The sequence below is a fragment of the Oratosquilla oratoria genome, chromosome 11, assembly GCF_046742065.1.
Source record: "Oratosquilla oratoria isolate Oo_2021 chromosome 11, ASM4674206v1, whole genome shotgun sequence".
NCBI classification, from domain to species: Eukaryota; Metazoa; Arthropoda; class Malacostraca; order Stomatopoda; family Squillidae; genus Oratosquilla; species Oratosquilla oratoria.
In genome coordinates this window covers 52,230,850-52,291,797 of record NC_134787.1, presented here as the reverse complement: position 1 = coordinate 52,291,797, position 60,948 = coordinate 52,230,850, and the positions used below count along the sequence as shown (strand labels likewise).

The 60,948-nt window shown below is 38.4% G+C and overlaps 1 protein-coding gene across 3 annotated transcripts; it reads right to left on the bottom strand.

Moving 5' to 3' along the window:
* Positions 1–7,561: 7,561 nt before the first annotated feature.
* Positions 7,562–49,853, bottom strand: LOC143029823 (lanC-like protein 3). 3 transcript variants are annotated; one of them, XM_076192883.1, is made up of 8 exons: positions 49,599–49,814; positions 31,613–31,663; positions 29,465–29,699; positions 21,774–21,934; positions 15,701–15,867; positions 10,452–10,624; positions 8,933–9,049; positions 7,562–8,652 (listed from the first exon to the last, which is right to left on the bottom strand). In XM_076192883.1, exons 3-8 carry the CDS (start codon positions 29,652–29,654, stop codon positions 8,408–8,410), a joined length of 1,053 nt encoding a protein of 350 aa, XP_076048998.1. In that variant the 5' UTR covers positions 29,655–29,699; positions 31,613–31,663; positions 49,599–49,814; the 3' UTR covers positions 7,562–8,407. The 3 variants fall into 3 exon arrangements, with proteins under 3 accessions (XP_076048998.1, XP_076048997.1, XP_076048996.1); XM_076192882.1 differs by lacking the exon at positions 31,613–31,663 and adding an exon at positions 48,647–48,737 and having other exon boundaries at positions 49,599–49,738; XM_076192881.1 differs by lacking the exon at positions 31,613–31,663 and having other exon boundaries at positions 49,599–49,853.
* Positions 49,854–60,948: the final 11,095 nt, after the last annotated feature.

The following is a 60,948-nucleotide window of genomic DNA, read 5'->3' as shown; positions in this document are numbered from 1 at the left end:
GTTTACATGTGTTTGAGATGAAATGCCTGGAAAGTATGATAGAAGTTAGGCTGAATAGAGCATGAAATAAGGTGAGGAGGAAAATGAGGGTGGAAAGGGAGATGGGGGTTGATGAAAAAATATTGGGATGGTTTGGACACATGGAAAGAATGAGTGAAGAAATATAAGTAAAAGAGATGTGGAAGGCAGAGGTGAAAGGAGTGAACATGAGGGGGCAATCAAGGATGAGATGGATGGATGGGGTAAAAGAGGCACTGGGAAAGAGGGGAATGTCTGTTGAGGAAGGAAAGAAGACAGAAGATAGGGGTGAGTGGAGAATGGTTGTGTATGGATGATGCTGTGATGCATAAAAGGGTGTGGGTGGGGGACAGGGGGGTGAGTATATGTGAATGATATTTTGATGCAGCTGGAAGGGATTTCTCCCCATCCCTCTTTCTGCATGAGGGAACAGAGAGGGGGGTCGCCAATTAAATGAAGCAGCCTTGCTGTGGATGTGCTGTGTCTTGCTACATTGTTTCTGAATCAGGGCAGTGGGTGAGATGCAGGGATGACCCATCATCCAGGAGTAGCCAATAAAAGAGGTAGGGAGGGGTGATGAATGGGAGTGGAGTACATGGGGATAAAATGGATGGGTGTGGATTTATGCCTTTGACTTTGGCTACCTCCCTTGTAAGGGGGAAATGTCATTAGTATATGTATGTATGTATTTGAGAGAAGCAAGTAAATAGCTTTGGGGATAAAAAAGTGCCATAAGAAATAGGTATCTTCTAATGGATGCAAAGAAAAGATTATATGAAGGGGTGATTGTGCTGATGACACTGTATAGGATGGAAACTTGGAGTTTGAGAGATGCAGAAAGGAGAAATTTAAATGTATTTGAGATGAAGTGTCTGAGAACTATGATAGGGGTTACAAGGTTGGATAGAATGAGAAATAGGGAGGTAAGGAGGAGAGCAGAGGTGGCAAAGGAAATGACAGATAGGGTGGATGGAAAGGTATTGGAATGGTTTGGATGCATGGAAGTAATGAGTGAAAAAATATTAGCAAAAAAAGTGTGGTAGGCAGAGGTGGATGGAGTGAACTTGAGGGGATGACCAAGGATGAGATGAATGGGGTGAAAGGGACTTAGAGCAAGAGGGAAATGACTGTTGAACAAAGAAGGGAGAAGGCAAGGGGTAGAGGTTAGTGGAGAATGGCTGTGTATGGATGATATTTTGATGCAGCCCAAAGGCATTTCTCCCTGTCTTCCCTATTTTCTGCATGAGAGGACAGAGGGGAGGTGGGGGGTACCAATTAAGTGAAGTGGCTTTGCTGTGGATGTACTCTGTCTTGCTGCATTGCTTCTCACCCAGCCAGTTGGCTGGAGACAGAATTGACCTTTCATTCATTAGGAGCTAAAATAAGAGGGAAACAAGGGTGGATGGGAGTGGGTGCATCACTTTAACTTGACTACCTCCCTTTTATAGCAAGGTGGGAAAAGCCCTAGGTATGTAGATAAATATATAGATAGGCCAAATCCACTCTTTCAGTTTTGTCCATTTCTTTTAGTGACCTGAACACCACAGTTATGTCTCATCGTTCTCATCTCTCTTTTAATGATGACGGGTCCAAAACATGTAGTCTTTCACCATGTGGTTTATCTGTATGGCTGGGAACTGGTTTGATCACTGTCTTTTGTATTATCTTAATCTTGTTTATTTCCTTCACTTTGAACAAAAACTACAACCCTGTTACATATCTTAATTTAGGGTACATCAGACATTCTATGATAATTTGTCCTCATGGTATACTCATCTCTCGTGTGAAAAGCCACCTTTATGTTCATGAACAATCTACAGATGTCTTGCCCACTATCTTGTTGACATGATTGTCAAGTGGAAAGTTTAACCAACACTCACAGAATCTTTCCTGATTTTTCTTTTGTAGTTGTCTCATTTCCCATTGAGTAATTCATCAAGAACTTTTTTGTCTGTGCCCATTTCCAATACTTGGTTCCAAGCATTATTATTGTCAAGATCTTTTATGTAATAATTTGTAGTCCTCATTTCTAATTCTTCTCATGATCCAAGCATCATCTGTAAACATGTTGTGTAGTTTGTCATACCTTTCATCATGTAATTTCTTTATCAGTAATTGTCTATCTATATACTAAGAACTTTTTCCCCCTTATATGGGAGGTAGCCAATTCAAAGACACTACCTATTCCCACCCATTCTACTCCCATCCACCACCCTTTTCTTCCTCCCATCTTAGCTCCTCATGAATGATAGGTCATCCCTGTATCCCGCCTACTGCCCTGGATCAGAAGCAACACAGCAGGACACAGTACACTCACAGCTAGGCCACTTCACTTAATTAGTGACCGCCCTCTCCATCCCCTCATGCAGAAAAAGAGGAGACAGGGACAAAACCCTTCAGGCTGTGTCAAAATATCATTCCCACATAAGTATCCCCTACCTCCCCATTCCCTTCCTTGCATAACATTATCATCTATGCACAACCACTCTCCAGTCATCCCTATCTCCTGCCTTCTCCCTTCCTTCCTCAACAGACATTCCCCTCTTGCTTAATGCCCCCTTCACCTCATCTATACATCTCATCCTAGGTCGTCCCCTCAAATTCACTCCCTGTAGCTCTGCCTTCTAGAAGCAGATAATAATAAATTTCTACAATTACTGAGAAGTTGGTAATTGTAGAAATTTATTATTTATATATATACTGAATGACACCAACTAGGGACTGAGAATGGGTACCTGCATGAAGTGGTCCTGTAAGGATTTCACATTCAAACCCCATCAACTTCCTCACTTCTATTTGAGGGTACAACCATGAGAGGTTGACACTTGATCCTCAGACTGGGTCCAAGATATCTCTTTAACAAGTTCATCTGTATTTCCTCCACCTCTGAACACAAATTAAGAGAGCTGACAACCAGTGACTGCTCTCCTCTTTCTAATACTTTCAGCTGGTGAAGTAGAAAGAATTTTGCACTGATATAGGAGAGAGTGCAAGGAAAATTACAACCTACTGTAGGGCTGCAGAATTTCAGTCAACAAAGTTGAGGCGGTAATTGGTTGACAGAAATTTTTTTATAATAGAAAGCCCTATTCTGCCTCTTTCTGTTTTGTTCTTTTCCTGCAGTGCTTGAAATATACTGATTCGTGTTTAACAAATTATAAATATTTTGCACCAGATCCATTTATTACATGTGTAGTGCTTTCTGAAAAGCTGTGCAAGCCATTAATTATTGAGCAGATTAATGGGAAGCTGATTTGTATTGGTAGTTTTTGCTCTGATTCTCATATTTTTAAGAATATCCTATTTTCCTCATAACCAAACTATGATGAAATTAAAAGCTCATATATTTTCTGGATAGTACAAAAAAAATTTAAGAAGTGACAGTTTGATATGTGAAGACACCTGATGCTTAAAGACATCGGTACATGTATATAGAAATAATTAACCTAGACCGATAATTTTTCTTTTCTGTAAATGGAAGACAGAGTAAAAATTATCCATGCCAACTTTTATGGAAATCCACTGAAAAATGAAAAATAAATAAAAAATAAATAATTTGATGTCTTACTTTTCTTATATCTTGATAACTAATAGAAACTGTGATCTATTTATTTTTTTAGGAAACTTACATACATACATATACCAAGGCTTTTTCCCCCTTACAAGGGAGATAGCCAAAAAGGAAAAGGCATAACATCATTCCCACCCATTCCATCCCTGAATACACTCCACACTCCTCCACCCTCCCTCTTATCTCAGCACCTCCTGGATGACGGGTCATCCCTGCACCTTGTCCACTGCCCTGGGTCAGAAGCAGTGTCACAAGACACAGCACATCCACAGCAAGGCCGCTTCATTAAATCGGCGACCCCCCCCCCTCTCTGTCCCCCCATGCATAAAGGAGTAGACGGGGAGAAATCCCTTCGGGCTGCGTCAAATTTTGCTCACACATACTATCACACCCCCCCATCCACCTCATGCATCACAACATCATCCATATATACAACCATTCTCCATTCACCCCTGTCTTCTGTTCTCTCCCATCCTTCCTCAACAGACATTCCCCTCTTCCCCAAAGCCCCCTTCACCCCATCCATCCACCTCATCCTAGGACATCCCTTCATGTTCATTCCCTCCACATCTGCCTTCCATACCTCTTTTACTAGTCTTTCTTCACTCATTCTTTCCATGTGTCCAAACCATCCTAATACTCTTTCATCAACCCTATCTCCCAACTCGACCACATTGTGAACAGCTGCCCAGGATGTAACACTTCACCCCAAATACCATACAACACATAATGGAAGACTGCATTATACACAATCATGCACACAAACAACACAACATACACTCTATAAAGGATTTGTGGGAAAACCCAGTTTCGGCTGTGGCATTCCTTGGGGAGACAGGACTGCTCGGACAGACAGTCTAGGGAACGACAACAACAACTCCCTTTCCACCCCTGTTCTCCTCCTCATTTCTCACTCTATCTAGCCTAGTAACCCCCATCATACTTCTCAGACACCTCATCTCAAACACATTCAAGCTCCTTCTCTCTTCCTCTCTTATGTTCCATGTTTCTGCCCCATACAGTGCTGTTGGCACAATCACTCCTTCATACAGTCTCCTCTTAGCATCCATTCCCAAATGTCTATTCCTCATTAGGAAACTTAAGCTTTGATAAAGGTCATCTTATTAACTTATTACTCTATGTCGAAAAGTTACACAATACTGGACTTTTCTTTGTGAATACCCAAATTTCAGAAAAAAGTTTGCATAATTGTATTGCTAAAAGCTATAATTTTACCTTTAGAAACAAATTCAACAAGATGAATAAAAAAAAAAGAATATTGTTACAGACTAGCCTCTGTATTTGAGTTGATGTATCAAATCTCAGCCATGATTTGAACAGTTCCTTCAATCCAGTATCTAGTATGACTATTTGCCTTTTAAAGGGATATCTTCATTTCACAAGAACAAAAGAAAGGGTGAGGTGCAAAACTATATAATTTACATGATATAAAAATATAAGTTATAACTTACACTAGGTCAGAGTATAAACAGGGTGCAACTGGGGAGTCAGAGAGAGCCACAGTCCACGTCTCTTAGATATATATATATATATATATATTATATATATATATATATATATATATATATATATATATATATATATATATATATATATATATATATATATATATATATTATATATATATATATATATATATATATATATATACCAGGACCACACAACACAGTGCTACAGAAAGTGCCAGTTTGTTATAAATATAAACTTAACTTACCTCTATTTGCATGACTTCACACAATCTTTCCACTTTATTTTTGTGTGAAGAAGACTTACAGTTCATCAACCACTAGTTATCTAACACAATAGTAAAAACAGCTAACAAATGTGATAACTCAACTTCTTCACGTCATCATTGTTATGGTGACCTCCAACCCTGGCATCAGGAGGTCCTAGTTGTGTATTCCTCCACTGTCTGCACAGCAAAAACTCCTGTAACTGGTCATTTATCATAAGTTACTTATGTTTATAATCCTCCATCTTATTATCTAGCTTACAAAAACCTAGTAGTGGTCAATTTCAACATCCATAGTCATTTACATTAAGGATGACGAGCTATTATAATTCTTCCTAGGATGTGGCTTATGGCGCCATATCTGCATCTCTTTGCGTCAGTGATGTGTCATGGAACATGACAATATTGTGTACACAAAAATATTATTAATAGAGATAAAGAATTTCCTGAGGTATAAGCATAAGTACTACAAAAATACTGTTACTGAGATATTGTGTTGCAAAGATAAAACAAATATTTTAACCCTCTGTATGAAAAAAATATTAATGATGAAAAACCCAGATACTGATCAAATTTATACCATAAATGAAGTGCAGTGTTTTGTAAGTGACATTCTTACATTTACATTACTTTATCCAAAAAGTTTTACTGGCTTTTACCAGGGCATAACCCCTGGACATTACAGAATGTGATTCATGTTCAGGTTTTGTTTCAACAGGAATGAGCCACTTCCCAACATTCAATAGTCCTTAATTACATAATGATCCATACTAGAAAGGAAAAAAAAGTGTCAACATTAACACTTCAGCAATACAAAGTGAATTGTTACCTCATTTTTTTCCCCTTCTCATCTCACTGTCAGTATATGCTGACACACATGATATAGCCCCCCAAATGTTTCAATAACCCCCAAACTCTCAAGTTCATATATATTTGTATTTTCAGTCAATATTCTCTTTTAATTACCTAAATCTGAGAGCTTAATAGATACAGATAGAAATACTGAGAAGGGAATGTGCACAGCTTGAGATGTATAAAGATAGGTCAGAAGGGAAATATAGAATGGTTGAGATGTATACATGAGATTGGAGGGAGGGCCTAGTGGAGGCTGGGGGGGTGGTTAGATAGAATGAGGGTTTGTTGTTTTGTGTGGTTGACCAAGTGAGGATAGTTACTTTCCCAATGAAGGAGGGGTGATGGCTATTTCACCACACTATAGGCCTGCTTGGCATTTCTTGCACTCTCACTTTTCACTGCTGTTATATTTTGACATCTTTCACTTTTCACAAATTTATTAGACATGTGGGCTTAAATGGTGGCTATGGCCAGTTTCCTTCAAAAGAGAACTGAAGTATTGAACTGATTTATAGTTCTATTGCAGTACCAAAAGGGATCAAGAGAGTATAAGCCATAATCTAAGTACAGCTTATGAATATAAAAACTTTTACATCATTTCACTATTCAGTAAGGCTATCTCCCTTGTAAGGGTGAAAAAGCTGTTGGTATACGCATTTCAGTATTACCACTATTTTTGCAATAAAACCCTCCAATCCAATCATTGATGCAACAAATCTGCATCAGTTTTCATTTTATCTATCTGTATACTAGAGCTTTTTTCCCCTTATAATGGAGGTAGCCAAGTCAAAGGCATGTACATACTCCCACCTATTCCACTCCTATCCACCATCCTTTATTCCTTCTTATCTTAGCTCCTCATGGATGGTGGGTCATCCCTGTATCCCACCCACTGCCCTGGATCAGAAACAATGTAGCAAAACACAGTACACCAAGAGCAAGACCACTTCACTTTATCAGCAACTCCCCTCATGCAGAAAAAGAAAAGACTGGGAGAAATCCCTTCAGGCTGCATCAAAATATCATTCATACATAACCAGTCCCTAACCCCCAGCCCCTCCCTTCCCTTCCTTGCATAACACAGTCACTCTCCAATCATCCTTCTGTCCTGCCCTCTTTCTTTGCAACATTTTCCTCTTGCTCTATGCATCCATATTTCATTTGATAGTCATATATCTATACATCATGGTAAAAATGAACATAACTGAATTTGAACAAGAATGATCTCTTTGTATAGCATAAAACTTAGGACTGATTATGACTACACATGGGCTTCCACATCCATCATGAAATGTTCATTGCAAACAGACATGTGCAAATATCAAATGTATACAAAATTGTAACAAGGATAAGGACAGTGCCAGTAATAAGCTGATTTTTATTCCATTTAAATGACAGTACACTAAAACAACTAAATTGTTGTGGTGGAAAAAATAAAGAAAATACACAAAGACTTTATTGTTATGGAGGGATTGTAAACACCATTACAAGTTGAGCTTGGTGGGTAATTACACACTGTGTTACCTGCAAAACATTTATGATAAAATTTTTGTGTATGATAACTGAAGAGGTGGTTTAAGTGCCTCAATAGTGCAAAAAACTACCTCTACTTATACCTGAATAATATTCATTAATGAAACAACAAAAGATTAAAATATTTAGTTGTATAAATGGTACTTAAAGAAAATTTTGTATTTTATCATAGTGAAACCCATGTATACACTGGGATAAATGTCCATGTGATCCTGCTTTCACATACCAGGACACAATGAATACATTTAATCAAGCAAATTATATGAAAATTTAAGTGTTCCTAGTGTCTGCCCTTTGGTGTCATGACCTTACATGGTGAGATGAAAGCTTACCAGAAACACTAAAAATGACTGGAAAAATTTCACCATGCATGAGAATAGGTTCGTTACATTTCAACCAGCTACAAATTGCGGGCATGCCATTACAATGTGTTCTTTACTTTGGCATTTGCTTTCTACCACTAACTGCCCCTTGCCTGCATTGTGTTTCTCTCTTACCTAACTGCCCTGAAGAGTACTGCCAAACAAACCAGCATTTGATGCAATGTCTTCACCCTCCCAAGCAAAATGGCCACAAACAATTTCAACAATAAGAACACATACAAACAGGTTGAAAATCAAGTAAAATTATCAAGCAGGAAGCTAATGCCACAATTTTGCATCAATGGAGGTTTCTGTTCAAAATACCTCAAAAAAGGGGAAAGCTGCCTTGTCAGGGCAGAAAAGATCAGCAGCAAGACAAGCAGTACCTGAAAGACCTTCATACAGACTGTAAGGGACATCTGGTGTGCGAGCATACCCAAATTCAGACATAAAGATAAAGAGGAAGAACTGGTGCGCTCGATGTAGATGTTGTTTGTCTCCTGTTGCACGGTACAGTGCCAGGAATACATATGCACTTCCAGCAACACCATGACAGATTCCTGCAAATAAAGATTATACTGAAAAGTAAAATCTCTCTCTCTTCTTTCTTTCTGTCATAATCTCAACTCCAAATGGAGGAAAACAATTTAATGGCTTGATAAGGTCAGGTTAGCTTCACTCAATAATATTGTACACCTGAAGAATACTTTTACTCTGAAAATGTTTTATATACATATTGTCATCAACCTCTTACAAGTTTATTTGGCCTCAGTTTGGTACAACTCAGTGGGCCCTCACTACAAATTCAATTTGTATGTTGTGAACCTCTTCCAAGCTTACCTGGTCCTTTCTTCAGAAGACCTTTGTGCCATGTAATTTCTCCACATCGAAGGGCAGCTTTCAAATACTTTTCATCCCCAAAGACTTTGTGTGCCTTAATCAATAAGTATACTGTTCCTGTGAGTAAAAAAAAAGAAAAAATAAGTAAATAAAAAAAATCAACATAATGAAATAAAAGTTTACAATAAATCACCTACAGAACCATATACAGACATATATATATATATACTTAATTAATTTTTTAGATGCAATTCATGATACATTGTACAACTGAATATGAAATTAATTTGTACGTAAAATATACAAAGTAGGGCATTTCATTCCTGAAATTTCATAAGCTAGGAGATATTGAGTTTCTGGGTCACAAATTATACTTTCTTTTTTATTACAAAATCTATCTACAAGGCTTTTTTTCTCTTAGAAGAGAGGCAACTAAGTCAAATGACTTCTCCATTCCACTCCCATCCACCACCCTTTCTACCTCTCATCTTAGCTCCTTTGAATAACAGGTCATCCCTGTATCCCACCTACTGCCCTAGGTCAGAAGCAATGCAGCAAGACACAGTACATCCACAGCAAGGCCACTTCACTTAATTGGCAACCCCCTTCTCTGCCCCCCTCATGCAGAAAAATAATTTGGGGAGAAATCTAAACAGGCTGTGTCAAAATTTCAGTCACACATAACCACTACCTACTCATCCCCCCCCCATCATTGCATTACAGTATCATCCATACACAGCCACTCTCCAGTCACCCCCATCCCCCACCCTTCCCCTCCCTGCTTAACAGACATCCCCCTCTTCCTCAAAGCCCTCCATCCCACCCCGAGTCATTCCCTCATGTTCATTCCATCCACCTCCACCCTCTATAGACCCTCTACCAATCTTTCCCCACTCACTCACTCCCTCCACATGCCCAAACCATCCCAATGAATGCCGAATAACGGCATCAGTAATTTATTTATTTATTTATTTTTATTCTATTTTATTTATTTTTCATTATTATTTTTTTCAATCTGCATCGTCATCAGCAATATTTTGTCAAAGACGATGCAGATTAAAAAAAAATGCCGATTCTAGCTGATGCCAATTAATCAGCACACCCCTACCCAATACTCCTTCCCTCTCCCCTTCCATTTCCACCCTCCTCCCCACCTACCCACTTCCCACCCCACAATCCCCATCACACCCTTCAGACACTTCATCTCACACATTCAGACTCCTCCTCTCTCAAATTCCAAGTCTCCTCTCTATACAATGCCATTGGCATAATCACCCCTTCACCCAAGATCCTCCCTGCACCCACCCCCAACACCCAACCTCTCATGACACGCTTTAATCCCCCAAGGCATCCACCTCCCTCCCCAATAAACAATTCATCTTCACCTCCACTTCTCCTTTTCCTGCTATGTGACCCCAAATATCCCAAACCATCCACCTCCTCCAACCCACAAGTAAATAAAAGTGAGACCAGCAGAATTCTGATTCCGCCACCAATGGGTGAGGAAATGACAAATTACCTGGAGCTCCATGACACCAATGTACTAGTTCTTCCTCCTCTGGACGTCTACCATCCAATTCGTCCATAGCACAGGGAAAGTTTCCTTCAGGTGTCTGCAGACCCAACAGAGCATCCACTGATCCACGAATCAACTGTTGTGCCTCAGGACGTTTTGACAACCATGATGGAAAACTGTAGCAAGAAAATTAATAAAAAAAAATTAAAAGAATTGGAAATTTAATTTCCTAAAATTTTTGCCTACAACTGCTTTTTCAGGCATATTCTAAATGATGGTTTTATATATATACCTACATACATATACCATGAGTATTTTCCACCTTACAAGGGAGGAGGCCAAAGTCAAAAAGCATAATTCCATTTTAACATCTTATAATTTCAAGTCCTCACTCTAACACCTTGTCTTGTCTTACACTATGGGATTAATTTCTTAAATATCTACCATGCAGGACCACCACTAACAGGTACCCATCACTAATTTCTACATGTGATACTTTTGTGAACCTTGTATGCATGACTGCAGTAATTCCCTAAGAGTGACTTACAGGACTATAATAAATCTCAATATTGTTCCATGTCATATGATTTCCTTGGTTGAAAATTACACCCATGGACATTCAAAGAGCTCAAGTTGTCTATGTTTGAGAACACCATGGGTCACTTGTTTGTGTTTGTACGGTCGGAACATTTGGGCCCCCCAACACCAGAATGTTCAGGTCCTTGACTGGACCCGCAGACAACAGAATGCCTAGGCAAAGGATGGGCAATCATTGGTGAACATGCCAAGTGTGACACACCTACAACTTCTCTCCAGCTGGCAGGCTCACCTAAAGAAATTATCTATATATCAAGAGCTTTTTCCCCCTATAATTAAAGGGAGATGAAGTTCAATAAAAAAATAAATAGATAAATAAAAAAAAATTATATATATGATAATAATAATATAAAAGGGTGGGGGGAGCAAAGCACTAAAAATGGGCAATAGTGGCAAAAGACCATCCTTAAACTATTCCTTAGGAAGTAAACCCATTGTAAAAGTAAAAAAGGAGAAAGATTTGGGAGTGTTGATAAAAGACAACCTGTCACCTGATAGACATATCAGCAGGATTGTGGGAGAGACATATGGACTACTACAGAAGATCTAAGTGGCATTTCCCACATGGATGAAGAGATGAAAAATTCATTGAAACCCTGATCTAAGACAGGTATTTGCATGATTAGTATGATCTACACATAGAGTGATGGATATAAGCAAGATAGAATGCAAAGGGCAGCAACCAAACTGGTCTCCAGCCTGGCAGATAAACCATATGAGGAAAGACTAATAGCACTGGGTCTTCCAACTTTGAAAGATCGAAGAGAAAGAGGTGACATGATTACAGTACTCGGGTCACTAAAGGAGATGTATTGCACTGACAGAAGAGATCTGATTAAAGATAGGAGGGCTTTGACCTCTTCTATATGATGACTCCCACATAGGCTTCATGAGGCACGAGTGAGTATATGAGGATGCCAGCATCAACATCTTGATTATATTTATTTTGTAGGTGCTGAATGGATCTGGAAGGGGCTTGCGATAGGGTGGACAGGGGGGCACTGTGGGGGGTTATGCAAAAGTAAGTTAATCAAGGCATGTGAATGTGCACTAACCAGCCTTTCTTGACATCTACAAGTTAAGCAATAAGTAAGGGACTCGCTAAACACCATACATTACATCCCACCCATCTTCTGTAAAACTGAGACTTGAAAAAGCAAGCTAATAAGAAGTGTGATAACTGTACTCCTGGAAACAAACCAGCCATCAATAAAGCTATGACCTTGAATATAAGTTCTTCAGCCTAGCAGACACCAGTCAACTGAATGAAGTCATATTGTACTACCCAGAGAAAAATCCATCTTTCTCTGTTTTTGAGACAGTTGGACTGTGTCCACACACTACAAGCACAAGGACTGGGGGATGGGGTGTGGGTGGGGGGTGGGGGGGTGGGGTCTAGGAGCTGTAAAAGAAAAAATCCTTCTGACTTTCTGCTGAACTATGGTGTGTATGAATGGTATTACCTAAATAAAAGTAAGTAATTCTGTCAGTGTTCTCTTTTATGTTTTGTTCTGTAATGTACATATACCAATGGCTTTTTCCCCCTTACAAAGGGAGGTGGCCATAAAACAAAGGCATAAAACCACTCCCACCCATTCCATCACGGATGCCCTCTTTGTATTTTTGCCTGTTTCCAATAATTTGCACTTCTTAGCTCTCGATAAGTATCAAACCAGTCTTTTTTACTATTTTTCTTCTCACTAATTCTTTGCACATATTTATTCACACCCAAGTTGTAAAGGTATAGAATGATTTCCCATTTCTTCTCATTGTTAGTAATATAAAAATCCCAGCTGGCTTCTTCAAAGAAGTTCCTCAGATCTGAGAATTTCATCTTTCTAAACCTAAGTCTGCCTTGCCTGCACGACTTGTTTCTTCGTTCTACTACCTGACCTTCCAACTGGTATTCAAGTGGTCCATGGTTACTTTTTTTCTATAGGGCAAAGATGTTTCAGGAAGCCAATAATGTCTGTTTCCTTGGTAAGTAGCATGTCCAATCTTGGAGTGTCATCTTTTACTTGTCATATATTTTACCCACTGAGTAATCATCCACAAAGAACAGTGATAAAAGGGACAACAAATGGGTGTTGGATGGGTAAAGGGTGAGTGTATACCCTGGCTGAGCCACCTCCATTATAAGGGGGAGAGGGCATTCTTGGGTATGTATTTCTATATTTGTCCATGAATCTTCATTACCACATGCTTCTCATAACTTCCAACTAAGCACTTTGTAATTAGTCTCCCACAAGGACTACACTATCAGTTCCTTTATTCAACAGCACTTTTTTAAGAGGAGAGAAGTCTGACAACATTTCTTGGTAATCGGCTTCATTCCATGGCACTGTCATGGGAGTGACATCTGCCACCATGATGCCCTTTCTATCTGGCCTTCTGGTTCTAATTTTCAGATCAGCTGTTATCGCTCTTGTTTTCACTCAAATCTATTACTTCCACTATTGTTATTCCTCATGGCAATCATCAGTCCACTCCCCCCTATTCTATTCTCTTTGTTTTGCTTCCAAATGTTGAATTTATGTACTTTAAAGTGGGGGGATTATTTTTATCATTATATGTCACCAGCTTGTAGTAGGAGGGACCATTCATAAACTGTCAGGTTTAATGATATGAAGAGGAGGAAATATAGTCAAAGTTGATTAAAAATAGATATCTTGGGTCTGGTTTAGGTACCAAGTATCAGTTTCCTCAGGGACCTCTTGGTGATGGTGATGATACAATTTAGTTCTTTTGAAAATGGGTGCCAGAGAGGTGCTTCTCTCTGATGTCCATTTCACAGGACTAATTTGTGGGTCTTGTTGATGGTTACAGTTGTGTTAATGTGGGCAAAAGTAAAGTGATGAGATACAAGGAATGATGGTAACAGGTTGAATGCAACTGTGATGACCAAGAAGCTGGAAGATTTTAAGTATCTGGGGTGTGGCCGTGAATTCAGGAAAGGATGTGGATGTGAATTATAGTGAAGGAAGCAAGAAAATGTCTGAATGAAATGAAATATAAGAAATTGGTATTATAAGTACAAAAATAAGGAGAGGTTGTACCCATAGTGCTGTATGGACCAGAGACTTAGAATATGAGAAAGCCAAAAAGAATGTTACAAGAATAGATAGTGAGAAATGTGGAGGTAAGACAGAAAATATGTGTTGAAAGAAAACTGCCAGATATGTTGAACAGAGAGGCGAGGTAGTTTGGACATATGGAAATTATGAGGAATGATTAGCAAAGAGAGTGGAAAGCAACATGAATGGAGTGATCTCACAAAGAAGACCAAAAACAAGATTGGTTTATCTGTTGAGCAGGGAAGAGAGTAATAGATGAGAGTGAATGGAAGGAAATTCTGAATGGATAAAAGAATGGTGCAGCCCAAAGGGAAGTTCTCATTATCTTCATGATTTTAAGTGGATGAGAAACATGGTCGCCATACAGTTTAGTAGTTGGGGGGTAAACCAGTTCTAGCTGTTGGGCCCACTATGGAACAGCTGTGCCTCACTGCATTGTTTTTGACCCAAGCAGTGTGGTGGAGGGCATGGCAACCCTTCATCCCCAAGGTGCTCAATAAGAGGGGTGGTTGAATGGGCTTTATCTATGATATGTTTATGTATAATTCTACTATAAAAATAACTGTAGACCTATAAGGCTTTCTGGTCAAAATAGACAATTCTTTTTTCATAAACTATTGATATATGTATGTATGTTTATGTAGGCTTTGATTTGGCCACCTTGCATGGGATATTGTTTACATAAATATATGTAGTTAATACTTCTGGAACTTATGTGACACCCCTATTTATAAGAATTATGCACTAATTTATTTATTCATTATTCTTCACCTTCTTCCCATCTTCTATGACTGAACACTAATCTCCACTCAAAGGATTAAGCTCATCACTTAATTTCTACCAAGGATTGAACCATTGGTTATTGGCAACAAAATCCAAAATTGACTGTGCCACCCCTCTTATAGGGAGAAAGAGAAAAAATCTTTGGTACATGAAGACCATAAAATTAATACATTTGAGTATAGAAGAATTTTTAATTGTATTCATGAGGGAGGTGTCAAATGGGTTTTGATGGGTGTGGGATGGGAGTATGATCTGACTCAACCATCCCTTTCCCCTTTCAATTGTAGGGAGTGGCCAAGTCAACATGTACACTCATCTCAAATCCATCAAAACCCCTTCATCACACTTTAAGTATGTGTATGTAATGCACATACATATACGGTAGGGGTACAAGGAAAGAACTCAGAAGAGAGCTTGATAAGTTTTGATGTAATGGTTTGGGCCTAACCCTTCTTTGGAGATGCTACAGAAGACTGAATCGATATAGGCTTATATATGCTGGCCACTGTACCAGTCCAAGAAAAGAAACTTTCTCTATTATTGGTTATAGGTTTCTTCTCCTGGGTGATCCCACCTGTGGAAATAGCTATACAGAATGGAGTAAGGCACGGGGATAGGCTGGGTCATAGGGGAACTGGTATGGTGGCCAGCATGATGATCTGCATATACAAGTCCATGTTGGTTTAGTTTTCTGTAGCATCTCTAAAGGAGGGTTATGCCCGAAACTTTGGATTTAAATTGATCAAACTCTCTCCTGAGTTACTTCATGAATCTTTACATTTGATTTATGGTTTTTACCTGAGCATCATTTGCAGTATTCCTGCCAAACCATGAGCGGCACCCAGGTACTCCGTGCGGTAATATGCATACATAAGAGGAAATGGACTCTTGTGTTGGCGAGCATACTCCACCCCAGACTGCACCATTACATCAAGCACTGCATCCACCTCTTTTTCTGCCAAAACCTGTCATGCAGTAAAGCCACACTTCATGTTAAATTTGAAATGCTCACTGCAAATAATCTACAGAAATGTGCAAATTAATAATATATGCATCAGCTATGAAACTTCCTAAAATGTAAAAATGAGGGAGAGCAAGATCTAGGTCACAGAAGAAATGTGGAAATTTATCATCTTTGAACCCATGAAAGATCTGACCATTTAAAAATGTGCCAATGACCAAAGTCTAAAATAGTATGGCCATTACAGTATTTATTAAACACCTTATATCAATATAGTACATATAATTTGTGGGAATCCATATAACAAATGGAGAATAAACTGCCACATTATAAAATATACAGTCAAACCCACTTTTTATTAAAAATGTCATTACTTTTGCAAGGTCTCCAATCAGAACCCAAGTAATTGGGTTATTAATATATATGGATGTAGTAATGGGAAGATTGGTAGAATGTTTGCGAGAAGGCAGATGTGTTAGTGCTGAGAGGACAAAATTGAAAGAAAAAAAAAGGGTTGAGATAGAGTTTCGGATGTCAGGACTGACAAGAACGGGAGGGAGGGAAAGAGTGATACTACAGGTAAATGATGAGATAGATAAGTTTGTGGTGGAGTGGATAGAAGTGTCATTGAGGATAATGTGGGCAAAAGTAAATCGGGATTGGAGATATGGGCATTTGAGTTCACATAGCCCCTGGTAGTTAGAAAAGAAAGAAGAGGGCAGAGGTCCAGATTGACTTAATGAGTGTGTAGAGGTTTGACAGAAATGTATAGGTGGTGGTGCTGGGAGATCTTAATGTTAGAGTAGGAGATGAGCCAACAAATGTAGTAGGGAGGTATGGGGTGGCAAGAAGGAACTATAGCAAAGAGACAATGGACATGTGTAGTGAAAGGGAAATAATGACAACAAAAGGTGTTTCAAGAAGAAAGACAAGCATAAATATACATGGGCCAGGATGGTAACTGGGAGGGTAGTTGAGAGGATATTAAAGGAATGTAAAGTGGTACCCTAAAAATAAGATTGGAAGAGTTCTGGAAGTATATGTAATTGGGGGAAGAGGGCAGTGGATTGTCAGTTTGTCAGACCTGGTAAAAGGGAAACTAGAGGAAATTATGTAGAAAAGGAAAGAGGGAGACAGGTAGTGAAGGTGGGGAAATTAAATGAAAAGGAAAAGAAAACTACTTACCACAACTGAGAGAAATATGTGGTGTAATTAAGAATAAAGAAGTAACAGGCATAGAGGAACAATGTGTTTCAAGAACCAAGTGTAGAAATGTGCAAAGATAGGATGGGAAGGAGGTGAGGCAGCAAATGGTGGGATGAGACAAGGGCAGTAGTGGCAAAAAAAAAAAAGTGAGGAGATGAAGAATAGTTGCAAAGAAATCAGGAAGTAATATACAATTACAGAATGAAGAGGGTGGATGCCAAGTGAAGATGGAGAAAGCCAAGAGGAGAGTAAATGTAAAGCAGGGTAGGTATTGCACAAAAATAAATAAAATTCATATATAAATAAAAAATACATACATATATGTATATACCAAGAGCTTTTTCCACCTTACATGGGAGGTAGCCAAAGTCAAGAGGCATAGTTCCATTCCCACCCATTTCATCCCCACCTAATCCACTCCCATCCACCACCCCTCCCTCCCTCCCTCCCATCTTGGCTCCTCTTACATGACAGGTCATTCCTGCATTTCGCCCATTGCCCTGGATCTGAGGCAATGCAGCAAGACACAGCACAACCACAACAAGGCTGCTTCATTTAATCAGCGATCCCCCCACTCCCCTGTCACCCCATGCAGAAACATTGAAGATGGGAGAGAAATCCCTTCAGGCTGTGTCAAAAATCACTTGCACACAACCACTCCCCCAACTCCCTATCCCCCACTCCACTCCCATTCACCACCCCTCCCACCTCTTTTCTTGGCTCCTCCTGGATGATGGGAGTATTGAACATGTTATCATTAAAAGAAAGAGGAAACATTATGGCAGTACTGAAGTCTGTGAAAGGAATGAATAAAACTGGCAAATTTTGTGGTTTGGGACAAGTGATATAATAGGGTTATGAGAACAAATTGAAACTACATGCTTGAAAGATATCAACATAATCAGTTTTCCATTCAGATGTATGGAAAACGTACAATTTTCAATTCAGATGCATGAACTCATAGAATAGCCTATACGAAGACATGGTTGAATCTAAACCTATAAGTGAATATAAAGCCAAGTTTGATTAAGAAAGGGATGGGACCTTAAAAACTTAGCTCCTTTCCTGTATATTACATATTACATACCGAAAGACCCTTCCCCTTTATATAGGGGTGGCCAGACCAAAACACATGTCCACATCTAGTATAAAAACCCATTCAACCCCCCTTTCATTCTCAGCATCTCATAAATGAAAGTTTACCCTATCCCACACCACACTGTTTAGGTCAAAGGCAAAGTAGCAAAACACAGCTCTTCCATAGCAGGACCTAATACCCAAAACCAATTTAACAACACTATATGCCAAATCCCATCCTCATCCATTTAAGTTAGTAGACAAGAACATCCCTTCAGGAGTTAAGTAGACAAGAACATCCCTTCAGGAATTAAGTAAACAAGAACATCCCTTCAGGAGTTCAGCAGACAAGAACATCCCTTCAGGAGTTCAGCAGACAAGAACATTCCTTCAGGAGTTCAGCAGACAAGAACATCCCTTCAGGAGTTCAGCAGACAAGAACATCCCTTCAGGAGTTCAGTAGACAAGAACATCCTTTCAGGAGTTCAGCAGACAAGAACATCCCTTCATCCATATATAATCTCCCTCCATTCACTCCTATTTTCTGCACTCTATTTTGAGTTCTACAGACATGCCATCTGCATGCTAAGTCCCTTCCTCCCATCAATCAATCTCATTCATGGTCTTCTGAAGCTCATTCAATACACTTCTGCATTCCCCATTTTCTTTGCTGATCTTTTCTTGTTCATTCTTTCTGCAAGCCCAAACTATCTCGGGATTATGTTTTTCCTTATTTTTACAGCTTACTTTCTATCCTCATTTTCTGCCTCTCCTCCACATTTCTCACTCCATCCATTCTTGCGTTAGCTTTCATATTTCTTGTTTTATCTCAAAATCATTCAGTCAGGACTAATGATGGGTACCTGTATTTGGTGGTCCTGCAAGATGGACAGCAAAACTGCCCATTTTCAAAACCCATGAACTCCCCCTCACCTCCATCAGGAGGTGCAGCCCTGAGGGGCTGACACTTGGTCTCCAGAGAAGGTCCAAGATCTCTCTATCAACTTCAATTGTATTTGTTACTTTTTCTCGCATGGAGAGCTGACAACCAGCAACTGTTCTTCTCTCCCTACTACTTTGTCCCAGTGACACAGAAACAGTCCTACAATGATACACCACAAACACAGTACAAATGGTGGTATTCTTAAAAAAATCTTTCCTTATAAAAATCTTGTATAAATCCTTGGAAGGGAAATATTTATTAAGGAAGGATTTTTTTTAAGAATACCACTGTAAGAATCTTACAGTGGTATTGTTAAAAAAAAATCTTTCCTTATCTTATATCAATTCTTGGAAGGGATGGATTTTTTTTTTTTTTTTTTAGAATACCACTGAAAGTTTCTTCCCAGAGAGATCTGTGGGAGATTTCAGTGACCAATGCCAGCCATTGTAGAGTTGTGAAACTTGATGCAACAAATGAAGTTAATCATTCAGTCTCTTCCTTTCTGCCACCACTTTATTCCAAGTTTCTGCCCCATACAACTCAATGAATACAATCACTCCTTTATACAATTTTTTTTTTCCATTCATTCTCCCCATTTATTTGCCTCCCAATCCATTCCATTCCCACCCATTTATTCCAAAACTATATACAGCATTCATGCATTTACCTCCCTTACCACCCTATCCAGAGACCTGTTTGTGATGGTTCTGCAAGATGGACAGTGAAGGTGCCTGTTACCCATTAACCCCCAACTTCCAACAGGAGGTGCAGCCCTCATCATGAAATGTTTGAATTTCAGTTGGGTAATGAAAATATTAACAAGAAATTACTGTAATCACACAATGCAGATGTTCTGGGTAAACAAATTTATTTGTTTTTCTCCTTTCTCTTCTTCTTCTTTCTAAAGCAGACTGGGAGAATAAAATTTTTGAAATTCAAGATAATGGTTATTAAATCTGATGAATGGAAGGGAATGGGGGGGTTAGGAAGTGGTTATGTGTGAATGATATTTTGACAGCCTGAGGGTATTTCTCCCCATCTTCAAGGTTTCTGCATGAGGGGATGGAGAGGGGAGTTGCCAATTAAATGAAGCAGCTTTGCTGTGGATGCAGTGTGTCTTGATGCATTGTTTCTGACCCAGGGTGATGGACGAAATACAGGGATGACCCATAATCTATGAGGAGCCAAGATGAGAGGGAGGGAGGGGTGGTGGATGGGAGAAGAATTATATGCCTTTTGACTTTAGCTACCTCCCTGGTAAGGGGGAAAGAGCCCTTGGTATATGTATGTATGAAACATATAGCCCCATAGTGGCTGGTAACAGCCCATAAGCCCTCCCATAGATCTCTCTGGGAAGAAACTTTGAACTGTTGTCTATGTTGTATTAGTGCAAGACAATGTCTATGTAATTAGCTAATACAGTAAGTCCTCATTATATGGTACATATACGTTCCTGAAAACCTTACCACAAATTTAAATTACCATATACCAAACCCATTATAACATGTAATAATAGGATATGGCAGACATATCTTCTCCCTGCTCTTTTCTCTTCAAAATACCTAGCGGATACTGTATCTGTGAATTTTTCTTACTGTAAATAGAATTGAAGGTAGTAATTACCAAATACTGTAACTATGAATTTACTGGATAAAGAATTACCATATAAGGAGGACTCACTGTAGTAGTACGAGGGGATCAATTGTCATTGTCAGCTCTTCATATGTGAAAAGTTGAAGGAATTACAAAGTTGATAAGAAGATCTTGGGCCCTATCTAGAAATTGAGTCTCAACCTCTGCACAAAGGTTAGGATGCTGATTGTTTTAAAGATGGATGATAAGACCATCATTCTCCCTGGCATTGGTCTTACAAACCACTACTTGTAGGTGTCACTGGTCCCATTATTTCAAAATGTACATGGAAAAAACAAAAACAAAATAGGAAGAAGTAAGGACAGTGCCTCCTTACAGCAGACCTTTTAAAGCAGGGAATTTGATATAGTATACCCTTGCTATGTATTCACTTGCTAAGTAGGATTCAAACTGGCCCTATTACCAACTTCAGCCACAAGTACCAATGCTTGGAAAAAGAGCCCATAGATATTTATTACACATACATCACATTTGTATGTGTCTACATAATTGCAATTAACCAAATATTGCCTTCACAGCCAATAATGGAACTCTGCCCCTCTTAAAATCTTTCCAGAAGGAAACACTAGACTGTTTTTCTCTTGTGTGAAAATGTGGGTCTACTTCAATGCCACCACCTACAAAACAAAAGAAGGGAACAATTGGTGGTTCTCTCTCCTTAGTGGGGGAAAAGTGGAGGAAAAACTGTGGAATTTGCTAGAGATTCTTGGCCTAGTCTGGAGACTAAGTGTTGTCTGATCTGTGAGGGCCTGCACCTCCATGTGGAAACCAGGGTGTTGATGGGCTTTGTGGATGAAAGGTGGAGAGATGATTCTCTTTGACATCTATCCATGGGGACCATCTCATACTAGGAACCATCACTGGCTACTCTATAATTTTGCAACGTGAACTTAACAGTAATTTCTTCATATATTCCACAAACCTTTCTCCCATATGAATACAATTTTTCCAAATAATTTTGTAGAAAAACAGCAAAAAAATAGAAACAGAAATGATAAATAATTGAGTACACAGGAGAACCACACACCTACCTTATTGTTAAGTTCCTTGCGAAGCCATAGCACTCCACATAGGTAACCTGCCCTTCCAACCAAAAGTTCATCTCCACCACAGGGTAACCAATGAAGGGGCTTCAGCATTGTAACTAGTGCTGCATACTCCTTCACAAACTCTTCACTTGCTTCTATCTGACCTGCAAGGATAGGATGCTTTGTCTACAAAACCCTTCAATTAGCTGTAGGAAATCAAGAATCAACCAGATGACCAAACCCAAGTGTTGTAAACATTTTCTTGCCATGTCTTTACACATATCTAAAATTCCTTACCATTTCCAGTCTATCTCTACAGATTTCTTTAAAAACTTCTGTTCCAACCTCTTAGACATATCCTACAAACTGATAGCTAAGCATGGAGGAGGGAAAACTTAAACCCTTTCCCTCATATTCCACTCCCTTTCATTCATTCCTGTTTCAAACCATGAGAAAATTTTACCACATTTCTTCCTCAACAGTAGAGCATATTCATTCCTGATAACTCTCTATTAGAATAGAATGTCACTTCAATCTATGTACATTCCTCTCCAACTTAAGTAACCCACACATTTTCACTTCTTTGACATTATGACTATAAGCCAATGACCTGATGATCAATCAATCAATCCACTGCCCCTGGTCTCTCTCATAAAATACCCGCAGCCTCTGTGAAAACAGCAACAGCTTCTGGTTGGGACCATGAGTTACTTGGAGAAAAGATATTATGTTCTCTGGGGATTGCTAGTGTGGGGCATAGCAGTATGAGATGTTATGTATCTTCTGTTTGGTGGTTGTACCTGGGGGAGTTTGAATCTGTGGCCAGGTCTATTCTGTGTTGGTACTGTCTTAATGACAAATTCCTGTGCATAGGTGTCATGCCCTAACATGGTTATGAAAATATTGTAATATATCACATTGTTTATTCATTTGTACGTATATTGTAAATTAACATTATGTTCACTCTTGCTTTTAACATCTTCAGTACGAGTCAAATATTCTCACACAAGGTGCCTGATGTACAATGATTTGATGATGCATCACAATATGCACATTAAAAGATGTATCATGAGTTCAAATCTAAATATGAAAATTGGAAATCAAGGATATAGATTAAGTTGGAACTGTACATGAATCTGAGAAAATTTGAGATTAGGAGATGGGACCCAACAAGCCTTGCTCCTTTCCTGTACAGACGCTCCTCTACTTACGTTCATTCGTTTTACGTTTTTTTTATTTTACATTTGAACTGACTGTAAAAAAAAATTATAAAAAAAAAAAAAAAATTGTGATAGAATTTTTTAGTTTAGCGCGCTCTCCATAGTATGAGACATTCAAACGATACTTACGCATGACACTGCGTCCATTGTTTACATGGCACAAATGACAGACTGAACGTGCCTTGCCTCCTCCTCCTCCTCCTCCACTATCTCACTTTATGTTGCTTGAATTTAATTTATTTGAAATTAATGTTATTATTTTACAATGTTATGTTTATAATTAATGATTTAGGGGTGTTTTATAAGATACAGTAATAGAATTTATGGATGTATAGTACAGTATGAACGGTCATACATTACTGGAACGTACAGTAACAACTTACGTTCATTTTCACGTTACGTTCGGCCGTTCGGAACGTAACTAAAACGTAAGTTGAGGAGCGTCTGTATACCTGTACTACAATATGGTATATACAATTAGGTAAATAAAGTTACAGCTCTCTCATTCTCTTTCACCCTGAATAAGGATACATACATATACCAAGGCCTTTTCCCCCTTCCAAGGGAGGTAGCCAAAAAGGGAAAGGCATAAAAACACTCCCACCCATTTCATCCCTAAATACACTCCACACCCCTCCCACCCTCCCTCTCATCTGAGCACCTCCTGGATGACGGGTCATCCCTGCACCCTGCCCACCGCCCTGGGTCAGAAGCAGTGTCGCAAGACACAGCACATCCACAGCAAGGCCGCTTCATTTAATCGGCGAGAGAGGACAGGGAGAAATCCCTTCAGGCTGCGTCAAAATTTACAATCACAACATCATCCATATACAACCATTCTCCACTCACCTCTGTCTTCCGTCCTCTCCCTTCCTTCCTCAACAGACATTCCCCTCTTCCCCAAAGCCCCCTTCACCCCATCCATCCACCTCATCCTAGGACGTCCCTTCATGTTCACTCCCTCCACATCTGCCTTCCATAACCACAGAAAACATGATCAAGCCTGTACAATGAATACAGGGGTCACTCAGCTACAGCTACAAAATAAATATAATCAAGATGCCAACGCTGGCATCTGCCTATACCCATTCGCACCTCAGGATGTCGACATCAGTGCCCTTGTATGTAAGGGGTTAATGTATCTGATGTATAGTTATAACTGGATGTATGCATACATACAAAACATAGGTAAGTGTAAAGAGGAGAACATTTCAAATGTCTTGCAGGACTGCAGGCATGATTCCCTAAGAGTGGAGGTGTGAGAGCAGAAAGGAGGAAAATACATTTAAAATGAACAGTGATCTGAATACATAACTAGGGCATGAACATCCCAAACATTCATGTCCTAGCAGGATGCAGGACAAGGCAACAAGCTACCAGTTTTTCTTTCATGACATTACACCCATGCTAATATAAACGAGCACCAAAGGACGCCCGGAGGGAAGAAAAGAAACTTGAAGCCATAAATGAAGGATGTGGCATCACCATTCCTGATATTGGCCCATTGTCAACCTTCACAATGCCTTGTCCTAAATAGAACCTTATGGTTCTCTCCACTATCAGCCCAGTGTAGATCCTTCACAATGGCCCAGCCTGAATAGAACCTGAGGGTTCTCTCCAATATTGGCACAGTACTGCTCTTTCACAATGCCCCAGCCCAAATAGAACCTTATGGTTCTCCCCACTATCAGCCCAGTGCTGATCCTTCACAATACTCCAGCCTAAATAGAACCTATGGGTTCTTGCCACTATCAGCCCAGTGCCGATCCTTCACAATACCCCAGCCTGAATAGAATTTAAGGGTTCTCTTCACTAGCGGCCCAGCACCGATCCTTCACAATGACCCAGCCTGAATAGCACCCAAGGATTCTTTCCCACATCAGTCCCATTGCCAATCTTCATCGCCCCATGCAGAGGACAATCTTCAACTGAAGTGAACTACTCTGAAGCCTGAGAAGTCTTTGACTGATCTCCTCTGCTCTTACATACATCATAAGTAATAGTGTATTTGTTTTTTGTTTTGTTTTTTATAACTGATATATTGAATTTATTTATATGACTACCAGTATAAGTAATATTTTGAGCATGAGTAGCTTTGATAATAAAATATAATTTGTTAAATGTTCAGAATTTTCCTCCTCCCTGTGATTTGAAAAAGAACTGAAAATCTGTCAGGTTATTCCAATAAGGGGTTTTGCCTAGAATTACAAAAGGGAGTTGTGTGAAAGCAGGTATGCTTGTGTGGTTCTAGCCTTGTGTGGGAGGGTTTTCTCTGTGGAGTTTATATATGACCTGATGATAACCCAGCATAGCAATGACAAAAGAATAGCTAAGAATACCCAAGCTTGCTTATGCAAATTAGAACAATGGCTTAAATATAACAGAATGAAGACCTCCCCCAGAAATAATCAGTAATATCACTCACTCCAGAAAACCACAAATTAAAAATATATGTATATACCCATTAGTAAAACAGACTATTTAAATCCTTCTGTTGGAAAAGAACCAAAAAATTCTAGGCCTCACTTATGACATTTAGGTGACCTTCAGCCCACACATCAAAGACTTGACAGTGAAAATCAACAAGAAAATAAACATGAAATAAACTGCCAACACAGGCTTTGAATAACAGAAAAAATTCTAATCACAATTCAAAAACAGTTGTTAAGAACCATGCCAAATACTTTCCACAGTATGGTTCCCAATAACCAAGAAAGCATAAGACACTGTAAAAACTAGACAAAATTAAGCATAAAAATTAACAGAATGCACCAAATCTGCCCCAATAGAACAGCTGCACACAGAAACCAAAATTCTCCCCATAGAACATCGCATGGAAAGTAAAAGTAAACAGTTCTATACAAGAGTCCTCATGTCTACTCACCTATCTCACTACATACATGTACAACCCAATGAACACACAAGAATAAAAGAAAAGAAAAAACAGAAGCATACTATACGAACAAATGTATACAAAAACCTACCACATGCATACAAAAACAAAATTCACATTCAGACCACGTAACAAGACAACATCCAACTTCATCAGACCCCTCAAGGCAACCACTTCCATATGGTGACGCCTGCGTAGGCATCATGAGGCGCAAGTGGGTATGCGATTATGCCGACGCCGGCATCTTGATTATATTTATTGTAGTTGTACCTACGTAACCTCCATTCTCTCTAAACTGGCTTCATCATATTTTCTATGGTTATCAAAATTCACGGGTGAAAGAGATGAACGATTGAGCACTGCCTTTATTTTTTATAATGCGATTATTATGACGCAACATCGAACGTCAGGCAGCTAATGCTGCCAGACGTGCGATGTGCCCCGGAGTGAAGAGGTTAACCCCTCAGAAAAATCTCTCCCAAAGAAGCAAGAACCACACTAGCCCTACTATGTTCTGGTCACTATCCAGTACTCACACAATACCAAGATAGACATGGCCTGTTCACAGAAAACAAACTGCCCCAGATGCAACTAACACACGAGGACACTGGAAACCTCGTCTTATGCTGCCCCACCCTAGTCATACCAAGACAACAATACACCATTTCTTCCTTGAGTGACTTTTGGGCCAGTATGGTGGCTGTTGCCAATTACCTAGAGCCATGGGTATTCCAAAAGAGAGACTTGACTTTGGCCTGGCTGACCTTTTCCTTGGACTACCCCTTGCTCTCACTCCCAGTGCCAGATGAATGACTCCTTCACAATATCTACTTTCGTCCATTCTCATGAACTGACTAAACCATCTCCAATTAGCTTGTTCTACTTTTAGCCCAATTTCATCTGTGTTAGTCCTTTCAGCAACCTTTTCTTCCCATTCTCTAATATTTCATAACTTCATACATAGCCCTCAAGTATAGCCTGCACACAAAACGGGCCTTACTCCCATACATAACAGCAGGAACAACTATTTTTTCACAATCCTTTCACTCCTTTCACCGACACACTTTCGGCTTTCAAGGAAACTCCATTTTTCATCCATTCCTTATTCCATAACTAATCTCCTCTTCTATTCTTCCACTTTTATTATAATGGAAATAGTTTTGTTTTGGAAATAGGGTTCTCATAAATACTTATAGCACTACACCTATGCCTCTTAATCCAGCACTCGGCAAGTGCCATTTGTACAGACATTCGGACCCAGGACATAAACCGTCTTCGGGAATTGGGGATTTTTTATGTCTTAGACCAATCCCCAAAGTAGTTTTACGTCCTGGGCCTAAACATCTGCACAAGTGGTGGTTGGCAAGTGTTGGATTAAAAGACCTAGGTGTATTTGACTTTGCCTTGAAGTCAACTGTGAACAATGACAGTTTGAAAGCATTGTGAGTCTGACAACTTGGCCACCACCCACACACATGACTGTCCTGAGCATGCATACCTCTATGCTTGTCTATCAAAAAGATTTTAGCTAAATGCATGACCTTGACATCGTCTGCTATTTTCTGTGCACTGTACCAAATTAATATTGACTGTGCCCATTTTGCCTGGCTCATATACCCTTCATGATAATACAGTGAGCAATTGCTGTAAATTAGGGCTCATGATAGGAAATTTGTGTGCTGGTGTTCCCCATTGTTACTGCTCCTGGGATGAAATACGAGAGATGGGATACTGCACACGGCCATCAAGCCTTTGAATGGGATGGCAAACACTGCTGGTTTTGTTCCAAGTAATGCTAGATTATCTGACTTGGCTAAGAGGACATCACCATAACACAAGGGTTCCATTTCAACTAATTTGGCGTTATGAAGTACACTATATTTGTTGTTTTAACACCAAGCAGTTTTACTATGCTGAGAGGACATTACTCCAGGGATATTATTCATTAACTACTTCGGTATGATGACACCTACGTAGGCATTATGGGGCATGAGTGGGTACATGAGAATGCATTGGCATCTTGATTGTATATATATATGTATGTATGTATGTATGTATGTATGTATGTATATATATATATATATATGTATATATATATACATATATATATACATATATATATATATATGTATATACTTTTTTTTTTTGTAGTTGTCCATGAGTTACCACTGGATTCTGTGAACTGGTTTGATCACGTTTTCTGTGTTTATTATCACCCATAGTAAAAGAGAATGAGTAAGACAGCAGTGACTTTATATTTTATAATACTAGTGTGATGAATCATACATATGGCAGCCGGTGCTGTGCGCAAGAATTTAACTCATACTGAAGTGGTTAAAGCCAATACCTACATAGCACGGTGGCTGGCCATTTGAGCCCTGTTACTCAGAGGGATAAACAGAAATAATGAAAATCAAGAGTACCACTTTCATTATAGGCTTTATATGAAAAGTAAGGTGATGAGATGTACAAGGGGGGGAGAGTGACAGTAGGCTGGAAGTGAGCATCAAAGGTGAGAAACTGGAGGAAGTGGATAGTTTTAGATACTTGGGTGCGAATGTGACAGGAAAGGGAGGAGTGGGGGTGGAGGTAGAATGTAGATTGAGAGAAGCGAGTAAATGCCTTGGTGGATTAAAAAGTGTAATGAGAAATAGACATCTGGGAATGGATGCTAAGAGGAGGTTATATGAAGGAGTGATTGTGCCAACAGCAATGTACGGGGCAGAAACATGGAACATGAGAGAGGAAGAGAGAAGGAGTTTGAATGTATTTGCGATTAAATGTCTGAGAAGTATGATAGGGGTTACTAGGCTAGATAGAGTGAGAAATGAGGAGGTGAGGAGGAGAATAGGGGTGGAAAGGGAGCTGGGAGATAGGGTTGATGAAAGAGTATTAGGATGGTTTGGACACATGGAAAGAATGAGTGAAGAAAGATTAGTAAAAGAAGTGTGGAAGGCGGAGGTGGAAGGAGTGAATATGAGGGGGCGTCCTAGGATGAGATGGATGGATGGGGTGAAAGGGGCTTTACAAAAGAGAGGAATGTCTGTGGAGGAAGGACGGGAGAGGACAGAAGATAGGGGTGAATGGAGAAGGGTTGTGTATAGATGAAGCTGTGATGCATGACGAGGAGTGGGTGGGGGATGGGGAGTGAGGAAGTATGTATGAAAAAAAAAAAAAAAAATTGACACAGCCCGATGGGATTTCTCCCCGTCTTCTCCTTTTCTGCATGAGGGGACGGAGAGGGGGGGTCGCCGAATTTATGAAGCGGCCTTGCTGTGGATGTGCTGTGTCTTGCGACACTGCTTCTGACCCAGGGTAGTGGATTGAATGCAGGGATGACCCGTCATACAGGTGGTGCCAAGATAGGAGGGAGGGAGGAGGGTGGAGGGGAGTGGAATATATGGGAAATGAAATGGGTGGGAGTGATTTCTATGCCTTTTTCTTTTTGGCTACCACCCGTGTAAGGGGGAAGAAGCCTTTGGTATATGTATGTATGATGAAAAGTAAAGATACTATGGATCAAGCAGATGCTAAACATGTCAAAATACAAACAGAATATTACTGTTCTATTATCCCCTTACCAACACTTTTATTGATGACTGCAGCCAAAGCAATTACTCCTGCACTTCCAAGCATGAAGGCTGCTCGATCACTGTTACGTCTTGTGCGGCTGGTATATTCTAGGGCACGTTTTAGAAACCCAATTGCCTCATTTATAAAGTAGGATTTTTCTTGTTCAAACTGTGGCAGTTGTGAAAGTCTGAACATCATGTAAGACGCACCAGCAAGTCCAACATACAAGCCTCCATCACAATTCTGAAAATAGTAATAAGAAAAATAAATAGTAATACAGTAATAGAAAAGTAACCACTGCTTGCAGTGATCCAACAAGACGGACAGCAAAGTTGCACATTTCCAAAACCCATCAACCTTATTACTTCCGTCAGAAGTTGATTACTCAATCTGGGCTGGGCCCAAGATCTCTGTCAACTTCAACTCTATTGCATATTTTCAAACATTGAGAGATGACAACTGGTGACTACTCCTACTCCTACTCCTCCTCCTCCTCCTCCTCCATTTCAACTAGGGACAGAAACAGTCCCACGCTAATACATTGCTCAATGGTCACAGCATCATCCATTGATCAGGCCATATATGAGCTTAGAACTCTCATCCAAAATGGTATTAACTGTCGCTCATGAGTCTAACAAGTGATCCAGGACCATGGTGAATAACAACACAAACAATGGTCCAAATTTTTTTCCCAAAGAGATCTGTGGGAGGAAACTTTGCCAGCCACTGTATGGGTGCAGCTTTCCAGTCAGTGAAATTTGAGGCAGCACCAGCAATAATAATAATAACAATAACAACAATAATAATAACAAATTATTATAATTCTAACTACAGACCGGTCTCACTAACAAGCCCAATAGCAAAAATTTGTGAAAGAGTTGTCAAAAACAGATGGGTTACATACCTGGAAGAAAAATCTATACTGAACCTAAATCAATTTGGATTCAGACAAGGGAGATCATGTACAACATATTTGATCTGCTTTTTCTCAAGATTAATAGACATAATACAAGAAAGAGATGGATGGGTGGACTGTGCTTTTCTGGACATGCAAAAGGCATTCGATAAGGTACCACATAGGAAACTAATAAATAAGGTAGAGTCAAAAGGTGGCATCAGAGGAAAATTATTGGAATGGATGAGAGACTTCCTGATTGGGAAGAAAATGAGAGTTGTAATTAGAGAAAAATTCTCCAACTGGGAAGAAATAAAAAGCGGTGTCCCGCAAGAATCAGTACTGGCCCCGATCATGTTCACCGTATACATTAATGACAAGAATGAAGGCGTGGAGTGCTATATGAATTTCTTTGCAGATGATGCAAAATTACTAAAAAGGTAAAAACGGAAGAAGACTGCAACTCATTGCAACAAGATCTGGACACGATCTGGAATTGGACTCAAAAGTGGGAAGTAAAATTTAATATAAAGAAATGCAGTATAATGGAATTTGGAAAGAGTAAAAACAGAATATCAAAAGATTACAGAATTGGGGAAGAAAAAATAAAATAAAACAAACTCGGAAAAAGATCTTGGAGTGATGATTGGAAAGGACATGAAACCAGATAAGCATATAAATAAAATATTCGGAGAAACCTACAACATATTGAGGTCAATCAAAGTGGCATTTGCTTATATGGATGAAGAAATGATAAAGAAAATACTAACTACACTAATAAGACCAAAACTTGAGTATGCAGCATCACTTTGGACACCCAGTACCAAAAAGAATATTAAGAAACTAGAAAGATTACAAAGAGCGACAACCAAACTAGCACCAACTCTCGCTGAACTAACATATGAGCAAAGACTATCCAAATTGAATCTACCAACTCTGGAACAAAGAAGAGAAAGAGGAGATCTGCTGACTATCTACAGAATAATGAAAGGAATGGAAGTTTTAGACAGGAACAACTTCTTAGTGTGGGACAATGGTAAAACGAGAGGACACGGAAAAAACTGAAAAAGGATAGTTATAGACACATCATGAGGATGAGTCAAGAAAGTTACCCTGCTAAATATTATCGATGGAATCCAAGAGGGAAGAGGCCAGTAGGAAGACCCAGAAAGAGATGGAGAGATGGAGTGAGGGAAGCAATTGAAGCGAGAGGATCAACAATAGAGAGTGTGGAAGAAGAGGAACTTTACGAGGATCGTACCTGGTGGAGAAGTTTCGTGAGGCATCACAACTGACAGGGCACTGGCCCTACCTGGTGTATGGTAAAGGTAAAGGTAAAGGTAATAGAATAAACTTGAAAAGGAACAGTTTCCCACAGAGAGCGATAAATACATGGAACAAATTAGACAACAAAACAGTATGTGCAAACACTATACAAGATTTTAAGATAAAACTTGATGCGGAGATACAAAGACGGGTCACCACGAGCATAGCTCCCCTCCCATATATTACAACTAGGTAAATACTAGTATCCATCCTTTCTCTTACTCTATGATTTATATTCTCTTAGTGGTGCTCCTACATCATCCATCTTCAAAACCAATCCAACACCCTCATCTCCAATTGTAGGTACAGCTCCGAGGCTATGGCACTAGTATCCAGGTGAAATCCAAGATCTCTATCAAGTTAGAATATGTTCCCCCCAACTTATTCATACAAGGAGAACTACCAACTAGCAACTGGTTCCCTTCTCCTCCTGCTACCAAGTGATATAGAAACAAACCCAAACTGGTGGCAACATGGGAGGAAAGAATACCATGTGTAATTACTGGATTAGGAAATTAATGAGATCCAGGATGTTTGAAGTGTGAACTGTCAAAATAAAAAAGATCAATTAATCAAATTGTTGCCCCAGGTCTTATTTGCAGGATACCCATGGCTCCTAGGTAACTGGCAATGGCCACCAGGTGGGCACATAGTTCACTAAAGGAAGAAATATTGTGCTGTGGCTAGGGACTGTTAGTGTGGAGTTGTGTAGGATGAAGTGCTCTGTGTCTTCTGTGTGATGGTTGAATCTAAGACAGTTTAGTTCTGTGGCCAAGGCTATTCTGTGTTGGTACTATGGTTCTTGCTTCCGTCATGTTCCATGATGTATCGTGTTTCATGATGTGTCACAATATGACACAAAGGTGTGCGGGTGTGGTGCTGTAGCTTATGTGAGTTGTATTATGTAATATAAATCCATGCATCCTAGCAAGTCATATAAACACTAATTTTGCTCTTGCTAGCTATCCTATAATGAAATTGCATATTGATGTTGAATTCAACCACTACTAGGTTACCTTAAGCTACATTATAGGATATAGGATTATAATACTAAGTAATTTATGATAAATAACCAGTTACAGGATTTTTTTTGTGTAGTACAGTGGAGTACACACATGGAACAATTTGCAACAGAGGTCACAGGGCACCAAAACAATGATGGCACAGGAAAGTAACACCATCTCAAATCATGATAATTTCTTGACATGATTCAGATAGCAAATGATAAATTGTAAACCTTCTTCACACAAGAATAAAGTGGAAGACTTGTGTGAAACCAGGTAAATAGGAATATAGACTAGGCCTATAGATGTAGCTAAATGGCACCTGCCATTGGCACTTGTATGTGTTCCACATATAAAAAGGAGGGTCACAGGCTGTGCTGACACACAATTCACATTCTCGCCCTCATTCAAACCCCTCCATACATTTAAGTTTACTTTTTATATATATACTTTATATCATGTAAGTAAAATAGTTATATTTTGCATTTTGCCTTTATTTCATATCCAGTGTAAGATAGAAAATCTTCCAATTAAAGGCATAAATGCACACTGGCAGTTGAATTGATAGAACTGATCAAATTGTGGCCAGGTTTGATACAGAAAATCAAATACATGCCAAACTGTGACACTTCTTTTCATATCCAGTGTAAGATAGAAAATCTCCCAATTAAAGGCATAAAAGCATGCTGGCAATTGGATTGATAGAACTGATCAAATCATGGCCAGGTTTGATACAGAAAATCAAATACAACACACCAGACGACATTTGTGGGATTTTTCTGCCAGGTTGATGTCTAGGGGTTTTTGAAGAGCTTGCTTAGTGACCTGAGTGTGAATCCATTTTTTGTGAGAACGTACTGTGTGTAAGGTTGTATGTTTTTTTCCATCATTCATTCAACTGGTTGTGTTTGTGTGATATATTGTGACAGGTGAGTGGGGTTGAAGGGCTCTAGCACAAAACTGTGTATCTACCACTTCCATATATCCAATTGGAAGGATTTTGGTTTCTGTGTGCTTCTATTCTGTTGGAATGTTTTTTGGTGCATCCTGTTATTACTCTCAATGCTTTATTTTCTAAGGTTTCTAAAGTGTCTCTTTGCTGACTGTTGGGAACCATGCTGTGGAAATGTTGATTGTGGTTCTCATGAATTGTTTGTTGATAGTAATTATACTGTAGCTTCCTTCTGTTGTCCAAAGCTGTTGATTGTGATTGATTTTAACAGGTTTCATTTCTTGTTGTCACTGTCAGAGATAGCCTACTTAAAGAAAAAAGGAATAACTTAAAAAAGAAAAACAACCTAACAGAACAAGAAAAAGAACTAAAACAATTAAACAGTAATATCACAAAACAAATTAGTAACAAACAAAGAAAACTGGAAAAAATAACAAACACAATAAATTGAAAGACTAACATTGGAAAAATGTGGAGAGCAGTAAAGAATCATTAAAAAACCCAAACGAAATAACACCCAACCCTATACCCATGAAACAGCTGGAGGAACCCAGGGGAAAATACAATCACCCACACAGCAATATGACATCATCAACAAACATTTCTCCAAGACTATCTTCAAGCCCACTATACCAGAAAACAGGAAGGTAATTACATATATAAAATCAAAACTGACAATGAAATCACCCCCTCCCTTTCCATAGTAAAGATACAGAAGATGAAATACAGACACAAAAAAAAATCTAAACATCCTAAACATCTGGAAAAAATCTCATAATACCAATCTTCAAACCAAACAAACTGCCAGAAAACCCTGCATCATACAGACTGCTCTTCTTACTTTTCACAATATCCAAATTGATGGAAAGGTTGGTTGGAACATGAACAAATCAGAAATACATACCTCCCCCAAATCAACATGGTTTCCAGGAGGGTCACTTTACCACCCTCTGCTCACAAACATTACACAACAAATACTGAAGGATTAAAAAAAGAAAAGAAAAAAAAATGAGAGAGAGAAAGAGAGAAAACCCTTATAGTTCCTATAGATATAGAAAAAGCTTTTGACAAGGTCCCCAAACACACATTATCTATAAAAATCCTTGAGACAGCTATCCATATTAATAACAAGAAATTGTTCACAAATTTTATAGCAGGAAGACAATGCAGAGTAAACCAAAACAACTAAAATTCTGTACAAAAAGAATATACAATGGAGTCCCTCAAGGTGCAATCTTCCATTCTTACTGTTCAACATTTTTATGAGTGATCCACTAACTCCTGAACCAGAACTAAACACTAGTGTTCTCTCATACACAGAATATGACTAGACAATAATAACCTTGTACATTGGATACAAAATAGCACCAAAGAACACTCAACCCCACTTAAACAAACAGGAACAATGGCTAAAAAAACAAAACAAAACAAACAAACAATGGAAGCAGTACCCCAGAAATCAAGTGTTACTCACTCCAGACAACCATGAATAAAAAAAAATCACCCTATAGTAAAATTAAATGGCCAAACCCTTCCATTAGAGGAGCCCAAAAATTCTGGAACTAACATTTGATACTCTTATAACATTCAGACCACATACCAGAGACCTGACAGCAAAAATCAACAAGAAAATAAACCAATTACAAACAATCACAAGCACTGACTTTGGACAACAAAAAGAAACTATTAAAAATCCTATGAACCACCTCACTTTTATTCAAATATTATTGTCTTTTTTATTACATGTGAATGTAATTACAACCAACAAAAGAATTTTGGACCAGAGTCCAATTAATATTATGATACTTATTACATTAAAGAAAATAATAAATAAATAAAAACAATATATATATATATATATATATATATATATATATATATATATATATATATATATATATATATATATATATATATATATATACATACATACATACATATACCAAGGCTTTTTCCCCCTTCCAAGGGAGGTAGCCAAAAAGGGAAAGGCATAAAAACACTCCCACCCATTTCATCCCTAAATACACTCCACACCCCTCCCACCCTTCCTCTCATCTGAGCACCTCCTGGATGACGGGTCATCCCTGCACCCCGCCCACCGCCCTGGGTCAGAAGCAGTGTCGCAAGACACAGTACATCCACAGCAAGGCCGCTTCATTTAATCGGCGACCCCCCTCTCCGTCCCCCTTTGCATATAAGGAGAGGACGGGGAGAAATCCCTTCGGGCTGCGTCAAAATTTACTCACACATACTACCCCACCCCCCACCCCCCGCCCATTCCTCCTCATGCAGTCACAACATCATCCATATACAACCATTCTCCACTCACCTCTGTCTTCCGTCCTCTCCCTTCCTTCCTCAACAGACATTCCCCTCTTCCCCAAAGCCCCCTTCACCCCATCCATCCACCTCATCCTAGGACGTCCCCTCATGTTCACTCCCTCCACATCTGCCTTCCACACCTCTTTTACTAGTCTTTCTTCACTCATTCTTTCCATGTGTCCAAACCATCCTAATATTCTTTCATCAACCCTATCTCCCAAATCCTTTTTCACCCCTGTTCTCCTCCTCACCTCCTCATTTCTCACTCTATCTAGCCTAGTAACCCCCACCATACTTCTCAGACACCTCATCTCAAACACATTCAAACTCCTTCTCTCTTCTTCTCTTATGTTCCACGTTTCTGCCCCATACAATGCTGTTGGCACAATCACTCCTTCATACAGTCTCCTCTTCGCATCCATTCCCAAATGTCTATTTCTCATTACACTCTTTAAACCACCAAGGCATTTACTCGCTTCTCTCAATCTACATTCTACCTCCACCTTCACTCCACCTTTTCCTGCTACACTTGCACCCAAGTATCTAAAACTATCCACTTCCTCCAGTCGCTCTCCCTTAATGTTCACTTCCAGTCTACTGCCACTTTCACCCCTTGTACATCTCATCACCTTACTTTTACCCACATTTATCTTTAGCTTTCTTCTATCACATACTCTCCCAAACTCTGCCACCAGCTTCCTCAATCCCTCCTCTGACCCTGCCACAAGCGCAGTGTCGTCTGCAAACAACAGCTGGCTCACCTCCCACTTTTCTCCATTTTCTTTAACCATCTCCAATCCCTGACTCACTACCCTAGCATTCACCTCTCGCACCACCCCATCCATGTATAAGTTGAACAGCCAGGGCGACATAACACATCCTTGACGAAGTCCCACCTTTACTTCAAACCACTCACTCTCTCCATTTCCAATCCTAACACATGCTCTACTACTCACATAAAAACTCTTGACAGCTCCCAAAAGCTTTCCTCCTATCCCATAAATCTGCATAACCTCCCACAGTGCCTTTCTGTCTACCCTATCATAAGCCTTTTCCAGATCCATAAAAGCCCAAAAAACATCCTTCCCCTTTCCTATAGCTTTCTCACATATCTGTCTTACCACAAAGATCTGATCTACACAACCTCTACCCGTCCTAAATCCACACTGTTCCTCACCAATTACTCCTTCTGTTCCTCTCCTAATCCTCTCAATTAAGATTCTCCCATAAGCCTTCCCTACTACACTCAACAGGCTAATCCCTCTGAAATTACTACATTCACACTATATTATATATATACATATATTATATACATATATACATATATATATATATACATATATATATATATATATATATATATACCATAACAGAATTTTTGGCACTAAGCATAAAAAAAAACAGTTTCTTCATATCTATAAAAACAAAAGAGAGAGAGAGAGAAACACTAAGCACTTTCCTTTCTTAATGTCCCTTAGCAGACAGTGAGCAATGCTGGCCATATTGCACTCATTCCCCCTGTTATTCCTATTAATTAATGGTTGTGTAAATGGATGCCCCAGTGGGCTATCTCCCATAGATGACTGGTTAATCACTCATCAATCTATGGGTTTGATGTTCTGAGTCTTAATGACACTGACACGCACTTCACCCCCGGAGGCCCTTACAAATGTCCAATTACTCTCTCTGGACAGACTTAATATTCCTAACCCCTTAAACATTTTCATATCTAAGCTGATTTGATTTAGTCAGGGTGCTCATAGTGACATATATAATACCAGTGTTTATGGAAATTACTTAGTTTTTTACCTATCTTTTGGATACAGAATTTTTGTAAACAACCAAAGATATGAACTGGGGTTCTCCGGGTTTCAGACGAGTGTGTTACCCATGCTGGGTATATTCCTAAGCAGAAAAATATGGAGGATGGAATAGGGGTGGAGAGGATCTTTGTCTGGTTGCTAACTGTGCAATGCCATCCCAAGTCATATAGGCCTTGCATATAAAAAGGAGGGGGGTATACCTTACATGGTGTCACTATGAATAATTTTGGCATTACACACATCTCTCCTCTGGGGCACAAAAATTCCACATCATTAAGTGAAAGTTTTTCTCTTTTATTAAGTAACATTTAAGCAAAATAACATTCCCAGACCTGAGGAGGTTTACCATTTGAGTGGGCTGTATCAACCATCTCTCTGATGACACCTGTCAGTTCACCAATTTCTCCCTGGTATTGAGAGAGCTCCCCAACCAGTATCAGTCCCTGGTCAGTGGATGTGGTCACTAACATCCAAGCTAAACCTGGACTCTCTCTGTAGTGATCACCCGTATAAGTGTACTAATTGTTGAGGTGAGTGCACAATTCACTTGAATTAAAGGGCTCCCCTTATGTTCAACACCAAAAGGGCCACGTCCAGTCCACCTGAGCTGTGCCATAGCTACATAACTCTTCAGGTGTCGTACAATCATCTAAACTGACTGTCCGCCAAGGTTCAGATCAGTATTTCTATCTTCCCTTAACCCAACATTATAATTCCTACATACAACTTCTGCAAAACTTTTGTAGAAAATATGGTATCCTTACACAATCTGACAAAATAGTAACAAACACAATAAACATTATAAAAAGAAACTAAAATATTCTTGTAAAAAAAAAAATTGCAACATCACTTCAAATAAACATTTCAATAGAAAAATAAAAACATTACACTTCACAAAAAAAGTAATTAAACATCTTGGCATTCACTGATCATTTGTGGTGGCAATCTTTTGTCCATCTGGTTCATTTTGCACTTATTCCTTTTGGCTCTACTGGCCATTTTTTCCACACTATGATAGTCTGTCTCAGTATCACATTCCTGGCAAAGGTCCGGGGTGTAGGGCAGTCCACCAATTCTCATCATGTTGCTGGTCTCCACACTCTCATCCATGTGTTCCATGGTCCACCAGGCTCTGCTTCAGGGATTCCAGAATACATGTGTATTGTGTATATAGAGGGGGGGACCTACACCAAGCCATCATGAGGAATACATTTATGGCCTATCAACAACTTTCAACATACAATAATTCACTTGTAGAAAGAACTGGCTTTGGATTACCAAAATCAAAGTAGGTATTGTGCTGCTGCCACCAGTGTAATGATAGTTAAAACAATTATAGATTTTTCTTGCTTTTATTTGAATATTACTATATTTTTATTTTCGTTGACTATTACACATACTGTATATGTAATTACAACCAAAACAGGATCTCAAACCAGTGTTCAATTGATACTATGACATTTATTACATTAAAAAAAAAAAAAAAAAAAGTGATAGAATGACACAGAATATTTGGCACTAAGCATGAATCACCAATTTCTTTGTCCCTTGGCATATAATGGGCAACATTGGCCATACTGCATTCATTCCCCTCGTTATTCCTATTAATCAATTAATGGTTGTGTGAGTGGACACCCCAGTGGGCTACCTTCCTTAGGTGACCATTTAACCACTCATCAATCTATGGGTTTGGCGGTCTGAGTCTTAATGACGCCAAAACCAATGCATGCTTTACCCCTGGAGGCCCTAACCAATGTCCGATTATTCTCTCTGGACTGCAACTTAATATTCCCAACCCTTTTTACAATTTCATATCTAAACTGATTTGATTTAGTCGGGGTGCTCATGGTGACATATATAATCCTGGTGTTTATGAAAACTACTCAGTTTTCTACCTTTCTTTTGTATGTGGAATTTTTGTAAATAACCAAAGGTGTGAACTGTGGTTTGCCAGGTTTCGGACAAGGTGGTAAAACATGGAGGATGTGGTAGGGATGGAGGGGGGTTCTTTTCCTGGTTGCTAACTGTGCAACTACATACCAAGTCATGTAGGCCTCATACATAAAAAAGGGGGTTATACTATATATGATATCACAATGAATAATTTTGGCATTACAGAATAATATCAGGATGGATCAAAACCACCCCTATAGACACCTACATACAAAAACCAAAATCCTCCCAATATAATATCACAAAAAAATGTCAGTAGCATAATTCTATGCCTTCACACTACATTTCACAAGCACCACCAACAGAATGCAACAAAAAACAAACCATGAGCATACTACTCAAATATCTACAACAACCTACACCCCTATATCACACAAACATCCACACAGTAACACATACACACCCAGATACCTAAACAAGCCCTTCAAGAAAGACTGCCAAATTCAATACTCCAACCCCCAGATATAAGCTCCACAGAGAAAACCCTCACACACCTGACACGAACCATTTATTAACCTAGTTGTATTTTCCAGGAAGGGGAGCTATGCTCGTGGTGTCCCGCCTTTGTATCTCGCAGTGTCTAGTTTGTTTTTAAACACATGAATGGTTTTTGTGCACACTATTTCCTTGTCCAGTTTGTTCCAAGTGTCCACCACTCTATGTGGAAAACTGTTTTTCTTCAGATCTCTTCTGTAGCTATGTTTTTTTATTTTCTTTCCATGCCCTCTTGTGCTTCTCCTGTCCCAGTTTAACAACTCCTCTCTATTAAATATTTCTGTGCCTTTCATGATTCTGTAGATGGTCAGTAGGTCACCTCTCTCTTCTTTGCTCCAGAGTCGGTAAATCTAGTTTAGCCAATTTCTCCTCATATGACAAGTCTGAGAGTGCAGGTGCCATTTTTGTTGCTGCTCTCTGGATTCTTTCTATTTTCTTTATATTCTTTTTGATACTGGGTGACCACAATGTCGCCACATATTCTAGTCTAGGCCTTATCAGTGTGACCAATATTTTTTTAATAATTTCTTCGTCCAAATACGTAAATGCCACTTTTATTGATCTTACCAAGTTGTAGGATTCTCCAACAATTTTGTTTATCTATTTGTCATAGGACAAGTCGTTTGAGATTATTACACCCAGATCTTTTTTGGATCCCTCCTTCTTTACCTCCTTGGTTCCAATTTTATATTGTCCTGATATTCTGTTTTTGCTTTTACCAAACTCCATTATGCTACACTTCTTAACATTGAAGTCCATCTCCCATTTCTGACTCCAATTCCATACTTTCAGGTCTTCCTGCAGTGATTCACAATCCTCTTCAGTTTTTACTTTCATTAACAGTTTGGCATCGTCAGCAAAGAAGCTCATGTAACATTTCACATCCTCATCCATGTCATTCACATAAATAGCAAACATTATTGGAGCTAGTACAGATCCTTGTGGTACTCCACTGATCACCTCTTTCCAATCTGAATATTTTTCTCTGAGCACTACTCTCATCTTTCTACCAATCAGGAAGTCCTCCATCCATTTTAGTAGGTTCCCTTGTATCCCTCCTATATGTTCGAGTTTCTTTAATAATTTTGTGTGTGTTACAGTACTTTGTCAAAAGCTTTTTGTAAGTCCAGGAAGGCACAGTCAGCCCATCCATTCCTTTCTTGCACTATGTCTATTAATCTTGAGTAGAAACATATTAAGTTTGTGGTACATGATCTTCCTTGTCTGAACCCAAATTGTCTTGGGTTTATTATATTGTTGTCTTCCAGGTGTTTTACCCATCTATTCTTGATGATTTTCTCACAAATTTTGGCTATAGTACTTGTTAGTGAGACTGGCCTATAGTTAGTTGGTTCTTCCTTGTTTCCTCCTTTATATATTGGTACAATGTTAGCGTTTTTCCAGTCTTTTGGTATTTTTCCTTCTTTGAGTGAGCAATTTATTATGTTATGTATTTTGTTCGTTAGTTCTTCTTTGCATTCTTTTAGAATCCAATTTGCAATTCCATCCTCCCAATATAATATCACAAGAAAATGTCAGTAACATAATTCTATGCCTTCACACTACATTTCACAAGCACCACCAACAGAATGCAACAAGAAACAAACCATGAGCATACTACTCAAATATCTATGACAACCTACCCCCTATATCACACAAACATCCACACAGTAACACATACACACCCAGATACCTAAACAAGCCCTTCAAGAAAGACTGCCAAATTCAATACTCCAACCCCCAGATATAAGCCCCACAGAGAAAACCCTCCCCCACCTGACAAGAACCATACTAGCATGCATGTGCTCAGGACACCATCTGGCATTAAGACAATAACAACATAGAAAAGACCTGACCTTTGATTCAAACTGCCCTAGATGCAACTACTACACAGAAGACACAAAACACCTCATAGAACAGTGCCCCACACTAACAATCCCCTGACAACAACACATTATCTCTTCTTGAAATTATTTTTGGTTCCACCCAGAGCCTGTTGCTGTTTTCCTGGAAGCCATGGGTCTTCTACAAGACAGACAAAGGGCAATGGATTGATTGAATGATCTCACTGTCAGATCTTACATGTGGGCCAAAGGTCATAAGAGTATCAAAAGTGGGGTCCAGAATTTTTGGGTTCTTTACCAATGGAAGAGTCTGACTATTTAATTTCATTGTTGGGTGTTTTTTTTTTATTAATAGTTGTCTGGAATGAGCAAAGTTATTGATGATTTCTGGGGGGGCCAAGACTTCCGTTCCAATATTTCTGAGCCATTGTTCTAGTTTTTCTAAGTGGGCTTGTGTATTCTAAGCTGCTATTTTGTAATTCTTATCCTGGGTCATAATCATCAGTGAATGCTTTAGAGTTATGTTCTGGATCTAATATTGGGAAATTGGGAAAATGTAGCCTTGGTAAAAGTATTGTTCCTTGTGGGACTCCATTGTATCATTATTTTGTCCAGAAATTTGGTTATTTTTGGGATACTCCTCACTGTCTACCTGCTAAAAGTTAGTTATTACTTGTGATTGTTGTTGATATGCATTTCTAAGATCTTTTTTGGTAGCATATATCTGGAAAACTGATCAAAATAAAAAGGAAATAGGAAAAAGCTCAAATCAAAATTGGAACTGGAAATGTGGGTGACAGGGTCAAGTTAAAACATAAACAATGGTGGTGAATAAAGGAAACTCAGGTCAGAAATCAATTTAGAAAATATTGTAAATGAAATTGAAAATGTGGATCAGTAATGAAAGACATGAATGACAAAGATTATTTTTGTTGAAGATATTTGAGGAAGACATGAAAAAGACAGGAACATATTTATGCTCATTGATCAATTTTTATCTCAAGGAGTATTGGTAAATATGTGCATGAAGGGGCATGGCTCATGAAAATTATGTTTAAATTACAAAACATGGTAAGAAATAATAATCAAGATATGCAGCCCTTGAAAACATGATGTGGACGTCTGACTACTTTGATGACTTTCTTCGGGCATCCATAATCTGATTCTTGAGCCTGTTGAGGTACACAACATCCTGGGCTGTGAGATACTGCTGGCATACTGTAAATGTGATTGCATTGTCAAATGCTGCCAAACCTTCATTCCATGACACTGAGGGATCAATTTCTTCCTCTTCATTGTGTGAGTGACAATTTCCTCTTCATTGTGTAAGTGACAATTTATTCCTCCAACCTGTGAGTGACAGGAATATCATAGTCAACCTCAGTCCACTCCTCAAATTCATTGGCCTCCTCATTAATCTTGCCACTTGACTCAATCATATCTTTTATTGTTTTTTTAAGATTCTGAGCCACTGTGAACCCTTCAAACTCTCCCTCTGCATCAAAATTATCATTGTCATGGATCATTGTAGGTCATAACTTGCGCCAGGCATTCAGGGTCTTGCTCTTTACATTTTTCCACGCATCTGATGCAAAATATATGGCATCCTTGACAGAGGATTTCTTCTGCACAGCCATAATATCACAGTCAGCATTTCAGACTAGCCTAATGAAATCTTTTCTGTAATTCATTTTGAGATTTTGGATCCCCCAAATCCATGGGCTGGATCATGCTGGTGACATTAGGGGGTAGATAAATTGTAGACATTCCCACTGACAAGTTCTTCTGCTGGGGGATGGGCTCTGCAATTACTGAGAAACAACACCACTTTCATATCTTTGGGTAGGCCTAATCTTTTTAAGTTTTCCTTGACAGCAGAAACAAAAATGTAGAAAAACCACTCCTTGAAAATACCATAGGTCATCCATGTGTTACTTCAATTATCATAGTGAACTGGGAGATGTGCAACATTCTTTAAACACATTGGATTCTTGAACTTGTCAATAACGAGCAACTTTATTCTGTTTCCCCAATGTGTTGGCACAATGCAGAAAGGTGATGCAGTCTTTATTTTGTTTAAAACCTGGTGCTACCATTTCATTTCCACAAGCCAAAGTAGAATGTGGCAAACAACACCACAGTAGGCCAGTCTCACTGGCATTATAGATTTGGTCTGGTGTCAGATTATGCTCAGTGACAGTTTCCTGAAATTTGATCTTGTATGCAAAGGGGGACGGAGAGGGGGGGTCGCCGATTAAATGAAGCGGCCTCGCTGTGGATGTACTGTGTCTTGCGACACTGCTTCTGACCCAGGGCGGTGGGCAGGGTGCAGGGATGACCCGTCATCCAGGAGGTGCTCAGATGAGAGGAAGGGTGGGAGGGGTGTGGAGTGTATTTAGGGATGAAATGGGTGGGAGTGTTTTTATGCCTTTCCCTTTTTGGCTACCTCCCTTGGAAGGGGGAAAAACCCTTGGTATATGTATGTATGTAGGTTTCAGCAGATTCAACATTGGTAGATTTCTGCTCACCACTCACATCTAGTACACAAATTCCATGCCTCAGCTTAAATCTATGAAGCCAACCAGAAGAGAATACATATGGCTCAGTTATCTCCAATTTGTTATACATTTCTTTGGCCTTTTCAATCACAAGTGGGCCAGAAATACATGCTCCTTCTGAACACTTCTGCTTAAACCATTCATAAAGAACTCAGTCCAGCTCCTCCAACTTCAGTGCATGCAACTTTACCTCTTATTGATGCCTTTGTTGGTCTCACTCTTCAAAAAAAATTCTTTTATCTACGGGCTCTTCTTCTTGATATTGTAAATGGTGAATGACAAAATCTAGTAATGTTCCATAATTGTGTGGCAATTTTAATTGTCTCGTCTTTCTATCACTTTCAGCTTCTGTTTCAATGTTAATACTTTCCTGGTATATTTCTTCACTTCTTTGGGCATGGTTGAAGCTGAGAAAAGCGATACTTGGGGCCAAAAAGAAGGACACGAGAGAGCACTTTTCGGTATGGGCGGACAAATTGCTACGCTATGAACTTTTGGCGGGAAGGCTAAAACAATAACAAAAACATCGGACCATGTGTATGTGCCATTAATATGGGGCTGCCATTACTATGGACACCATTATAAAGAGGTTACACTGTACTGTTACAATCAATGACTTTATATAATGCATCACCTTCTGTGCTATCAAGGGCATTGCTAATGACACACTTCTCAAAAGACTTCACAATGATTTAAGGCCTAACATCATCCCAAGATTTCTTCACCCACTCACACACTTGGGCAGTGGTGAGCCGTTTCATTCTTCCTGTGGATGTGAGGTAATGATGTGGCTCAGTCATCCATTTGTTCCAATGTTAATGCACGTTTTTCTTAAATGGCTTATTCAAAGACACATCTAAAGGCTGCAATTGGCTTGTCAACCCACTGGAAATGATGGCAAACTGGGTTTTTAATTCACCCACTTTTTTTTAATAGTTGCAACTCTATGTGCTCTAAACTGATACCACACCAGAAGAGAGGGTTTTCTTAATAGTCCAACAGGATGCCTTGACCATACATTTTGTAACCACAGTTCCATTCCATTTTCATCCATCCAGCCTTTTTGGTGGATATGAACAAATACACCTGTTGGAATTTTATCTTTAAGATCAGTTTTTTCTTTTAAATATCAAGAAAGGTGGCAGTTTTGTTCCATCAGCACAACAGGTCAGAACTGCTGTATAGTGGGTTTTTTCATGGCCAATGTTTTTTAATGAGACTGTTTTAGACCCTCTGACAGTCAGTCCTGTTGGATGGTACATCAAATGTGAGTATTTACCTAGTTGTATTATACGGGAAGGGAGCTATGCTCATGGTGATCCATCTTTGTATCTTTCAGCATCAAGTTTCTTCTTAAAATCTTGAATAGTGTTTGCACACACTGTTTCTTTGTCTAATTTGTTCCAAGTATCTATCACTCTGTGTGGGAAGCTATTTTTTTTTTCCAGATCTCTTCTGTAATTATCTTTTTTGAGTTTCTTTTAGTGTCCTCTTGTTTTCCATTGTCCCATGCTCCCCAGTTCAAAACAAGTTTTCTTTCATGCAATTATAACAAATCTATGAAATTCTAATATTTTTTCTTCATAATAAGCAGGCATTTTCTATGCAATGGATGTTCTTGTACACATTGATAAACCCTGTTGTTTCATAAACCTGTAACACCAACCTTCTGTTCCCGAAAAGTTCTATATCCCTCATTGTTCTGCTACTTTCCTGGCCTCATAAATTATTATTTTGGTGGAAACAATTCTCCCTGAATTTCTCTCATTTACCACCCACGTTTTCATGCCCACCTCAAGTTCTGGCCAATGTATGGCCAGACAACAAAGATTATGTTTACTTTCCTTGCATTCTTCAGTTGGTCTTCTTGCTATCACCAGACACATATAATTTTTTCCCGTAGGTAGTGGCCCAAAAGCCTTTGCTGCTGCTCTATTGCCATGCTCCTTGGCATAATCTACCACTTGTAATTTGTAGGAGATTTTGTAGCTCAATCTTTTTCCTCCTGCTGCCATAACAGTGAGGGTGTTGGTGTGTTTTGTTATGATCACAGTCAGATGGCATCGAGTCAGGGTTCCCATCAGCTGATATTTATAAACGTGTGTCACAGCCTCACAGGTTAGATTGCTTTCATTTTTATGATAATAATAATAATATAATAATACCAGCAATAATATAATGATGCATGGAGTTGGGGTAGGTAAAAGTACTGATAATAAGCTATGTTAGTGAGCGTCATGGAGAAGATTAGCCTACAGAAGGTCTCAATTTCGTATATTAGACATGGCTTATTTTTAAGCCAAAATTTCATGAAAAAGGTGCATCCTATATGCAGTCAAATACAGCAATACTTCCAGACAATGATACATTCTTGAGTTAATTTTTTCAAATTGTTGGATCATACATTAAACTATGTACAATTTTTTTTTTTTAGAAGTGCACACCTATGTGGTATAGCATTAGAAAATTACATATTAATTCTATAAATTATAATACATCAATGTAATAAACATTTTCTTGGCAGAAATCAACCTCAGAAAACATTACTAAAACTATACAGAAACAAATAAAGTTGCTTCGACTCCTTTAGACACCATCTTTGTTTTGATAGATTCTGAGGTCGCAGACAATGATGACCTTGACCTCTAGAATTACAGGTACCATATTATTAAATGCTGGTTAGATTACGTAGGTAGGTTAAGTTAGGTTGGAAGATTAAATTTGGTTAGGCTAGGTTGGAATAGACAAATTTATCATACTTTAATTTCTTCAACCTCTGCCTCTACCAATACAAAGATGGTGTCTCAAGCAAGAAAATAGGCTACGTTTGTTTGTTTATAGCTTTTAACAACCTATTCTATCATTAATTTCTCCCAAGAATAACGTATATTACATTAGTGTATTATAATATTATTTAATTTTCTATTGCTATATCACTTCTAAAAATTTCACTTTTTTTTCACTACTAAGGTTTTTGAATCCCTTAAGGCTCCACCTTTTTGTGGATATGGGGTTGTTCTGTCCACTTGCAGAGGTAGTGTTGAACTCGATGGGATGATATGTTTCTCTTTTCATTCTTTTCCTTGTTTCTCTTGCAGAGAAGCCCCAGGCAGGCTAGATCCCTTAACCCTACTCACTTATCCCATTACAACAAACAAGTACAAACAGGATACTACTCAAATATATTAAATAACCTGCATCATACAGTACATTCACACCCAAATCACAAAAGCTCTTCAAAACAAACCACCAAACTCAATCAAGAGAAAAATCCCTTTCAATGGAAACAAGCACCCCACTTACATTCAGGACACCACCCAACACTACAGCAGTACCAGCACAGATAAGGCCTGGCCATAGAATCAAACTGCCCTTGATGCAACTATCACACAGAGAACAGTGAACACCTCATTCTACACTGCCCTAAACTACACTATTTCCTCCCAGAGTAACCTATGGGCATGTCTGAAGGCTGTTGCCAGATATCTGGGACCTGTGGGTCTCCTCCAAAAGAGACCTGGGGCAATGGCTTAATTGATCACTACTGCTGTCTCCTTTACTTTCATCACATGCAGATTTTTACTTTCTTGTATGCATGGTAAATGATTATGAAACTGGTATATTGTCTTACAGATTTTAATATGATTCCACTTCTTTGGGTGTATATTTCCAGAGAAAACAACAGTGGTTGTGTCAATACACAAGCCCACATCAAATAATTAAAATCCATTTGATCACCCTTCCCATCTTGGTACCCTAACCTAAAATAGTAGTGACATAAATCTCTAGTGGAAGTAGAGGTGAAGATAGGGAAGTGTGGGTAAAAAGCCAGCCATGTAGCTCAAATTAGGCAAATAAGTGTGACAGAGCAAGATGGATGATGTAATATTATACCATAACTGACATTACCATTTGTTTCTGGCAATCTTTACTGGCTATAATTTCCATAAGGAAAAAAAGTCATAGTAACAAATAGAAAAAGGAAATAAATCTTTGCACGAGGGAAAAGGAAAAATACCTGCCAAACAACTAGGGGTGGGGGGTGGGGGGCCTCAAGGATTAGTCCCTGTCCTACAGGTCAACTAGTTCAGACGACAGTGGCTTCAGTGCTGTAATGGGGGAGGGGGAACATATATATCACTTCTGTATAGTAAAATTTGGATTTGGAAACTTCAGGAAAATACAGATTTGATAGAACTAAAACCTTGCTACATTCCCATACAGCCAACCATTTTTTAAGTGAGGCCAGTCTATCCCATATAGCCCATCTGTATTGACTATGTTTATGGTTATGGTTTTGACTAGTAAATCCCATACACTACAATAAGAGATTGACACCTATTGCCTATCTCCACACCCCTATATAAACCCTGTCCCTCCAATATTTACTGCAATTGGGAAGACTCATGAAAAAGTAAATATTGTGAGAAAATAAAACTGAACTAAATGTTTTAAAGGTAATCCACTATTGCATATTGAAGGAAATGTCAACCTAACATTATGCTTCTGGAAATTAAAGTGATCAAAACTGTTATTCATAGTTAATGAACAATTAACTGCCAATTGCCATGAAGCAATTTCCAGTTCTTCAGTACACTGTGAGCCAAATAATTTAGTGACAGTCTCTCAACTTTAAACAATCTTATCTTCATCTGACCATTCTGAGTTCGATTACATTACATTACTTATTCATATTTGTAAATTATCTCTGACCAACACATCTGTGTTGCTCTCGTTTCCGCAATTAAAGTAGCGAGGCCAACACAGTTTCCTCGCTCAAAAATGTTTGGCCTTGGGTTTCCGGACAGAGCCCAAGGTACGCTGAACAAAGTTGTGCAGAAACATAGAATGTCAAATTGCACTTCAGCTATAAACCCGACAATTTGCACACTACTATCACTGATGTCTCATTGTACAACAATGTATGCACAATCAAACGAAAATAAGTGATTGCAAGCCAAATAACTCACCTCAAGACTTTTTGACCACTTTTCAGAAACAGTTTTGGCAAGACATAGGGCTTTTGTTTTCAAATCTGCCCAGTCTATAATGACATCATCTCCGTTGAAGTCACACAAGTTGTTGATGAAATATCGTTTATGTGAACCCATGTTCAACGGAGAGTTGACGTGGAAAACGCGGGATAACCTGCTATCTTCCTCTTTCCTCACTCAATTGACCTTTCTCTGTGTTTTTGTTTACTTCCGGACGCACTGTTGCCGAGTACGAATGCCAAGTGTCCCTTGAAAAACCTGCAGTACATCAGCATCTCATCATAAATCAATAAAGCTTCAAACCAATACAGATATACACATTCATATCTGCGTATAACATTGTTAATATGAGTAAAAGAGGGTAAGGTACCCAGCTCAAACTTTTCAGTGTCTCATTGTCATTGTGTCGTCGTTTTTCATATTCATTTTGACAGCCGACGGACAATTTAAGTTTTACCCAGTTTGGAAAGGATGATTTGTTTTATAGTCAATATGGCTAACACTAATCTACATTTTTTCTGGTTATCGATAGGGGATCTTATTCAATATAAAAATCCCCCACCCGATCTTTAATAGGGTTATGAGAAAACGGTGGTGAGTTTGTATGAGTTTGTTTCTCAAGCATTTCTGACCGTAGTCCTTCCTCAAATATTTTACAGGGAGGTAACTGTAATGATTTAACCTAGCTGACAAAACGTACAAGAAGAGATTATGTAAACTGGAATTGACCACACAAGATGAAAAAAGGTGATGTGGCAGCTATCTTTACAACTGTGAAAGAAGTGGAAATAATAGACAACGAAGATCAACAATTACGTCCTAGTTATGCCACCGGATCAACTAGTTCCATAGTGATGCGACTCGTTGGGTAAACTCTGGTTTTGCCGTTGATGTGGTGCTATTTGATTTCAGCACTTCGTTCTAAAGTTCTCTACTCCGTCCTCATAAAAAGCTGGAACTATTGCGAGTCGATAATCGACTAATAGATCTCGAACTTTTAAGTTTAATCAGGGCGAACTGTTGCCCTGCAGGAATAAGTCCTTGGTCCTCTCTTTTTCCTTGTGTGCGTTAACCTATATTCGAACAATTTATTGTATCATTATTATTATTATTATTATTATTATTATTATTATTATTATTATTATTATTATTATTATTATTATTATTATTATTATTATTATTATTATTATTATTATTATTATTAGTATTATTATTATTATTATTATTATTATTATTATTATTATTATTATTATTATTATTATTATTATTATTATTATTATTATTATTAGTATTATTATTATCATTATTATTGTTTTTATTATTATTATGGTTATTATATATTATCATCATTATTATCATTATCATTATTATTATTATTATTATTACTATCATTATTATTGTTTTTATTATTATTATGGTTATTATATTATTATTATTATTATTATTATTATTATTATTATTATTATTATTATTATTATTATTATTAATATTATTATTATCATTATCATTATTTCATTATTGGTATTTTATTGTTACAATTATTATTGTTCTGTTATTATTTTGCTATTATCATTTTGTTATTTTTGTCACTTATTTTTAGCATTATATATATTTTTAGACTCGGTTGAGAGAAGTCCCAGCATTTTTTCGAATGAGATGTCTTATGTATTTATTATGAAGTTATGGCTATCACAAGGAAATTCAGTTCAGCTAATTTAACCCAATCATCGTCGTCTAATGTGAATAATATTGTTCTTTACACAATGAAACAAGTTCTCCCAGGAGACCATTGAGGCAACAGACGTGGAGACATACAAGTAAAAACTGGGCAGAGAGTGAGAGGATCATCTTGAAAATTAAATCACAAAATTTCTAACTAGTGTAAACATACAGCCAAGGACCACGCATTTCATCATGAACAGCAGCTTCAGCTTCAATAGAGGAAGAGGAAGCACCACCTGAGCTTGGTTCTCATTATTCGAAAGTGTATATAATGACCTTTATTGTAAATACTAATTATTATCTCGATTTTATCATTATTTGTTTTAGTGTTATATTTTTCATCATCATCATCATCATCATTATTATTATTATTATTATTATTATTATTATTATTATTATTATTATTATTATTATTATTATTATTATTATTATTATCATTATTATTATCATTATTATTATTAGTATTATTATTAGTATTATTATTATTATTATCACTATTATTATTATTATTATCACTATTATTATTATTATTATTATTATAATTATCATAATCATTAGTAGCAGTATCACTATTATATCATCATTATTATTATTATTATTATTATTTTTATTTTTATTATTATTATTATTATTATTATTATTATTATTATTATTATTATTATTATTATTTTTATTTTTATTATTATTATTATTATTATTATTATTATTATTATTATTATTATCATTATCATTATTATTATAATTATCATAATCATTAGTAGTAGTATCACTATTATATTATCATCATTATTATTATTATCATTATTATTAGTAGTTTTGTTTTCACCAAAGCTACGCTTGACAAAGGAGCATACAGAACATACTTCGGTTTACCCTAAAAGACTACTCGAGTTTGTCCAATGTCGCCGTATCAAACAAATCGAGGGTCTGTCGGAACTGAGCAATTCAGAATGCCTGAAAATCCTCATTTATATTCAGTACAAGGTAGATTTCTCCGATCTGATCTCATTAGATGTTATGAAATGATTCAAGGATTGTTGGTCACGGCTTCAGCAGATGCATTCGTCCTTTTTGTAACCGCCAGCACCAGGAAATGATTCACCACCCCACGCCCACTAGGTGGGAAGTGAGAAACCCCTAGTGGGGCAAGCCCTGTCAGGACTGTCGGAAATACAGGAAGCACGCAGCGGGTCCCGGGAATCGAACTCACGACTATCCACTGGGTTGCCAGTGTACACAAGTTCATAAATAGCCAAACCTCACCCAATGGCAGATCGCAGTGTCAAAGGCCAGAATTATAAACCAATGGATATCGGTGCTGAAATTGGCGCAGCAGCATTCAAGTCTCCTGGCGGGTCGCTATTTGGATTTGTAGACTAATCCAAAACTACGATAAAATATTCATACCTGATTATAGCACACTTATACGTCCATTCAACTCAGCAGCTTCCCTGATGGATGATGTATATCCTGACAGGTTGGCTTAAATAGTATGGTCTGTTCACATAATTATATCCTACAAACTCAAATCTGACTATGTGACACAGGGGCAGCCAATCACGTAAGTTAACCAAGTGAGTTAATTTGTAAATACACAAACGCCTAACGCTATGGTGTTAAATGAATGATAACTATATATGAGGAGAGATTAAGTAAACTAAGATCAACCAAACTAGAAAAGAGAAGAAAAAAGGGTGGTGTGATAGCTATCTTTGGAACGGTGAAATGAATGGGAAAGCAGAGGATCTGATAGCAAATACACACACACACACACACACACACACACACACAATTAAAAACAATTAAAGAAAAATTAAATAAAATGAGATATGAAGACGGGACACCACGAGCATAGCTCCCCTTCCCGTAAAATACAACTAGGTAAATACACACACACACACACACACTTAGCATTATAGTATGTACGCTTTTTAGAAAGTCCCAGGACAGGGAAGAGAGAAACGAAGAGCGGTCAGCGGTTGTAGGCATGAATTAATTATTTGCGTGATAGAGACGAGGGGCAGCATTGCGATCATTAATTCTCGTGTGTAAACTGTTCTGTCTTATCAGTTGTCGAAAGTACTTTTGACAATCTATGTTACTTTGTTTCGTTAGACGTTTGTGTCTGTCTGTCTAACGTCACACCTCTTGTTTTGATTATAACCATAGTATGGTACTTTGTAAAGACGATTACAAGGATGAACCCTATTAGTTATCTTAGATCTAAAAGGTCAAAAGGCAAGGTCGTAATGACGTGAAATGTGATTTTTCACTCGAGGCTCCAAAGCGTCAAAAGTTGTGTCCCTTACATCAGTCTGACCAACGTTTATGAACGTTTCAAAAACTGGTTAATAGAATATATTGTCTCATGTTTCCTGGCATTTTATCGTGCCACATGCTGAAGCTCCTCAACACTTTTGACAACTGCTCTCGCTCAGCGTGATTTGTTGTTCTGTATATTCAACAATTTAGGAGCCAAGATAAGAGGGAGGGAGGGGGATGAATGGGAGTGGAGTATGTGGGGATGGAATGGGTGGGAATAGATTTTATGACTCTTTTTCCTTTTTCTTTTCTTTTATTACCTCTCTTGTAGGAAGGAAAAAGCCTTTGGTATATGTATGTATAATATTTATATTCAACAATATACATGTATGTATATATATATATATATATATATATATATATATATAGAGAGAGAGAGAGAGAGAGAGAGAGAGAGAGAGAGAGAGAGAGAGAGAGAGAGAGCGAGAGAAAGGGAGAGGGAGAGGGAGAGAGAGAAAGGGAGAGAGAGAGAGAGAAAGGGAGAGAGAGAGAGAGAGAAAGGGAGAGAGGGAGAAAGGGAGAGAGAGAGAGAGAGAAAGGGAGAGAGAGAGAGAGAAAGGGAGAGAGAGAGAGAAAGGGAGACTATACATCAACATAGGAAATCTTGTCACTTGAAGTTAAGATTATCCTGAACAGAACCTGTCTAGAGTTGTATATTTAACTTGCATTTCATTAGAATCAACAAATTAAATCAGTTCAGTTGAAGTCACAGGAGTTTTCGAGCGCAACTCACTAAAGGGCCCCATACACGCTCAGGCGGCCTGAACAGCCGGCCGGACAGGTCACACACTTTTCAGTCCTACCTCATGGCAAAGCTCAGTCCTAGCAAGACACTGCGGACCATGGCCTCTGCAGTTGTTGCAGTGACCTACAAGTCACTTAAAGTTTGCTTATTCTAGTTGTTGAGTACTGAGTAAGACCTACATTATGTCCCAATTTTTCACATGAATCACTATTTTTCATAGTGAACTCAAAACACTGGATGAGAGTCACCCTTGTGTAGATTTATATTTTTTGTGAGGGAGTGCACATGTTTGTGTGTGATGTATTTGTTGCCAATATTCAAATCATCTCAACGACCCTCTTCCATACCAGAGTACTTATCATTCCATTTATTTGCTATCGCCAGAGATTATCTTAATCGGTGTTTACGTATACTTTCGTTCTATCGCTATAAGTTATTTCTGTTGCAGTGTATTACTACTACACATACCCGATGTTGCAATCCTCAGTTTAGATTCGTGTTTATGTCAGGTCCAAATGAGATGATCGTTATGTACTGTAATGGACCGGTCAGGCCGGGAGACTGTAGCCTTTTCTTACCGTTCCGAAGCTCATGTTGATTTACTTGGTCACAAAATCCCGGGTAGCGCCGTCCTTTTCTTTTAAATTTTCATCAAGCAAGTCATACGTTGCATTTTTTTCTACACTTCCTCTGAATACTCTATAGATTTGATTTTTCCTAAGGCACGGATTTCCCATGTATATCTCAATAAATTCGCTCAAAAATCGCCGCTCTTCTTTAGTGTTACAGCTGATACTCAGTGCGAAAAACATATTTTCGGTACGCTGCTGCGTGCTGTACTGAGAGGTGTGGCCTGAAAGACTGCTTCATGTCCCCATACACTCTTAAATAAGCCTGAACCAGAGGTTGGCCAGACGGAGCCAATTTGTCAGCTACAGGGTCGTGAGGCCTGAACCGGACAGGCCGCCTGAGCGTGCATGGGGCCCTTAAAAGGCGTTTACTTCCGGTTCTTGTGATGTTCGTGCCATAAGCTGGATGGGACGAATGTGCAGCCTCATTGGTTAGAAAATTGCACGATAAATATAGAAGAATCACGAGAGACCTGTACTCTTAATATTCTACATTCATTCCATAATCCCAGCTATGATCTACAGATATGAAATTTGAAAACTGGCGAAAATGACGGAGGCGAAAATGGTAGGCGTGGACAGAGGGCAGTGGAAAACAGAGGAAGAGTGACACAGGTAAGATTTGTTGTTGGTGATTTCGCAGCGTCGGTCAACTGTGACACCTGAGTTCCCGATGAAAGTGATCGCCCTCTCAGACGCTAACCAGAGAATCTCCACCACAGTTCTGGACTGAAAGTAAAATTATTATTATTATTATTATTATCACTATCATTATCATTATTATTATCATTATTATTATTATCATTATCATTATTATTATTATCATTGTTATTATTATTATTATTACTACTACTATTATTATTATTATTATTATTATTATTATTATTATTATTATCATTATTATTATTATTATTATTATTATTATTATTATTATTATTATTATTATTATTATTTTGTCAAGAATAACTATCACTTTTAATCTTGGGGACAATAGCGTGCCGAAGAGGTGGAGTTCTGGAAGTGCCTAAAGAGATGTTTAGAAGGGTTCTGGAACAAAGGAATGGTAATAGGCAATATTTTTTTTAAGTCTCCAATCATAAAGGAATCCTGAGTCTTGGTCAGTAAGGATGATTTCCCTAAAATCCCTAAGATATTGACTGCATAAATCATGCAGTTTAAAGGTAGTTGGTGAGCAACAATGGAAATGGTAAGATAAAGAGACAGAAAAATAGGACAGCAAATAGAGAAAGTGCCTAAATGGACGCCAGGGGATGGTAAGCGTGGAAGAGGAAAGCCAAGCAGAAGGCGTAAGAACGAAATAGAAAAAAAAATGCAGGAGTGATTTGGCAAAGGTTGACACAGTTGTGTGAATCATGAGAGGTGGAGAGGCCTTTGTTCAGTAGTGGACATCGAAAGACTAATATGATATTGTATATACACAGGTGTAATTTCCGAAGGATTGATGGGCATTAGTTTCCGCCCAGACAATATTTTGAATATACTGAATCCACATTTTTTGAGTAATTATAGTCGTAATCCCCATGCTGAGTTGTTAAACATATAAAAGAAAATAATAATATATAAATAAAAAATCGACCTTGATGTATGTTAGATGTAGAATTGTGGATGGCCTAAGGCACAGGTAGGGCAGGCGGCGTCTCTTCAAGCGGTCCGGTAGGGCAGGCGACGGGGGGTCCGGCAGGGCGGTAGGACCATAAATGGAACAGACTTCGCAAATGCGAGACGACAAAAAAAGTAAGTGGCCTGGTAACGTTAGACGAGTATCGCGGTATAAGTAGTTATGGTTAGGCAATTATCTAATTACTGAACGATACACTCCGAATGACCAGCTTGCAGCCAGGTGGGTTCATTAGGAAATGTACAACCCATCCCCAGTATCCAGTGAACTTTCTCATGTTCAACAAGTACCCGTACTATGGCACTATCAAGTCTGTGTGGTGACAAACGTTGTGATTTCATATTTTCGCGTTATTTACAATCGGAGATGACCAGGCACGTTCTTCCTATGCCCCTCTGACTGTTGCTGTCCTTCAAGATCTAAGTTGCTTTCTTTGGCGGGCTCCGTTCATTTGTTTCAATATTCCTCACGTCATCACTATTTTTGTTCCATAGTTTATCATGCATCATTTATGATTTCTGATCCGTTGTCATGGCTTATCTTAAGTAGGAATGTTTTCGATTTTTTATTGTTCAATTTATTATTTTTTTCTGTCATGTCTTAGTTTTCAAATATCCAGTTTCCTGTCATTCTATTGGAGAGTGGTCTAGGGTTTCCATATTGTCCCGTCTATAAATACACACGCACTATATATAAATATTTCAAGGTCCCGTGACATATCGTTTTATTTATTCATTTATTATACATCTGAAGGAGGTTACTGGTTGCCGCGGTATTGTAACACATCATGTTTCAGACACTCCCCAAAGTAGGACAAATATAACCTTGCTATGGTAGTTGTCTTAGAAACATACTGTAAGGCCAGGGATTTAATTGAGTATTGTTTTTCGTTTATTTTCTTTTTGTCGAAGGTTCTACACGCGAGATCACGCGTAGATATGGGTGACATTACATCTCTCACTCCACCCCTCCATTACGTCATGGGGACGTATTCGTATGTAAGCATAGACTAGGAACCTCAAATTTAGGCGAAGGAGAAAACCCCCACCCTCCAGTTCAGGATTCCATTAGAGGAATATTTTTTAGGAATTTTTAACATATGTTACATCACGAAATGGAAGTCAGCATCTTTGTCCAAAGATACGAACGCTCAAAGTCATTATTGGGTATAACGCTTGAGATTAGTCATTCTGAGTCAAAGGCCCATCCCTAAAAAGTAGGTTCCAGTGTTTCGATGAAATATACTTGAATATAATTGAAATTAATGGCAAAATGGAATCATTAGCTAGAATCTATTATAATTTGTTCAGTAGAACGGATTCTGAGTCGAAGACCCGTCCCTAACAGATAATGGGATAGGGGGAATTACATTTACATAAAACATATACATGAATCGATGGAATCTTTTGAAATAGACTATAGGAATTAACAAATGATCGTCTATGAAAGGGATTGTGACCAAGAATACTCTCTCAAAACGATAAAGAAAAATTATGATTAGGTTAGGATATGGGTTAGGTTAGATTAGGTGTAAAGTGATATTCAAGAAGGCGTAAGATCCACACGTTCGTTTCACGCCATTGAAGCGTTGAATCTGTAAACCACCTATTCGCTACCTCTCTAGATCTCACAGATTCTTCATAAATAATAATCCAGGGTAAGGTTTTATCTTATTTATTTATTTTGATTAGAATATGATTGGATAGGAATCTCAAAGGAAAAGATACGAGCATTCTTGTACGGCGCGGAAGAGATATTTCTACCCCCACGTCATTGTCACATCCTTGCATGGTGTAGTAGCGTTATATTTTTACCCCCACCCCACGTTTATGTCTACCAGGATAATAAATACTTATTTCATATAATGTTCATTTTATTTTGAATATACTTAAGTATATCACAGGTCTGTAAATCAACTGGTTGTAAACTTGAAATTTCCTTTAATCCACCTAACCTGCCATGGGGGAATGAACTCTGCCATGGGGGAATGACATCTAAATCCCATGCCGGTCCCAAGCCCGGATAAAAGAGGAGGGTTGTCATGACAGGCCTAGCTAGCCGGTGACGTAAAAAGACCTATTTGCTCGAGAAACTCAAGGGACAACCTCGGAACCACCTAACCTGGATTTTGCAAATAGTAATACTTAAACGACCTGAAAAGGGGGGGGGGGTGAATTGAAATCGTATGTTCAATCACGAACCTCACATAGTCACGTGTATATATATATATATATATATATATATATATATATATATATATATATATATATATATATATATATATATATATATATAATGGTTGGGATGGTGTCAGCGATTACTAATCAAAATAATCCGACTTAACGTAGGATTTCCCAATCACATTATATAGATATATTTGACTAATTTTCATCATCATGCGTGGTGCTCTTGATTGAACACGATTTTAAGAAGGCGTACTATACATCTCCATCTTTTCATTTACATAACCATAGTAGTCATTCTGACACTACGTATTTTGGGTCTCGGTGGTGGCACTATAATACTATCAACATTAGGTCTAAAGACGAGTCACGAAATAGACAACATGGCAACTGGAGCAGTCATGGCGTGCACTCAAGCCACACACCCCAAATAATTCACGGCTAAGTAATTAAAACGTGTCCTGAAATACTGTAAAAATGTCTGAAGTTTGAGACAACAGTACCTGTAAAGGTTGTCATCGAGTCAAGGGATATGAAAAGGATGTGGGAAAGAAGAACAAAAGACGGATGGAGGAGGAATGAATCGAATGCAATCATTGATAGTGGAGGAACAGAGATGAGGAGAGTAGATGGAAATTTTTGATTGGATATGTGGAGGAGGAGGGAAAGATGGATTTACAAGTTATGTTAAGACACTATCTGCAAAATGTAGTGTCACGGCGAACCGCGACAGAAAAAAAAAATTGTGTAATATATATATATATATATATATATATATATATATATATATATACATATATATATATATACATATATATATATATATATATATATATATATATATATATATATATATATATATATATATATATATATATCAACAATTCAGATGCTACAGATTGCCACCCATCTTCTGGAGTAAGCGGTCATTATTCCGCTACTATTTGACTGCCAATGACATGAACCGAAGGATGAGTTGTACTGTGCTGCAGGTTAGTCATATGGTAGGACTTGGGACATGGGGTAGGTGGGTCCTAGTCCGCTTTCCATTCTTGGTTGAAAGGAAACTCGACCGTCATTGGTTCGTTTATTCTTCTAACCTCATCCAAAAGTTTCCCAAACCGGGGAAGGGAGGGAATTGAGAACTTGCGTCCCATTCAGTCTCCTACTAGTTCCAAGACTAGTTTCTGAGACCAGACTCGTTCTGTTCTCCAATACTGGTTCCCTGTAAGTTTACAACTTATTCAGAAAAAATACCACATCAATGCGAAAATGGAGTAGGGTATCTGAAAGATTCGTGAGGCAGAAGAAATCCTTAGAAGACTAAAGCGAGGTAACATGAGGTTAATATGCCTCTTCCTGTAATCTAATATAGGATAGGTCTCTTCGGAAATCTTTAAATTACCCTACTTAAGGTTTACAATTGATTTTAGGTTAGGCTATGGTAGGTTAGGTGTAGGCTAACCCCCTAAACAGCAGCCATTTCGTGACATTTTAATGCCTAAAAAAAACTATATAAATGAGAACTTTTGGCACAATTTTACTTTTCTTAAACAGAGTATATATTTATGAGAACCGAAAAGGGTTATCCAAACACGTAGCAACAACACAAGGCCTGGGGTTATTGCCAACATCCGTGTAACTTGCATTCCCCTTTTACGTCTCATTTCCTTTCTCTATATCGGACGTGGGATCGTTAAGTAAATTCTAAGAACTGGTTCTGACTTTAACTCTTACCTTTTAAAAGGGACAATTTGACGAAGATATTAATAGCCTGGGTTGGCTGTCTTAGAGTGCCTACGTGGTATCTCTCTCTCTCTCAGACCACGTGAGTCTGATCAAAACATCGAAAGCGTTTTTTATCCCTTCTTTCCGATAGAGAGTAAGAATATATATTTGACATAGTAACAATTATCGGCTGAAAGAAACCTGCACAGCGAAGCTATAGCGATAATCCCATACCACACTCCTGGTCATATGGCCATTTCCCGAAGGTTGAGTGTGGTTTGAATTTTCCGCCAAAATCATCGGAAATTTAAAATTCCCGGCTCTGTGCAGGCATGCGCATTGTCGACCCCACCTCCCC

Coding starts and splice junctions, on each gene's coding strand:
- LOC143029823 (XM_076192881.1), bottom strand. CDS start 49,739: ATGGGTTCACATAAACGATATTTCATCAACAACTTGTGTGACTTCAAC. Junction 15,868..21,773: donor GCAAGGAACTTAACAATAAG/GTAGGTGTGTGG, acceptor ACTGCATGACAG/GTTTTGGCAGAAAAAGAGGT. Junction 10,625..15,700: donor ATACTGCAAATGATGCTCAG/GTAAAAACCATA, acceptor TTCTTGCTACAG/TTTTCCATCATGGTTGTCAA.